Source organism: Triplophysa rosa, linkage group LG16, assembly GCF_024868665.1.
Source record: "Triplophysa rosa linkage group LG16, Trosa_1v2, whole genome shotgun sequence".
NCBI lineage: Eukaryota > Metazoa > Chordata > Actinopteri > Cypriniformes > Nemacheilidae > Triplophysa > Triplophysa rosa.
Window position 1 is genome coordinate 23,655,963 of NC_079905.1, and position 63,878 is coordinate 23,719,840.

Below are 63,878 nucleotides of genomic sequence, written 5' to 3' on the forward strand. Positions count from 1 at the left end.
GGAGGATTTTCAACCGGAACCGAGCTGTGTGCGCTAATGTTGCTCGCATCCAAAGTGTTTTCTATCGTCGTTAAACTCTTACTATCCTCAGATAAAGATTGGATGCGAGACTCTAATTCTAAGATCTTCTCTGTCAGCCTAACTATTTCCCTGCATTTATCGCATATAAAGCCCTCGCAGCTGACAGAGAAGGCTAAGCTAAACATATGACATGAGGTGCAAGTAACAATAATAGGAATAGAAGCCATAACTCACCGGATTGAAGTGCAATTCCAACTTACCAAGGTTGCTCGATGGATCGTAGTATACTCGCTTAAAAAGAAAACAGTTAGCACACAAGACAAACCAGAGGCAAGATGATATTCCCAGTGTGAACAGCAAGCAAGCTAACACGCTATTGCTATGCTAACGGCGTTAAGTTAACTATCACTTTTGGTTTAGACTCTTCCAAGTAAATAACAGGAACAGGGTTATTGAGATATCAGGATAAGTTAGCAACGACAATAATAATTAACGAAAATAAAATACACTAATATTAGAGCGAAGTGTAAGAGCACTGATACAAACAAGCTGCCGGCAGTGATGCAGAACAGGAAAGCCTTCACTCTGCCTGCAAACATACACAATAAATTAGGGCAGAAACTAATGATTATTTTAATAACCGTATAATTGGACGATTTTTTGACATTTAAAACCTTTAACAAAAAAGCTTGTCAAGTTTTAAACAATAAAACTTCTTTAAATTTCCAAAATATAAGTAACAACCGAGTTGTAGCCCATTAGAGATGTGCTGATGAGGAAATAAACTTATTTTGATCTTTAAAGTTATACATTTAGATTATTCCCTTTCCTTCAACAAAAAGTATTATTAACATTATTTATTATTATCAGAATAAGACGAATAAGACGCAGTGGCGGTTCTAGACTACTGTAACTGGGGGGGCCAGGCAGGGGCCACTTATGCTTTTAGGGGGCACACTAACATGTGTCATGATTAATTTTCAGTCATTTTTCACTGTCATGTATTACTGTTTTCTCTAAGTAAACTAATAAGCTAATAAAACAAGTTCAGCTCAAATTAATGTTCCATGGTCATTTATTTCACAACACATTGTATATAGTAAAAATAACAATGACAACAATAATAACATTTAGGCACTTTTCTGCATCTTAAATGTACATACATAAATGAAAAACTACCCACAAACAAGATATCCAAAAATCAAGTTTAAGCAATCTCTTTACCAGTTTTAGCAGCAATTTACCAGTAAGTAGTAAGGTTCTTGTAAACAGTCAAGTGTAGAAGCCATGTGTTTGTTGGATTTATTACCATTTGTATTACCATAATTTAACTACAAACATAAACTATAGCTAGTATAATGAAACTATGGTATTTTTAGTTGCTGTGGTTTTACTAAAGATTATTAATTGGAGTATGGTTCCTATATATAGAAAATGGTAAATTTGTGGATACTGTGGTTTTACTGCAAATACCATCCCTGCTGAAAAAAAACAATAGAATTTTTGAATTAGAATGAGATTTTTAAATTAAATTCCTCTTTGTAGTGTGTTTTGGGTTTTATTCCAATGAGGATTTACCATCCCACCAATAGAATCCATCACATACAAGTAGACAACAAGTATCCATAGTACAATTCCCATTATAACCATTAAATCCATTACATTTTCTGTTGTATTTTGGGCAGGGTTCTATTGTTTTTATTTCAACAGGAATACTTCAACTATAGTTACTTCAGTAAAAACATCATTCATTTTCCAAATCGCTTTAAATGATATAGCAGCAGATCAGAAGTTAACACGCACGCGTAGCTCAAGGTGTATGTGATGCTTATTTACCGTTTAGCCGTTATGCCGATCATTTTCATGACAATGTTTCTACGATCTTTGACTGATCGTAACCCACAGATGATTACACCACACTTAACATGTGCCTTTTTCGTCTTTTATTGTTCTATTTGCTTTTTAGAGCGCTATCAACGGTGTAGCAGGCCTACGTTACATTAGTTTAGCGGGGAAGATCCCAGAGTTGCCAGATTTGCGTAAAAAAATCTGCCAAATGGCCATTCAAAGCTTGCCGGAAAACCGCGAGCTTTAGAAAAACTGAAATACTTGGCAACAGTAAAAGGTCCTGGAATCGCAAGCCAGATAAATTGCGCACACAGGAAACCCCGCTGCATAGAAACCATTTTCTACTTTTGGACTTTAAATGTAGTGGGAAAAAGTATTATTTTCTTTCAAAGAGTACAGTGCGGGATGTTTTGTATGATCTATTAACAGAAATGCAATATAACATACAAAACTGTGTCTTTAGATGTGTATAAAAACCTTACGTAATGAAAAGTTATGTTTTTATTACCTTAGAATAAACCAGTTGTATCTACATAGAGGAGCGGGCCTATCTACATGGAATTTGTTATGTTGCGCAGCCATGTTTTGTACAGTAAGCTCTAACGGACAAACGCTCTACAGAGCGCGTTTCGTATATGTTGGTCTTCGTGTGTGTTTTTAGACGCAGCTTGCGTCATCACTGAGTTGAAGACGCACAAAGTAGTAAGTCGTAGTACGGAGAGGAGGAGGAGTAGTCGTCGTCTAGCTGAAGCAATTGATTGTTCTGTCTTAGAAGTTTTGATAAAATGGAGGACCATGCGTATTGTGCACAAGAGCCGACAGAGCGTGAATCTCCGTCGTCAAAGAAGCGCAAACGTGATGCTGCCAGACGAATTAGAGACAAACGGCGGCAGAAATCCAGGATAAACATCGGTGTATCTATTACCAGATGGAAGGCACTGTTGAAAGACAAATGTTTTCAAGGCGACGCCGAAGTTGCCTGTTTTCTGCTAGACTGGTAAGATAATTCAACATTTTCAATGTTTCCACTTTTTCAATGTTTACCAAACAACTGTTTTGTTGAAACGGTAACGTTAGCATTTTATACAAATGGCCATATAACCTCCGAATAATAATGTTTTTCCGTCCCTGCGGTACGTACTCCGGTTGTTCCTGACTTTACAAAGGGGGAGACAAACTCTACTAACTTACACCTAACTGCCTATGTCGCTGTCAGATCAAACGCTTTGAACAGCGTTGCTATTTACGATTAGCTAACTTTAGTTACTTCACTACTCTCAGCGTGTACTAGATAGCACGCAAGAAATATATCTAATTATAGAATTGTAACAGTAACTTTCGCAATAGAATACATGTTAAATGATTAATTACGTTAATATATTGCCTTACCTGCTTGTATCACTACTATCCGCTGTCTCAGTAGACGACATCTTTTTTTACTGTTGCGGCCACCGTCGTAATTCGAAAGGGAGGTTGGCGAATGAAATAAGATTCGTTGCAAAACTATAATACAAAGCTAGTGGCCGCTGATTTTCAAGAACTGCGCCTTTAAAGTACAAGTACTCAGAAAAAATAATACTCAAGTAAAGTACAGATACTCAAAAAGTGTACATAAGTACAGTACTTCGGTAAATTTACTTCGTTACTGTCCACCTCTGCTCTGCTAATTCCTTGGGAATGACAGACCATTTATTTTAATTATAAGGCAAAAGAGCATTTTATCAAACATTCACCCCAATAAATGCAAGTTGCATTTGATCTCATTTCATTAACAAATAAAATTTCTTTAGTGTGTTACACGTTCTCTGGCAGCAGCTGATTCTTTGTACAGGCACGAGTCACATCTGCTTTATATGTAGATTTAACATGCGCAACACCGGACAATATAGGTCAATATTTTAATATGATGTGTAATGATATGCATTTTCGTTATATTTTTACAAAATATTTCCATTACCTGTATGATGTAGACGTAATCTCGCTGAAGGCGCACAGACTCGACATTGTTTGCGTCTTGCTTGCGTAATCTTCCTTTTGGCACACAAGCATCGTTACTGCCACTGGCAGGACAAACTGTGCATTGCACCCGAAATTGCTCGGTTGTTGTAAAAAATTCCAGAAACGATTCCAGATTTAGGGGGGCCAGTGGGGTGCCCCTCTGCCCCCCCAGAACTGCCCCTGATAAGACGCATCACATGATATACTCGCGTTGTATTGTGGTTCATTAATATTTAATAAAAACACAACAATAAAATTAGCCTATGTTAAACATACCTTTACTGTGCATTTATAATTAAAATATTATTGAAAAAAAGAAATAAGATGGATAACAGATATTATAACGCAAATAAAAAATCTTTGGATTTTCCCCTTGCTTTAAGCATTTTTAGTTTGTGGTTCACATTTTATGAAAATATCATTAAAGTAAAACAAAGACAAACTCACTTACATTGAACGCTCAAATTATTTTTTTATTAACAAACGTTCTTTTGCGCTCTTGTCTCTGTCATCCTGTCAATCATTGCGCTGTTTCAGTGTCCACACGCAATATCTCTGGTGCTCTGTGCTGCGCGCTGCTCGCATTATGTGAAGGACACGGACCTGACGTTCAAACTGCACAGCTCGCGTTGTCATATGGGGAAAACGCGTCCGACGATTAATGAAGAACCCGATAATGCGTGATAGTGGGAGACTTAACAGCTTTAACAACCGTCTCAGACTCTCCCGAAGGTAATTATAAAGCTCCTTCACAAACATAGATTTATTTTATAAGCGCCAAAGATGTAGGCCTAGAGGTGACCTAACATTGTATTATAATATGAATTACCTCTCAGGCAACGTTAAATAACTTGTTTTTTACTTGTCAATTTACTTTTCATTTTCATGTTCTGTTCTGCGCTTTGGGAAGTTTCTTTGCTCAATCCATTTGGTCATTTGACTGTGAAAGAATGATTGGTTGACATAATAACTTGATTAAATAAATTATATATTTATTGAACTCGTTTAAAATGCTAGACAAAAGTGAAACTAAAACGTTTTAGATAATGACTTTTTCGTTATATTTTTTATAACGTTTTATTTAAAAAAACGTTAAATAATATTTTGGCACAATGGCGCCCCCACTTGTGTAGCGCCCCTATGCACCGCATTTACTGCATACCCCATTTTTGCCCCCTGTCTAAATGACAGATCTCCATAGAAGTCAATGGCAAAAATCTGAAATGTGTTACTAGTAACAATGGAATAATTACTAGTCACTGATGTAATAAGTACTAGTATCAAATAAATAAGGACTAGTATCTATTTAATAAGTACTAGTATCTAATGATTAATACTAGTATCTAATGAATAAGTACTAGTATCTAATGATTAATATCTAGTATCTATTGAATAAGTACTAGTATCTAATAAATAAGTACTTGTATCTAATTTTAGGTACTAGTATCTAATGAATAAGTACTAGTATCTAATAAATAAGCACATGTATCTAATTTTAGGTACTAGTATCTAATGAATAAGTACTAGTATCTAATGAATAAGGACTAGTATCTAATAAATAAGCACTAGTATCTAATTTTAGGTACTAGTATCTAATGAATAAGTACTAGTATCTAATGAATAAGTACTAGTATACTAATAAATAAGTACTAGTATCTAATGATTAAGTACTAGTATCGAATGAATAAGTACTAGTATCTAATAAATAAGCACTAGTATCTAATATTTAGGTACTAGTATCTAATGAATAAGTACTAGTATCTAATGATTAAGTACTAGTATCTAATGAATAAGTACTAGTATCTAATAAATAAGCACTAGTATCTAATATTTAGGTACTAGTATCTAATGATTAAGTACTAGTATCTAATGGAATAGTTACTAGTAACTAAACAATAAGCACTAGTATCTAATTTTGGGTACTAGTATCTAATGAATAAGTACTAGTATCTAATGATTAAGTACTAGTATCTAATGAATAAGTACTAGTATTAATAAATAAGCACTAGTATCTAATTTTAGGTTAGTATCTAATGAATAAGTACTAGTATCTAATGAATAAGTACTAGTATCTAATAAATAAGCACTAGTATCTAATATTTAGGTACTAGTATCTAATGGAATAGTTACTAGTATCTATTGAATAAGTACTAGTATCTAATAAATAAGACTTGTATCTAATTTAGGTACTAGTATCTAATGAATAAGTACTAGATCTATGAATAAGTATATAATAATAAGACTAGTATCTATATCTAAATGAATAACTAGTATACTAGACTATTTATTAAGTACTAGTATCGTAATAAGACTAGTATCTAATGATAAGTACTAGTATCTAATAAGTACTATATCTAATGATTAAGTACTAGTATCAATGAATAAGTACTGTATCTAATATTAATACTAGTATCTAATATTAGTACTAGTATCTAATAAATTAAGCACTAGTATCTAATGAATATACTAGTATATATTAAGTACTATATCTATAATTAAGTACTAGTATCTAAAGATATAGGTACTAGGTATCTATATGAATAAGTACTAGTATCTAATAAATAAGCACTAGTATCTAATGATTAAGTACTAGTATCTATTGAATAAGTACTAGTATCTAATTTTAGGTACTAGTATCTAATGAATAAGTACTAGTATCTAATGATTAAGTACTAGTATCAATGATAATACTAGTATCTAATTTTGTACTAGTATCTAATAGACTAGTATCTAATGAATAAGTACTAGTATCTAATGATTAAGTACTAGTATCTATTAATAAGTACTTAGTATCTAATTAAGAGTACTAGTATCTAATGAATAAGTACTAGTATCTAATGATTAAGTACTAGTATCTATGTGAATAGTACTAGTATAAATAATAAGTACTAGTAACTTACACGTATACGTTTTCATAATAAGTACTAGTATCTAATGAATAAGTACTAGTATAATATAATAAATACTAGTATATATTTATAGGTACTAGTATCAATGAATAAGTCTAGTATCTAAAATAGATGTACTGTAGTCTAGTATCTGAAAATAAGTACTAGTACTAATAAATAAGTATCAGTACCTTATGAATAAATGCTAGTACCTAATAAGTAGGTACTGTGACTATAGAAGACCACTAGTCAAACTGAATAGTTGATATCTAAATGACAGATCTCCATAGAATCAATAAAAATCTAAATGTGTTACTAGTAACAAATAAATAGGACTAGTATCTATTTAATAAGTACTAGTATCTAATGATTAATATTAGTATCTAATGAATAAGTACTAGTATCTAATGATTAAGTACTAGTATCTATTGATAATACTAGTATCTAATAAATAAGACTAGTATCTAATTTTAGGTACTAGTATCTAATGAATAAGTACTAGTATCTAATGATTAAGTACTAGTATCTAATGAATAAGTACTAGTATCTAATAAATAAGACTAGTATCTAATTTTAGTACTATTCTAATGAATAAGTACTAGTATCTAATGATTAAGTACTAGTATCTAATGAATAAGTACTAGTATCTAATAAATAAGCACTAGTATCTAATATTTAGGTACTAGTATCTAATGAATAAGTACTAGTATCTAATGTTAGGTACTAGTATCTAATGAATAAGTACTAGTATCTAATAAATAAGCACTAGTATCTAATATTTAGGTACTAGTATCTAATGAATAAGTACTAGTATCTAATGGAATAGTTACTAGTAACTAAACAATAAGCACTAGTAGCCTAAAAATAGATACTAGTAAACGTCGAGGATTAAATGACAAAATGGCTTGCCATACTCCGTCGCTACGACGGATTTCTGTCAATTGCAGAGTTCCAGCCTGTCCTTAATGACTTAAATTCACTTTTCATAATGTTGTTAACCCTTTGACGCGTGCGATCTCACACCGGTGTGATTAGAACATTACGCGCTTTGGCTGGCATTGAGCCAGAGACAGACTCAGACACATATCACAACTACTCAGCGCTTTCAACCACATCATGTTTAATTTAGCCTTCAGACATATACACGTGCCTACAAGCACAAAATACATTTAGAGATTGTCTATATAGCGGCAATAACAATCTACTCAAATGTCATTTGACGGATGTGTTTTATTCACATCAGACACAGCATCTGCAGTGTAAGCAATTGTTAAGATCACTCAATTCTTCTACCAGTTCACCAGGCACTTACGTTTGTGTTTTTAAGAGAAGTGGATGAATTCACGTGATGTAAATCCGACAGATCACAGACAGCGGCAGAAACAAACATGGCGGCGCCCGCTTATAGCTCAACTAACGCGATCATTATAAACGTGTTTAAACAACAAAACACATTCACATGCACATATTTGACAATTGGAATGTCAGATATTTCATGACATAGTTAACAGTTTGTGAATTTTTTTGAGTAAAAGAATGTAAAAGCAATGCATCAGTCATACAGCTGCTGTGGCTCTGCGGTGTGTCACATGATCAGCAGTGCCGCGTCGCCATGGAAATGTTAAAGTGATAGGCTGCCTTCTTAACGGTCACCTTGGAAAAGCTTGTCAAACACTAAAACTGGTGTCAGGTGTAGCGAAGCTTCAGGAATATGGTTTCACAGCCAAAAGGCAGAAAAAGTGAAAAGCACTCAAATACAAACAACATTTTTGGTCTTAAGTGGTGCTTTTATTTTGTTCTTTTTTCTGTTAGTTATTAAGAGTTTCAGAAAACATTGTTTGGTCTTATAAGATAAATTAAAAAATGCACTGAAAAGTTATAGATGGTTGATTATTTGTCTAGGTAAGTATACTTTTTTCATAGATTAAAAATAGATTTTAAAATACGCAAACTGGCAATACTACGTAAAGGGGTTCAAAACATCTCCCTTTAAAAAGCTATTGGTTTCAACTATTTAGATAAAGTGTCTGTTAAAGGAATATGACTTGGCCTGAAAAAAAATCAGTCAGAAGATTTTTTTTCACTTTAATCCATGTGAATATTATGTATACAGTATTTACAAGAGCACAATATTTGTTTCTCCAAGACACCTAAACATGTTGACAATACTGAGTCATTACCATCCTTTATACATCATGATGATTTGTTTTTGATGGAGTTCAGCGATCACGCTTCTCTCAAAGTCTCCGGCGTGAGGGCCGTCGTTAGAGCCGACCACGGAATCATCAAAGTAATGATGCCAAGCATTATCATGTGTAGGTCCAAACCCAAAAACACTCACCTAAGAAACAGAGTTCAATGTGTTAGAGAATGTCTTCAAATCTTCCCTACATAAACATTTACATAGCCATCTGTCAATAGTCAATGAAAACAAAACCACAGTGGCGGTCAATAATAATATAGAGCGTGGGTCCATGACGTCAGCAACACAATGCTGTGCTGGACGCGTGGAGTGCTGGAGGAAGTAGACACAAATGTACAGCTAAAAAACGTTAAAAGAGTGAACGAACGCTTATGTTGTTTACTACCACAACAATCAATCTCAACAGAGCGTCATTTTTATCTTTCTTGTTTGGAAATAACTCGCACTGGAACGACATTCCCCTACACATGTTTGTTTGTTTGTGTTGGAGCCATTATTGTTTCTTTTTTTAAGGACGCTATGGGGCGTTCAAGTAATTCTTGATTGTATACATGACGTGATGATGAGGCACAGGTGCGCCAGTATGGAAGGTCAAACAAACTTTTGAGCATCGTGCAGCCTTCTTATGGTGGTTATGGCTGTAATATTTATTTTTTGAATTGTGAATGTGAAGTTTAAGTTACATTTTTTCTTTCTTTATGTTTTTGCCTTCAATATGCGGACAATAAATCAGTCAACCCTTTTAAATATATGCTTGGACATTCAGAAGCATGCGTCAAACAATGCTTTAATTCCATAATGCGCCACAACAGTTTGTTTACTGTATTCATTTTCACAGTACTCCCGAATCAAGGCGAGGACATGACATTTATTGACAACGTTGTGACCGTATGCTGTGTCTTGCTTGATATGTGTCGTAAACCATAAAATAAAACGTGTTAACTATATATGTATGAAGTTAAAATAATAATGAACGACGAAAGTACTTCAATTCTACATCTCTTTATTTGTGTATCACTATACAGTGAGTCCGTTGGGTGGACACAGAAGTTGATGTCTTCTACAAAATCCTGCATGGAGTTGTTGCGCTATTTAAACATCCATTTCATTTCCAAACAGCCTTTCTCACAACATGTGCACTACATAGGCCTATCAGATCCTGAATGTCATTATGAATCCACACTGCTCCAACATCACTTTGGTTGCCGTCGCTCATTGAGATCACCAGACCACTGTTTGTGTTCATGCAGATCGAGCCTGTTGCATTTCTTTAATGTTTGCTAAGTACCGCAAATCCACAACTGTGCTTTATTGTTATGACTTTCTATATTATACTTTGCATATTCAAATAAAGGTTTTAAAATGTAAGTTAAGCGTCACTAATTAAACAAGTATATGTTCAGCTCATTGTCTGCATCATGTAAACAGTTTGCAGATATGCATATTTTATTGATCAGACTAGAATAATCGCGGCTGCTAGTAAAGACCTTTCTAAAAGCTGTCATGTTGCGGGTGTAACAGTTCTTTTAGGATTGTTGTAATTTGGTTTAAGCAGTCCTCTTGACTACTGTGAACTTCAAGGATTTTGGAGCTGATTTTAGTTCTAAAAGAGTTTGTGGAGCATTGGGGGAACACTGCCCCCCTCAAACTTGAGCCAATTAAAATATTGTCTCAGCTATAATTTAAAAATAAAAACAAACTTTTTTTTCTTACATTGAATTTTTATTTACTATTAACATTTAATGCTATACAAAATGCTAAAAATCAGCAATGAGAAAAAAAAAATATGTCGAATAAAGTGTTTCCGCTACACCAAAAATCCTCCCCACGTGACGGCTACAGCTTGCTAAACAACTCTTTCACTAGATTTAGCGATTTTCCCGAACCCTTTAGCGACTTTTGTTCAGAAGACACGTATAACAACAAACTAAGTTTCCTTTAGATAAACATGATTACAGTTTACAGGTTGTGGCTGTGTATGCGCTGTGTGAAAGACGATGTTGCTGTTATATACAGAAATGACAACAGAAACATAACGTATAAATGAGAATGGCTTTATTTGACAATCAGCTGAATTAAAATAGCCTAGAGAACGTTCAGAGTAGGGCAGCGCTGGGAACAAAATGACGAGGTGGTAACGAACGATTAAGAGAAGAACGATTATAAGTATATTAATGCCTCATACAGGGGCGTAGCTACATGGTGGCCATGGGTGGCCACGGCTACCCCTGAATGATGGATGGCCACCTATCTGGTCACCTCTGTTGTGCGAAGTAGTTTTAAGATGTGTGTCGGAGTTTAAGGAGAGCTGCGCAGATCATTTAGCGTATGCACTGAAAGTAACGCGAGAACATTACTCTCGCGTTAATATGATGTCATACAGTGACGCACTGACGCAAACAGTCTAAATACAATTCTTTTGAAGTCATGGTTCTTCATGTTTCAACACCTAATACTAAAGATAAAACACTTTCTAAATTGATTCTAGCTATTGTATATAGGCCTCCAGGGCACCACACAGATTTTATTAAAGAATTTGGTGGGTTCTTATCAGAACTAGTACTGGCCGCAGATAGACTCCTTGTCGTTGGTGACTTTAACATCCACGTAGATAACGTTACAGATGCCTTAGGAATGGCTTTCAAAGACACTCTTAACTCCATGGGCATTAGTCAACATGTGTCAGGACCCACTCACCTTCGTAATCATACTTTAGATTTAATACTGTCTTACGGTATAAATGTGGACGACGTTAAAATCCTTCAGCAGAGTGAAGACATTTCGGATCATTATCTGGTATTATGTTTGCTTCACTGGCCTACGGCTGCAAATAAAACTCATTGTTACAAATATGGTAGAACAATAACTTCAACTACCAAAGATGCGTTTCTCGATAATCTGCCCGAATTGTCTCAAATCATGAGAAATAACGTTGAAGATCTTGACATTACCACTGAAAATTTTAATTCCACCTTCTCGGTAACGCTAGACACAGTTGCTCCACTACGTTTAAAGAAGATTAAAAATGGCAGCCCCACACCGTGGTATAATGAACACACTCAGGCTCTAAAGAAAGCGGCCCGAAAAATGGAGCGCAACTTTAAGAAAACTAAATTAGAGGTATTTCGTACAGCATGGAAGGATAGTATTCGAAAATACAGGAAAGCCCTAATAACTTCTAGATCCGCCTACTTTTCATCACTAATAGAAGAAAACCAGCACAACCCTAGGTTTTTATTTAACACGGTGGCTAAATTAACAAAAAATAAATCGTCAGTGACTTCTGATCCTGTATATCAGCATAGCAGTGATGAATTTATGAACTACTTCACATATAAAATCCAAGATATTAGAGAAAAAATTATAACAATGCAATCAGAAGTGAAACCCGCTGAACAAACTAACTACAGCGCCCTTAAGGAGAAAATGCAATTATTTTATACCGTAGATCAAGATGAGCTGTCTAAAATTATTAGATCATCTAAATCAACAACATGCATACTAGACCCTATACCTACAAATCTACTGAAAGAGATGCTCCCAGAAATTATAGATCCTCTTCTTGGTATTATTAACTCATCTCTGACATTAGGACATGTGCCTAAAGCATATAAGGTGGCTGTTATAAGGCCCCTTGTCAAAAAACCCCAACTCGACCCTAGAGAACTAAGGAACTACAGGCCTATATCGAATCTACCTTTCATATCTAAAGTTCTGGAAAAAGTAGTTTCAACTCAATTATGCTCCTTCCTCCAAAGGAATGACATCAATGAAGAATTCCAGTCTGGATTTAGAGCATGTCACAGTACAGAGACTGCTTTGATCAGAGTTACAAATGATCTGCTATTGGCGTCTGACCGAGGTTGTATCTCGTTATTGGTGCTGCTAGACCTTAGTGCTGCATTCGATACCATTGACCACAGCACACTCCTACATAGACTCGAAAATTATGTCGGCATTAAGGGAATAGCTTTGAAATGGTTTAAATCTTATTTATCCGACCGTTTTCAATTTGTAGCAATAAACAATGAGGTGTCACGCAAATCGCAAGTCCAGTACGGTGTACCACAGGGCTCAGTCTTAGGGCCTCTGCTCTTCGCATTATACATGCTACCTCTAGGAGATATAATAAAGCGACACGGAGTTAGCTTTCACTGTTATGCTGATGATACTCAACTTTATATTTCCTCGAAGCCTCATGAAACACAGCAGTTCCATCGAATAATGGAATGCATAGTCGATATAAAAAACTGGATGAGTAACAACTTTTTATTACTGAACTCGGACAAAACGGAAGTGTTACTTATTGGACCGAAAACTGCTATAAGTAACAACCAAGAATACTGTTTAACTATTGACGGATGTTCCATAAAACCCTCGTCGTCAGCAAAGAATCTTGGCGTTCTATTCGATAGTAATCTGTCATTTGAGAGCCACGTCGCCAACACCTGTAAAATTGCGTTTTTCCATTTTAAGAATATATCTAAACTACGTCATATGCTGTCAATCTCAGATGCAGAGAAGTTAATTCATGCATTCATGACATCAAGACTAGATTACTGTAATGCACTGTTAGGTGGTTGCCCTGCAGGCTTATTACAAAAACTCCAATTGGTCCAAAACGCGGCAGCTCGAGTTCTTACACGTACAAAAAAGTATGAACATATTAGCCCGGTTCTGTCAACCTTGCACTGGTTACCTATAAAGCATCGCGTTAACTTTAAAATCTTGCTTATTACCTATAAAGCCTTACATGGTTTAGCTCCTCAGTACTTGAATGAACTCCTTTTGTATTACAGTCCTTCACGTGCATTACGCTCTCAGGCGTCCTGTCAGTTGGTAATACCTAGAATTTCAAAATCAAGTGCAGGTGGTAGATCCTTTTCCTATCTAGCGCCTAAACTTTGGAATAGTCTTCCCTGCACTGTCCGGGAGGCAGACACACTCTGTCAGTTTAAATCTAGACTAAAGACGCATCTTTTTAATCTTGCATACACTACTCTTCCATAATATAAATCTTCAGAGGGTTTAGGCTGCATTAGTTAGATCAACCGGAACCAAAAACACAACTGATGTACTTGTTGCATCAAAGAGTACAGAACAGTACTCTACTCTCAGCCAGTCTTGTCTCATTGTTCCAAGGTTACCACAGCGAGCAGGATGCAGTTCATGGCCTGACCTGATGGTAGAGTGGAGAATGGGAAGTGGGGACCTGACAAGAGCTGAGATGATAGAGCTGGATAAAGAAGGACGCGGTCTCTTGACATGTCTTCACCACAAAACTTCAAATGCTATTAGATTATTAATGATAATCTTAAACTACAATTTATTTTATTATTAAGTTTATTTATTTTATTTAGCCTTGTTGTGCAAGTTCTCTGGAGCTTGTGCAGAGGCAGCAGCTTTTGCCAGAGGGGAACTGGAATCCCCTGGTTGGGCCTGGGTTCTCCTGAGGTTTTTTTTCTCGATTAGAGTTTTGGGTTCCTCGCCACCGTTTGCATACTGTTTTTGCACTATCTGCCTGACCGGGGGGGCTGCTTTAGAATCTTAAAGTTTTACTTAATTAATATTGCATATAGGAATTTATTATCTGTTATATTTGACCTGTGCTTCTCTCTCCTTTATCCTAAATGTGTGCTCTCACTGAGCGTGTGTGTGTGTGCGTACTTGTCTGTGTACGTACGTGTGTGTGTGTGTGTGTGTGTGTGTGTGTGTGTGTGTCTCTGTGTCTGTGTGTGTGGGTGCGTGTGCGTGTTGTGTGTGTGGAGTGTTTTGTGTGTGGGTGTGTCTGTCTTCTGTGTTTTCAACCTTTTCTTGTTTTTGCAGGTACAACTTTGATTGTTTTGCTTGTAGTCAATGTGTCTCATGTACAGCTGCTTTGTAACAATGAAAATTGTAAAAGCGCTATATAAATAAAGTTGAGTTGAGTTGAGTTGAGCGCTATAGCTGAACAGCTGCTAAGTCTGTGAACCATTGAAGTTCATCACGAGCAGAAGGATCAGGTCAGTAAAATCAATCTTGTTTAACTGGATTTCATTCTTTAATTACATTTTCGCGAAAGTTTAAGTTGGGGTACTGCGATGTTTATTTTCTATAAAAAATGCTAACTTACTTCAAATGATAGCTAGGAAATTATTTTAAAATAATGTTAGCACATGAAAGCATTGCAAATAAATTGTTTACTTTGTTTTTGACCAGCAAACTATGTGTAATGAAGAATTGGTGTAAATTACAGTAGAAGTTAAAGAATTTCTGTCTGTAAGGATTTTTTGGTCACCCTAATAAAATCACCGGGTCTTACCTGGCCACCTCTAAAAAAAAGTTCTGGCTACGCCCCTGCCCTCATACACATTTAATTTCACTTCATGTCATACGTTAGGTCCACGTTATCGTGAAGATTAAATCCAGTTATTTGTGCTTGTACTGTGTGATAATTGTTTCATAAACACCTTCTGGTAAAATCCAAATTGAATCTAAATATTTAATCAACGCTGTCTCACCGTCACATTGTTCACTACGGAACCATGCGTACGCATTCTTTTACTGGTGTGAGCGAAGCCTTAAGATACAGGTAGAATCATTTTAAACTCTGTTTTCTCTTTAATTCACACATTCGATTAAATATTTCACTCGTATTAATGGAGTTAACTATTAAAAGTGAAATAAAAAGTATAGATATATATTTCTAGTGCATGCGATGCTTTTACACTATTTCCTGTGGCATGTTGCGTGTAACGCGTTTTAATGTTTAAATGACAGCGAGGACTGCGAGGTCCTCTTAAACTAAATTGCAGAACTCGTGTTCTAAAACATATTTAATGTACATAAAAACATTTCTAGCGAGAACAACAATCAACGGTGCGCAGTTTGATATTACTGTGGACACTGCAAGATCCCGTGGTGGAGCGGTCCATTGGCTCTCATCTTCCACATGTCTCGTACCGTCACGTGAATGTAAATATGCACATGTAAATGATATGCAGATGAGGTTATGCATATTAAAACTTGGCATCGTAAGCTCCATATATGGTTATATCGGGGAGGAGATTGGGTGGAGATACACCTACGCACAGTCTTCCCCTCTCAGGGATTTATTAAGGGAATCATGTTCTGGCCTACACATGGTTTATAAATCTGAAAACGTTAGTGCTTACTCAAAATCTTCGATTTGTGTGTGTCTACGCAAAGTTTTATGAATGAAAGAACAGTATGCAGACTTATTGCAAAAGAAATCTGACTATTACAGATCTTTTCCACTGTAACCTGAGCCAAGGAGAAAGAAGTGTCAGGTCATTTTGGTTTGGCTGTTGGTGCATATATAGTGAAACACTAAAGCATTAAAATCATTTGGAACAAAGTGTAGTTTACAGTCCTACAGATTAAAAGTAGGCTGGCAGGTTTTGGTTTTACCTCATCACAGATGTGCAGGGCCAATATAATGGAAATGAAACCAGTGGATGGATATGTGCCCTCGCTCTGCAACCAGCTCTCATAGACATATTTGATGAATGCAGGGTGAAGAATCATGACCTGTAAAGAGTAAACAACAGGAATAAACATCCGGTCAGATTCATCTGTCCAGTGTGTTCAGGTTAGGGTTGTCGCGATAAACCGACGATAAATATCAGGTGATTTATGCCCAGCTTTTGAGTGAAGTACGGAAAAATGCTGCTGCATCCTAAAGCCAGAGGGCGCTCTCGTGCAGAAACTCCAAATACGCACTGCAGAAGAAGACCATAATAACACCTTCTAGAATCTAGGAAATGCCTATTGACATCTTTACTTAGTGGTTCAGGAGGCTTCATTTGCCATCACTGAGACTTAGCGGTCTATTGCTTCATCAAAAGGTGCATTACCCGAAGCTTCATTCAGCATTGCTCACTAGTGACACCTAACTGTTAGGCAAAGAAACAGCAGACAAATCAATTAATTCTGAACCAGTGACCCCAGAAGACAATTGTTCATTGCTTAGATGTCAAATAAAACGTGTTTATCTCTGTGTAACTTCTGCATTCTCTCTCTTTCTTTCTTTATAAAGAATAATATTTGAAGTTTTTTTTAATAAAACGTAATTATATACAACTGTATAATATGTTTAAAATGTTTGTCTAGCATTTTAAACGAGTTCAACAAATATATTGAACTCGCAGAACAGAACAAGACATTGAAAAACAAGTTAATTGACAAGTAAAATGAGGACAACAATGTCCAAGTGGATAAATATTGGTATAATTTCATCTCTGTTGAAGTTATTTAACCTTACCTGAGACGTTGTTCATATCATAATATATGATATATTAACGTTATAGTTCACCTCCACATATCTCTGTCGCTTATAGAATAAATCTATTTTTGTGGATGAGCTTTATAATTACATCCGGGAGAGTCTGAGAAGGTTGTTAAATCTTTTAAGTCTCCCACTATCACGCATATTAGCTAGTTGTCGGGCTCTTCATTAAACGTCAGACGCGTCTTCCCCTCCTTCCATGTGCACGCGTCTTCCCCATTCAACACAAGCAGTGCAGTTTGACCGTCGGGCCCGTGTTCTTCATATGACGCGAGATGCGTCTTCTGCAAACAGCACGAGCTGACGCGCGAGGACAGTGAAACAGCGCGATGATTTACAGGATGAAAGAGACAAGAGCGCAAAATAACGTTTCTTAATAAAAAATAATCATTTATTCTTTCAGTGTAAGTGAGTTTGTGTTTGTTTTACTTGAATGATGTTGTGATTTCCTAAAATATGAACCACAAACTAAAAATGTTTTAAAGTAAGGGGAAAATCCAAAGATCTTCAATTATTTGTTATAATGTAGTCTATGTTATTGTCTACTTTCATTTTTCAAATAAAGAAAAAACGATTAAACATTACTTTGACTAGTGTGTCATTTGTGCATGCACATGATGCAGTGCTCCATGAGCATTGATGAGGTGTTATTGTATGTCAGCTCTTTTTGACACAGCAAGCATTTCACCTAGAAAATTTAAATAATAGACATGACAGTTTATACAGCCATATAGTGAGGATTAAAATTATACTGAGACAGTAAAAATATAAATGACACGCCTTATTATGAGCAACCATTTCTAAATACTCCCAGACAGGAGGTTTTCCTCTTTCTTGTTGGCTCCATGATAATGAAAAAGGAGATCAAGCAAACAAATCCAAAAGGGCAATCCAAATCAACAAGCAGTCCAGTCCAATATTCTCTAACTATTAACATAACAAAATAATATAACTGATGTAATTTATAATGACAATATAATACTATAACTAATCTAACCTAATATAATGTAATCATGATGTATAGGGCTAACACATATATGACACACAAAAAATACGACAAAAAGACAACTCTCTGAGTCTAACTGCTACCTCTAATTTCTAATTTTCGTGCAGCGTTGTTTCAGTTATTCATATATTTACACATTATAAATACACATTTTTTTTTTTCATTACATAAATGTTTGAACGTTACAATTTCCCCAAATTTCCCTAAATGCAGTTCTCCAAGCTGCACTAAATTACACAATCTTCTCTTTCCCAAACAACTCTTAAATTGAAGAACTCTGACTGAAAAGAAGTACAAATAATAAAATATAACTAAACATGTCACTTAATGTCACTTAAAGTTAACATGGTTTTCCACTTCCACTTCACTTCACTTTAATTTACCTTTTTCATTTTTGTACTCATCTCACAAAAGTCTAAGATAACAATAAAATACTTCAACTTTATTCTTGTCTGTTACTGTTTATGAAACTAACATTGCTTTATTTCATTTTTTTCTGAAATGTAAAATAAATTGTCTTTATCTTGAGTCTGTAGGATTAAAAGAAGTGGGTTGATTTTTGCTGCAACTTCAATAAAAAAGTTAAAAATCTTATGAGTGAATTCTACTCTAAAGATGTATATGTATTTGCAGTTTTTTGTGTTAGTTAAGAACTCAATCAGATATACATCACATATATTGGTTGATTTGTTCATTTTTTTATATTTTGGATTTTTAAAAACAAGTAGAAGTGTTGAATGTCATTTTACCTAGGTGAAATGACCACAGTTTTAACGTAAGACAAGGAATCAGGTTGAATGGAATTTACGTTTGTTTTACACAGAGTGAACGACTTCAACATGAGTTTAGCATGTGTCAGAGTTTAGCATGACGCTAATAGCATCACTGTTAGCATATATACCCCATGTAGACGGAAAAGCGAGAGATGAACTACAGTCTGTACAGTACATGATGCGTGTGCAGTCAGCGGACATGAGAGATGCGCGTCAGTCAGCAGAGACTCGAGGTACAGTGGACACACATGCGAGTATAAACGAGCAATGAAAGACAGGCTGTGCGCGTGCACGTTTACATGTTTACTTGCGGCTTTGAGTGTACTGACGGCTGTGACGTTCTTGCCCGCATCACGGGCAACAGAAGATCGACTTAGAATCGACGAGACGTGAGACTGACCGGCCGGTCACCGGTCCGGCCGAACATACGAAAAACCGGCCGATTCCGGTCTCTGGCCGGTCAATCAGTGCACCTCTACAAAAAATATAATTGTCAATTATTAGGGGCCAAGCCCCGAAGGGGCTATGGCCACTATTACTTCTGTTAGTAATATTAGGGGCCTTCTGAGGAAATGTGGGCATGCTGTGGGCATACTGGGGGAAGTGTGGGCTGTATGTGGGCATGCTGTGGGCATACTGGGGAAGTGTGGGCATGCTGTGGGTACACTGGGGGATGTGTGGGCATGCTATGGGTACACAGGTGGAAGTATGCGTAAACTGGAGGAAGTGTGGGCTGGGTGTGGTGGGTACACTGTGTAAAGTGTGGGTACGCTGGGCAAAGTGTGGGCTTGGCCCCGGTCGTGCTGCTTGCAGCTCTTGTTATTAGGGGCCAAGCCCCGAAGGGGCTATGGCCTCTATTGTTCTTGTCACTATTATTATTATTCTTAACCAATGGTAGTCTATGGTAGCCCTATGAACCGTATGTAGGAAAATGGTGAAAATTGGCACACTCGTAGAGGTGGTACTCATTAGTCATGTGACCAAGAATGGGGTATCTAGCTCTCACTCTATAGCGCCACCGGCAGTTCAAAAATGCACTTTTCAGACGGCTGTAACTTTTGAACCCATTGTAGTACAAAAATTCTACTCGGCACACGTCATGCACTCATCACGCTTATCGCATTCCATTCGTTACACTAAGACTCCACCCATTACAGTAGCGGCCATCTCGAAAAGTACAGTATTGCGTTTTTTCGCTTCTAGTCCTAGAAATTGTGACCGATTGTCACGAAAATCGGCTGAGACGATCTTTGGACTGAGCCGAATAGAAGAAATGCTTCGGAATAGAGATTTTCACTGTTGCTCAAAAGTTATGAGGTTGCAAACTTTTCAAAGTTGACCCAAAAATGTATTGGAGGCTGTATCTCGTCCATTCTTTGATCTATTAACACGAGACTTTGTACACTTCATTGACACCTAGGACTGGGGGTCCTTGCCAAAATGGGGAACAGCGCCACCTATGAGTCGCAAGATTTGAAAAATGGCTATTTTTGCTTGTAACTTTTTAAATGTTTGTCAGAAATTTGTGATCTCGGTGTCTATGGATTCCTCGTGCCGTGCCGGATCAGGTGAGTACGATTATGTTGCTATTGGATAATCACCCTTTACGCCATTTTGAAATTTGTCATAAATTGCGATATCTTTTAAAACGTGTGATGTATCGGCACCAAATTTTTTAAACATTATTGAATTAGTGTCCCGAACGTGCCTGCCACGCTAAAAGACAGTGCCACGTAGCGTTCTCATATTGAACTATTCTGAGTAACTGTAATAAAGCTCAATAAAATGGAAGGAAGGAGGAGGGAACCGGCGAACAATCAAAGATATTTAACAAAAAATAAATACACAAAAATACAAAAGGAACAAGCCGGCAGCCCCTCGCGGACGATTGCCAGCAACACGAACATAAACAAAACTTAACTAATGTCCGGGCCCGGTCCTCTCTCGCCGTATTCTCCTGCCGTTCGTCCTTTTATGTTTCCGATCTCCTCCGTTAGAGATACGAGGCCGGTGTGACGCCCAGCTGACACTCATTATCAATCGCGTCCTGGCCTCGCTTCCTCCTCCCACGGCTCTCGTCACGCCTCCCTCGTCACATACCCCCATCGCCCCTCACAGGCCTGGGGGTACCCACGAGACTGTGCTTACTCACCCCTGGAGGGCCAGTCTCAACGGCCCCAGCGCCTGGGGGTATGGACAGATGAGAGAACGGAGACGGAAGCACCAGGAACGACAGGGGCGAGAGAGGGGAGAGAGGAAACAGAAAAAAAATGGTCCGGTTCCCTCAGCCAGCCGAGAGGCTCTTCCTCATGGTGCCATGCGGTGTACTGGACGCTCCCTCGCTCCTTGTCTGCCCCCTGGCGGCCGGCGATGGCTCCTCCGGATGAGGGCAGCCGGCAGGAAGTTCCCCGCTTCCTGCTCCTCCCCTACACTTCGGATGGTAGCAGGCTTCGGCTCATGGCAAGCGGGGCTGACTCCTCCGCTCCCTCCCGGAAGGCAGCCACCCCACCTCAGACCCAGGGGTACGGCAGCGAGGTCCTCATGTCCTGGCGGCCGGCGGTGGCTCCTCCGACCGAGGGAAGCCGGCAGCAGGTCCCCCGCTTCCTGCTCCTCCCCGATCCGGCGGACGGTAGCAGGCTCTGGCCCAAGGCAAGTGGGGCTGACCTCTCCGCTCCCTCGTGGACGGCAGCCACCCCACCTCGACCCAGGACACGGCACGAGGTCTTTGCCCCACCCGGGCACACGCTCCAGCACCACCGCCTCGGGCAGCTGCTCGCGGACATCCCTCGTCCGCACTGCCCGAACTCTTCGGCACCGCGATCCCCCTCAGCGGCGAGGACTCTTTGACAGCATGTCCACTGTAATAAACTCAACAAACGGGAAGGAAGGAGGCTGGAACCGGTGAACATTTAAACACTTTAATCAAAAATAAATAAACAATAAACAGCAGTAAAAACAGGCCGGCAGCCCCTCACGGACGACTGCCGGCCACATGAACGTAAACAAAACTTAACTAATGTCTGGGCCCGGTCCTCTCTCGCCGTATTCTCCTGCCGTTCATCCTTTTATACTTCCGATCTCCTCCTTGAGAGATACGAGGCCTCGCTTCCTCCTCCCACGGCTCTCGTCACGCCTCCCTCGTCACAGTAACGTTTTGTACACCACTATGCAAAATGGGGGTTTTAATCCCTGCTAGTGCGTTTGTTGTACTTGTGGATGAAGTGTGCTTCTACAGCTCCCGACAGCAACTGGGTGTGCGGCTGAGTGGTGCAACCTGACGGGGCCGGTGGCCTCAAGTCTTTGAGGTTGTGGGTTGAATCCAGTGTTGAGTGTTTTTGTGTAGAGTCTTTGTTCTTGCCTGTTCTTCCTGAACTGGCCGTTTTTCACGTGAGTTCAGTTTATGCCGTTTTTTTGCTCTCTTGGCTCTGCGCTACGCTTGTGGTGTGCCTTCGGTGGCTTGCCCCTTGGTGCTGCTTGCAGCTCTTGTTCACCTTGATATTGTAATTGTGCTTATTATTTTCGATTAATAGATTTTACATTGAAATTACTTTGAAATGTTTTTAACTTTCTGTGAAGCAGCTGCATGCTATAATCTTTCTATAAATATAATATAATGTAAATAACAGATAATTAAGGGAGTTATGTTGTTTGTAAAACATCCAAAGCGAAGGACACGTCAACGTATTCATTTAAGGTCTCTGTTTCGCCACTGTACTCGGTGCCCAAACACACAGCCGAAAGGCACAGAAATAAAGGCAAATAGACAGCTGTAATCTATGGAGTTTGTGTGTCAAATTTCATGTAAAATGTGATTATAACTCTACAAGTAATTGTATACAAATTAAGCTGAATAAAACTGCGATTTCACAGTAAAAATAGTTCATGCTTTCTCATTTTAAGTCGCTTTGAATTGATGGAATGTGAATGTAAATGTAAAAGCAGTATTGTGACGTCTACCTTGCTCTCGTCTGCTTTTATTGAGGGTCTCACGTACGTATATGTCCTGAGAACAAAATATAAAATGCAAATGAGTAAAAAACACCAGCAAAATGAAAAGAGAAATGATGTGTGACTCTCACTGATCAATGTGTTTGGTGGTGAAGACACTGATGAGCCACTGCAGGTCCAGAATCTTAAAGGGTAAAAGTACGAGATGCGTCTGATCCTCCATGTCCACAGCGCTCTCAGGGTAGATGATACGGTGAGTGGTTTTAGAGCCCACGTCCTGCTCGTATCCCACTGTCGGACCCTCATTCATCCTGAGGAAAAACACAACACACAGATCACTACAATCATCACTCTCTGCGGACGAATGAAACCAGACAAATAATAGAATATGTGCTCTTAAAAATCTTAAAAATAAAGGTGCTTCACAGTGCCATAGAAGAACTTTTTTGGTCTAAATGGTTCAATAAAGATTATAAACTGGTAAGAAAGAGATGTTTCTTCTCTGGCATCTATATTTATAGACTGTATGTTTGTATTTATTTTTATGGTTATGATGTCCATCCAACATGATCAGGCATTCGTAACTATTTGGTGAGGTGGCTAATTCGTGTGAATTTGTACAATGTGAAATGTACGATTACTATTGGGAAAAATAACCCCCTAAACCTAATGTCACTAGTGCTAAAGCAAATCCTACTAAAGAGTATGAATAACATCATAAGATTCCTCGTAAAATAGTTTTGAATTCCCCTCAGATTGTGTTGGTATTGATTGTGTTTGCATTGATGAACTTTGACGAGACGGATGTTATATTTGTCATCTTTTAGTACAATATTTATAGCATCTACACGCCATCGGTAATAACATTCTTTAACATCACAGTTTCCTTTCTGTCGGTCTCTCGACGTTGTGTCGAGCCGACAGATGGGGTTTGCTCTTGAGAACCTATCAACTTCTGACTAGTTTAGAAAAGGCCAATGAAATTGGCGAATGAAATTTGCATGCCGGACTCCACCCCCGGATATCCGGGTGTAAAAGGGAGATGGCGTGCTGCATTCAGGTCACCTTTTGTTCTTCGGAGCCTTCACACTGATCAACTTCGAGACTTCAAACTCTACGCCGAATTACTGCTGGAATCTTACGACGTGGTGCAGCGGATGGTCCCTTCCTGCAGCGACTTCCCCTGGGTGTCTCGGCAGTGCCAGAAGTGTTCGAGTTTTTTTCTCTAAAAGAGCAAATTTCTCCAGCGTGGCATGTCCCGCTGTTCTCATGGCTGCAACACACTCATCGAGGAGGGGGACGGACACGATGTCTGCTTCCAGTACGCTGGGGCAGATGTTGTGGATACGTCCTGCCCGCACTGCGGGCGGTTGACGATTCAGACGTTGCGTCACGGGTGGCTGTGTTCCCACGGGACTCAGCCACCACCTCGTGCTTGAAATATTCCAGGCAGTTCAACACTGACTGAGCGCTTTCTGTAGTAAGTCACGGTGTAATGGAGACAGAGTTGAGTTCCATACCAAAAAAGAGGATGCTCTGCACAGGGGAGAGCTTGCTCTTTTCAGGTTTTACAGCCCGTTGAACATCTTGGCTAGAGGGACGAGCACAATCGCTTCCTCTCCAGAGGGGTGGCAACCTCGGCCCGAAGCACGGGAGCATCCTAGCCTCTGACTGAGGTTGAGAGGATGCCCCGAAACTTGGACGGGCGTCTGGGGAGTTGGATCGCACTACCGTATCCCGTAGTCACCGTGACGGTTTGGGAAGCTCTTGTCAGGCTCCCAGGGACCGAGACAGGGAGGCTAGGGGTACGTTCTGTTTCATCGACCTCCCGGGGTGGTTCGATGGCTGGCAGTGCGGATCCCTCGCCGTGGGGGGGCCCACGGAGAAGAGATCGGCTCTGCAGTTTTACCTGCCTGGCGATGATGTAGCACAAAGCACCATCGAATGAGAGTGATTATCCTCGACATTGGGTCTTGCCGCAACGTCGAGTTGCCGAACACCGTCGTGTAGAGGGTGAGAGTGGCTGTGATAAACGCCCAGAGAGAGAGAAAACTCTTAGAAGTGGGCTGTTGGGACGGGGCAGGAACCGTCCCGGATCGACCAACCAGCGATGGAATGGCTGGGGTCGGGGCCCGAAGGTATTCTCGATCTCCCTGGGGTCTTCCCACGAGGGCCGCTTTGGCTTCCGCCGCGGCTGCTGACGGGGTGGTGGTCTCCTCTTCGATGTCTCGAAGAGGACCAGGGCTGCTTGGAAGCAGATGGTGCATGGGATCTCGGCGGCTAGAGGGCGGTCGAGTCGCGGTTGGGGAGGATATACTTGATATCCTCTGTCTGCTCCTTTACTGTCGAGAACAGCAGCTCGACCGTATCACCAAACAGCCCCCCCCCCCCTTGTGAGATGGGTGCGTCGAGAAAGCAGACTTTCTCGGCATTACTCATCTGTGCAAGGTTCAGACAGAGGTGTCTCTCCTGGACCACAAGTGTGGACATCGCCCGACCCAGGGCCCGCGCGGTCACCTTGGTCGCCCGTAGAGCGAGGTCGGTGACGGCGAGGAGTTCCTGCATAAGCGCTTGGTCGGTTTTACCCTCGTGGAGCTCTCTCAGCGCATTGGCCTGATGGACCTGCAGGATGGCCATAGCGTGGAGAGAGGGGACAGCTTGGCCCGCAGCAGAGTAAGCTCTCGACACCTCAGATGCCGAAAAGCCTACGTGCTTTGGACGGGAGACTAGGTCGAGCCACTGGGGGACATCGACGTATTCTCTAGCTGCCCCACCATCAAGGGAAGAAAGGGCGATGGAACTAGTTGACGTGTACGCGCCGAAGGGGGCGTTTCAGGTCGTACTAAGTTCCTCATGCACTTCCAGGGGAACACGGCACTGGGGGCGAGTGCGGCTTGGAGCCGCTCTCAAGCCAGAGGTACCGTGTATCCAGCTGCGAGCGTTAGGAGAGGCAGTGCGGTGCACCGCAACCCAATGCCGGCGGCCCGGGAAAGCATGGCTGACATTTCAACCTCCGCTTCTTCCTGAGCTCGACCCCCTGAGGGAGGGAGCTTCAAGGAATCGGCGGAGTCTGATGCCAGTAAGTCACCCTCCGATGCTGCAACAACCATCTCATCATCATGACCGTCTCATGGGGAATGGTCAGACGAGCGAGACGAGGTGCGAACGGTCCGCGAGCCAGTGGCTGACGGATTAGCGCTCACAGTAATCCTCATATCACTCTCGCTGCTCGCTGTAGCGGGCGGTAGGGCCGTTAGTCCTGCCGTCACGGAACGGGAAGCAGATGAGGTGGTGGCTGAGTCCCGTGGGAACACAGCAACCCGTGACGCAACGTCTGAATCGTCAACCACTGGGCTCCCAGCAGCCCCGTATCCACAACATCTGCCCCAGTGTACTGGAAGCAGACATCATGTCCGTCCCCCTCCTCGATGAGTGTGTTGCACCCACGAGAACAGCGGGACATGCCACGCTGGAGAAATTTGCTCTTTTAGAGAAAAAACTCGAACACTTCTGGAACCGCCGAGACGCCCAGGGGAAGTCGCTGCAGGAAGGGACAGTCCGCTGCACCACGTTGTAGATCCGGCAGTCTTGTAGTTGCTATTTGTCTGTTGATCATGAGCGAAGGCTCTGAAGAACAAAAGGTGAATGAATGAGTCACGCCGTCTCCCTTTTATACCCGGATATCATTCGTCAATTTCATTGGCCTTTTCTAAGAAGTCGGAAGCGATTGGTTCTCAGGGACGAACCCCATCTGTCGGCTCGACACAACGTCGAGAGACCGACAGAAAGGGAACTCTTCAGCTCTCTTAAATAATTTAGGAGCTAAGACCTAGTCTTAACACTTATGAACCTTTATGAATAACTCTTATTCTTAAGTGTAAGAATAAGTGTAAAATCACGTCATTCTTAGAATTTTGACACACTTAAGAATAAAATTTTACTCTGAGTGGCTTTATACATACGGGCCCAGATGTTTAGCCAACGGTCCGTGGGCTACCGGTCAGATAACTTGTGGAAAAATCTAGTTGGATTAAAGAGCCAAAAATCAATATTCTGTCCTCAATTATTCCTCCTTATGTGGTTGTAAAGCTGTATCTGACTCTTCATATAATGGGAGTCAATTGAGTTCAGTGTTGTTCGAGAGTACATGCTTTATTTGCAGGAATGTCATCGTATTCAGACAGTACAAGTTTGGTAAATGTGATATGAGAAGTCATCATTGTGTAATGGAATGAGCTCATTTTTTCAATGAAGCTATTGTTCAAGTTTATAAAATTTTGCTCAATAGGTTTTTACAGACAACCATAGAAAGGCGGATGTTTATATAGTCTTGTTTAGTAATGACTTATGAAACTTTGGACATTGTAATGATATGTGTTTTCCATAAAGCTGTTTTGAATACTGAACCCATAAGGAATAAATTCAAACATTCCTGTTCTACGTACAATAATGATGTTGACGTTTAATACTGTAGTGTTTTATCTCGATCAACAGCATGTGTGACGTAACGTTTCTTTACACAGAAAGACGGTTTGAAGAATTTTTCAGTTGGTTTGTGGGTTATAGGGCTCTTATGGTGGAAGTAGAGAGCCAGTGTATGAAGCTACAAAGTTATTGAAAGAGCTCTTTGAGCAGTGAGACAACACGTCTGCATGGATTACTTCTGGTTATTTATTACTGATGTAATTGAGAGGACTTTGCTCCATGTAAACACATGATTAACAGTATACACATCCTGTACCGGAATCCTTGTGCGTCATATGTGAAAGCTTTTCACTTGACTTTGTCGTGACAGTACATCTACTCAAGACAGGTTTCATAAGGGGTTCACAGGAGGAGACTTTGCTGTTTTATGTGTCACATATGGGTAAATAGTAACACAATAACACATGGCGTCAAATAGAGCAAACACTAAAACAGTAGCACACATTTAAAAAAAGCAGAGCAGAATGTGACAGTTCCATCACTGCATGACTCTGAAAATAACCCTTAAGAAAATTAAGGTTTTGGGGGTAAAGGGTAGTAACCATGGATTTTTGGTGTATATTGGCAAAACTATTATTTTATTACAGTAAAAATGGTTTAAAGCAAGGCCACATACAGTAAGTTCCCGATCTGTCGGTCTCTCAACGTTGTGTCGAACCGACAGATGGAGTTTGACTTGAGAACCTATCATCTGACTAATTTTGAAAAGGCCAATGAAATTGGCGAATGAAATTTGCATGCCGGACTGCGCCCCGGATATCCGGGTATAAAGGGGAGACGGCATGCTGCATTCATTCACCTTTGGGCTGAGGAGCCTGAGAGCATTTCTCAACTGCTGCAGCCGGCGGCAAGCATTGTGGCATGAAGGACACAACGTCTCGTTCCCTCCATCAGGGAAGTTCCCTTTCTGTCGGTCTCTCGACGTTGTGTCGAACCGACAGATGGGGTTCCTATCGAAAACGCCACGGCACTGTGCTGCGTCACAATCTCTAGCGTGGCCTAGGTCTAGGCGTGTCAGACGTGTCAGACGTTACCAAGGTGGGAACCAGATCATGAGGATTCATCAGACAGAACCACCCTGCTGGGGGGGTTACTTTGTGTGGAGCACTAGGTCCGATTAGAGCTATGCGCTAGATAACTCAGCTGATACCCAGCCTAAGGAGGTGCTTAGTGATGGATGGAATGCCTATTCTTCACCCAGTGGGGGAAGAAGGGAGGCTGACCCACCTAGGAGGGGGAAGGTGCTTTCGCAGGCGTACGCCCTACCGGTTGCCGATCTTACCTATTGGTACCCAAAACTCGGGCTGACACCGGTTCCATGCGGAGGCTGTAGAACCTCGCGAAGGTGTTGGGTGCAGCCCAACCTGCAGCTCTGCAGATGTCTACCAGAGAGGCGCCCTGAGCCAGTGCCCACGAGGAGGCTACACTCCGGGTGGAGTGTGCCCTCACTGCCAGTTGGCACGGGCGATCTTGGGACCGGTACGCCGTAGTGACGGCGTCCATGATCCAGTGCGCCAATCTCTGTTTGAGACAGCCCTCCCTTTCTGCTGATCTCCAAAACAGACAAAGAGCTGCTCAGAGCTCCTGAAGCTCTGTGTGCGGTCCAATTAGAGGCACAGTGAGCGTACTGGACACAACACGGATGGTGTTGGGTCTTCCTCCCCGCCTGCAAGTTCACCACCTGGTCCCGAAAGGGAGTGGTGGGAAACTTGGGCACGTAGCCGGGCCGGGGTCTCAGGATAACGTGTGAGTCTCCATTTTCATCAGTCTTGATCTCATCTGAGTTTTCATCACTTTCATTCATGAAAAGGTTTGCTCACAGATATACGTGCTACCAAAAAGTATAGACATTTTCATTGCATGTTTTTTGATGTTTGGGTATGTCTCCTTAGGGAGGGAAGCATAGAATTCAATGAGACTGTTGGGCATAAATGTGTCTTAAAGAACATCACAGTTCTGTAACTCAGCCAACTCCAACTGATAAGAAGGCGGGGCTTTGTCAATGTTGGCAGCAAAGGGTTTCTGGAAAAGGCGGATTTCTTTAGCGTGGACATGGAATCGCATATTAAACTCTGCCTTCAGCATTTTCAGAGCTTCCACGCACTTTTCAGCTTTATACTGAAGGTCTGGAACTTATCGCCGCTTTCTTTGGCCAAGGCCCGCCCAAGAGATTATAAATTTATGCCGGGATCTTCCCATACTTTTAAGAATTAAGTGTTTAGTCGATCGTGATGAATTCAAATAGCAACCGTTGTAAACAAGATAGCTTACTTCTTAGATCAGATGGCTTTGTGTTGTTTCCAGGCAGACCATTAAAGAACGCGACACGCACGTCTCCCGAAAATCCGATGATCATCAGATGATGACTTTAAACGTGCTGATGTGTTTCCAGAAAAGTGTGCCTTATGCATCAGACATTTAGCCAACGGTGCATGGGCGTGATGTCAGAGGCTGAGACTAGGCTTTTGGTAATGGGAAGATGAGTAAAGTCTTGCTTTTGCACTTGTCCGACAAGCAGCGATAGTTTCACCTCAAATGCTTTTACTGTATGTGGGAATACATGTCACATATTAGTTTCCACTTGACTTGGAGCTGCAAATTGAGGCTGTTTAACATTTCTGTCACATCCGTTAAAAAGGTGAGGTCCCACTTCCATTCTGCGTTGATTAGTTCCTGTACATTTTTGCCCTTTGTCAAAAGAAATGTGTTGATTTCAGGTAGCAGCTCATAAAAACGCTTCAAAACTCTTTCCCCCGGGCTTAACCATGGGATTTCTGTGTAGTAAAGCACATGTCCATCAGCAGACTCCAGCTCAGAAAGAAAGGCTTGGAACTGCCTGTGTTTAAGTCCGTTTGCTCTGATGAAGTTTACATATGACACCACCACCTTCATGACCGATTCGCACTTCAGAACTTTGCTCAGAGTGCTTGCTGGTGAATCAGGCAGTGAACTGGTAACTGGGGAGAGAAACCTCTTGCCTCCATTTCTCTATTCATGCGTCCAATAAGCCCCCTCGATGAGCCAATCATGCTAGGAGCCCCGTCAGTCGTGATGCTGACCATCTTAGACCAGTCTAGACACAAATCTTCCATTGTATGGCACACTTTACCGAAAATATCCTCCCTGATGTAGCCTTTGAGACTTTGCAGGGCTGCCTGCAAAAGCAAACTTTCGAACACTTCAAAGTTTGAGCTAACTCCGCGAAAAAAATGAGCAGCTGTGTTGTGTCAGAATCAGAAGGAGCTTTATTGCCAAGTGTGTTTACACACACAAGGAATTTGACTTGGCGACAGGAGCTTAGTGCAGAAGAAAGTGTACATATGGTGCAAACATAGTGCAAATATACATTAAGATAGAAAAAATGAGAAATTAAATAAAAAGCATAATGCACTATATACAAAAAGTGAAAAAATATAGACAAAAAACAACATTTTTTAAAAGAGTGTACAGATGTGTTATTTACACGTTTAACCTATTGTTTCTTAAAATGTACAGTTTCCAGATGCTGTGTGCAATGTGCAAGTGTGCAATGTGATGGTCAGTGTGTAGTAAGAGCTTTTAATTGTTCAGGCTGAGTATAGCCTGCGGGAAACAAACTGTTGTTGTGCCTTGCTGTTCTGGTGGTCAGTGTTCTTGATGGCAACAGTTGGAAGAGGGAGTGAGCTGGGTGAGTGGGGACCAAAATGATTTTCTTAGCCATTTTTCTCTTTCTGGAGGTGTAAAGATCTTGGAGGTTGGGCAGGGGGGCACCAATAATCCTTTCAGCAGTCCTGACTGTTCGTTGTAGTCTCTTATGTCTGATTTAATAGCTGAACCAAACCAGACAGTTATGGATGAGCACAGGACAGACTCAATGATGGCCGAGTAGAACTGTGTGAGCAGCTCCTGTGGCATGTTGAATTTCTTCAGCTGGAACAACCTCTGCTGGGCTTTTTTAGCGATGGAGTCTATGTGAGTGTCACACTTCAGGTCCTGAGAGATGGTAGTGCCCAGGAACCTGAATGACTCTACTGCAGCCACAGTGTTGTTCATGATGGTGAGTGGGGGGAGTGCAGTGGGGTTTCTCCTGAAGTCCACGATCATCTCCACTGTTTTGTGCGTGTTGAGCTCCAGGTTGTTGTGATTGCACCAGACAGCCAGCTCTGCAACTTCCTGTCTGTAGGCAGACTCGTCTCCATTGTGGATGAGGCCGATGATGGTAGTGTCATCTGCAAATTTCAGGCGCTTGACAGAGGAGTCTTTTGCAGTGCAATCATTTGTATACAGTGAGAAGAGCAGTGGGGAGGGCACGCATCCCTGAGGGGCACCAGTACTGATTGTGAGAGTCCTGGATGTGAGTTTACCCAGCTTCACTAGTTGCTCACTGTCTGTTAGGAAGTTAGTGATCCATTGACAGATTGGGGTTCATTGAGAGAGCTGGGTCAGTTTGTCTGAGAGAAGGTCAGGCATGATGGTATTAAAGGCTGAACTGAAGTCCACAAATAAGATCCTTGCGCAATTCCCAGGTCTGTCAAGATGTTGCAGAACATAATGCAGCCCCATGTTGACTGCATCATCAACAGACCTGTTTGCTCTGTAGGCAAATTGAAGAGGATCCAGCAAGGGTCCAGTGATGTCCTTCAGGTAGGCCAGGACCAGTCTCTCAAACGACTTCATAACCACAGATGTGAGAGCGACAGATCTGTAGTCATTAAGTCCAGTGATTTTGGATTTTTGGGAACCGGAATGATAGTGGAGCGTTTGAAGCAGTGGGGAACTTCGCACAGCTCCAGAGATCTGTTGAAGATCTGTGTGAAGATGGGGGCCAGTTGGTCAGCACAGACCTTTAAACAGGCAGGTGAAACACCGTCTGGGCCTGGAGCTTTCTTGGTCTTCTGCTTCTTGAAGACCCGGTTCACATCCTCTACACATACCTTAAGTGCAGCTAGAATGGTGGGGGAGGCAGGAGGGGGGGGATTGCACGGGGGTGGGTGAATGTGTGAAGTGCAGATCAGAGCAGGTGTGGAGTGTAAGTCTGGTCTTTTAAAATGGGCAGTAAAGAGAGATTTGCTTTGTTAAAATGGCTGAGGATGATTAAAACAGAGTCTGGATACTTTTGCTTAATTTCTGTTATTTGTTCGGCCAGTTGTTGAAGCGTTGCGCTCACGCACGCATCTGGAGGAATGTACACAATCGCGAGGATAAAGGGGAAAACTCCTGCGGTGAGTAGAAAGGTTTACAGTTTATGAATAGTGCCTCTAAGTTAGGACAGCATACCGTTTTCAGCATTGATACATCTGAACACCAACTTTCGTTGATGTAGAAACACAATCCACCGCCTTCGCCATGCGATCCGCCCTGAACAGCTCGAAGCCCGGCAGGTGAAGCGCATTGTCTGGAATGGCTTCACTTAGCCAGGTTTCAGTGAAGCACAATGCCGCAGAGTTTGAAAAGTCCTTGTTGATGCGGGTGAGGAGAAGTAGTTCATCCGATTTGTTAGGAAGGGAAAGGATATTCGCAAGATGAATGCTTGGGAGTGCTGTTCGAAAGCCGTGCTCACTTAACTTAACCAGAGCACCAGCATGCTTCCCTGTTCTGCATTTGTTCGTGTTTGAACAGCAGCGCTGTACCTCCGACTAGAATGTCCAACAAATATCCGAATACTCAAAAACTGGAAAAATGTTGTCTGGGATGTGTTGTTTAATGTTAAGTAGTTCGTCTCTGGTAAACATTATTAAAGAAGAATGACAAAACACAGAACAAACAAACAAAAACAGTTTGCAGAGCTTATCGCCGTGGCTGCCATTCACAGCGCCATCCTGCACGTGATTGCTCCCATCCAGTGCTAATGCAAAATGTGCAATTTCTTTCACTTTCTCCCGCTGCTGGGCATATACATTATCCCCCATTTCTTTAATTCATCTGGTGATTGTACTTGCAGAGAGACTCACCACATTTAAGACGTTTTTCTTATCGGGGCACATCTCCTCCGCAACAACATTCATACATTTCTTGACGAACTCACCATCACTGAATGGCCTACCGCTGACTGTAATCAGTTTAGCTACCTGACAGCTAGCTTGAACGGACGACTGGTTTAACTGGGTTAGGCGTAGAAACGTATTCTGCTGAGATGATAGAGCACATTTTAGTTTCGACACTTTGTCTGCTCTCATTTGGCCTTGCAAGCTTGCATACTCTCTGTGGCGGGCGTCACAGTGTCGGCGCAGATTCTATTCTTTGAACACAGACACTGCTTCTTGACCGATGAGACCAACAGCCACTTCTTTGCACTGAACAAAAAATAATCACTTGTTCACTTTTGGTTAAATACCCTGCATTCTGAATCAACTTTTCTCTTTCCCAACCATTTTGCCATTTTGTCGTCTCTTTGAATTATCTCCCTGGCTTACGTGCAGTTGCATCTGTTCGATTACGACAGGACGTCGTTGAATGTAGGGGCCTACCATTCTGTTGGTGGGTGAATCTAACAAATAATTAGGCTATGTTAATGTTAATAACCAAGGAAAATTTGAAACCTTTATTATCAAATACAAAAATAAAAAATATATATTGTATATGATTTAAAAATCTTAAATGAAATCAATTAATTTTAAAAAATGTCTTCGTCCAAATGAAAATTTTGTAATCATTTACTCACCTTCGAGTTCTGTATACTCCAAACCAGACAGATTTTGCCCCCCACTGACTCCTATAGTAGGACAAAATACTTAACAATTTTTTTGTTCAGTTGAACAAAAAAGAAGATTGTGATAAGGGAGGCAGGACGAGAGCCGTGAGAGAACGAAGTGAGGAGGAGGAGCTCCGGAAGCATAAGAGGAGGAGTGACAGGAAGGCACAAGGAGAGAGGACCAGGCCTGGACATTGGTTAAGTTTGAGTTATGTTTGTGTAGCCGGCAGTCGACCGTGAGGTGGCTGCGGGCCATTTTACTTTCATTTTGTTGTGTGTTTATTTGATTAAAATTTTGTTTAAAGTTCACCGGTTCCCGCCTCCTTCCTCCCCTACTTTGAACATTGTTACACTGGTCCTGAAACCCAGGAAGGAAGGAGAACGCCGCCGACATGCAAACTCCGCCAACCACGCCATTTGCGGACTTCATCCAGGTGCTCGCAGGACTCCACCAGGAACACCATCAGGCCCTGCTGGACCTACAAAAGGAGCAGGAAAAGAGGTTCCAGTTGCTCCTCCAGGCCCAGACGGATGACCGCGAGCTGTTCTGGGGCTGGATTACTCAACAAGGGCATACCGAGGGTACACCAGTGGCCGCTGGCCCGTCTGCTCCCCTGCTGCTATACAATATGGGGCTTCAGGACGACCCAGAGGCCTTCCTAGAGCTCTTTGAGAGGTCAATGGAGGTATCTGGCTGGCCCCGCGATGGCTGCTGACCCAGCTCATCCTGCTGTTGTTGGGGGAGGCCCAGCTCGCAGCTCAACAGCTGCTGGTCCAGAACCTCCTGACATACGCGTACCTCCAGACGGCGATCCTCCAGCAGGTCGGACTGACCCCGGAGCAGCAGCACCAGCGCTTCAGGTCGCTAGAGCCAGGGGACGGCAGCCAACCCTTCATGTTTGTCCAACAGATCCGGGACTGGATGACGACAGTGACGTCAACACTATTGTGGAGCGGGTGGTACTGGGACAGTTCATGGGACGGCTACCCATGGAGACTGCCCAGTGCCACCAGCCGGCGTTGCTGTCCCAGGCCACCCAGTTGGTGGAGGACCACATGGCAGCATGCCGCGGGGTCGGCGAAAACCGAAACTCTCCTCTTCCCTCTTCCTCTTTTGGTTCCCCTTTCCCTAGATCCCATCCGGTACCGCAGGCAGCGGCACATGCCCGGGGTGGCCCGGGTTTCCGGTTCCTGCTGAACGTAAAGGCTGCCCTACGGCATGGGGAGGCTTCCGGGGGGACGTGCGCTGCCTCTCCCCTTCTACCTGCCTCTTCTCGCCAATCCCTTGGCCTGCTTCCTGCCACTGGGGCGGCGGGTAGGCCTGGACCGGCCTGTTGGTGGTGCGGGGATCCGGGCCACCTCATCAAGATGTGTCCGGTCATGGAGGTTGGTGCAGTGATCCGGATCCCCGACACCCCGCGGGCTGCCCTCGATCAAGCTGGCCTGTACCAAATACCTGTGAGTATAAAGGGGGGTACCTATCAGGCCTTGGTGGATACAGGCTGTAACCAAACCTCGGTCCACCCAGGCGTGATTCAGTCTACTGAATTGGATACGAGCCGCAAGGTTAAGGTAAGGTGTGTGACTTAGTGTCTCTGTCGACACAATTTAGGGGAAAAAGCATACAGTTGAGGTAGCCGTTAATTCGCACCTCCGACATCCGTTAATTCTGGGGACAAATTGGCCGGATTTTAGTATATTGTTGGGGCATTTATGTGCGGGTGTCTCTTGGAGCAAACGTGAGTGGAAGGGGGCGGTGGCGCAGCTTGGAGAGGCCGAGCAGGGACCATCGACGGCGGGTTCAAGGGAACAGAGAGCGATTGAGAGAAAGAATCTCTCATCGTGCAATAATTTTCCCATGGATCAATCTCAAGTTGAGTCGCTCAAAAATGCATTTGTGCAGGTCCGCACGATAGACGGGCAGCCTCTCCAACCGGCACGGCCACTCACCTATCCATATTTTACCATTATAAAAGACAGATTGTATCGAGTGACCCAAGACACTCAATCAACAACACAATTGGTCATCCCATCATTCAAATCCAATGGCAGGGCACTTAGGACAAACCGCAACACTAAATCGCCTAATGACCCGATTTTTTTGGCCGGGCATCCACGAGAATGTGCACAGATGGTGCGCCACTTGTCGTGAATGCCAGTTGGTAAACCCAACGGCCACCCCAATAGCACCATTGTGCCCTCTCCCTCTGGTACACGTCCCCTTCAAACGAATTGGTATGGACCTTTTCGGGCCGTTAGATCGATCGGCATGAGGGCATCGCTTTGCATTGGTCATTGTGAACTATGCAACACGATACCCCGAGGCAGTGGTGCTCCTCAATATTTCCTCCAAGAGCGTAGCGGATGCTCTGTTCTCGTTAATCTCCCACGTGGGAATCCCCAAAGAGGTTCTCACGGACACTCCACGAACTAGAATAGAATAGAATAGAATGAGCTTTATTGGCCAAGTATGTTTCCACATACGAGGAATTTGTTATAGTGACAGAAGCTCCACAGTGCACCAGAAAGACAGCAACAAGACAGAAAAAAATAAATATACAATAATATAGAAATAGGCAACGTACAAAACAGTCTATGTTGCGAATAACTCCGGAGATACCCGGCCTAAGGGGCAGGGCTGCTCTGCCCAGCCCGCCCGCAGGAGGTGCTTGCTAGTGATGGATGGAGTGCCTGTTCTTCACCCAGTGGGGGAAGAAGGGAGGCTAGTTAGTACGCTGACCCCCTTAGGAAAAAAGGGGGAAGGTACTGTCATAGGCGTACACCCTACCGGCCGCCAGTCTTGCCTGACGGCAAGACTCGAGCCGATACCGGTTTTACGTGGAGGCTGTAGGACCTCGCGAAGGTGATGGGTGTAGCCCAACCCGCAGCTCTGCAGATGTCTGCCAGAGAGGCGCCTCGCCAATCTCTGTTTGAGACGGCGCTCCCTGCTGATCTCCAAAACAGACAAAGAGCTGCTCAGAGCTCCTGTGGCTCTGCGTGCGGTCTAAGTAAAGGCGCAGCGCGCGTACTGGACACAACACGGACGGGGTTGGGTCTTCCTCCCCAGTGGGGAGCGCCTGTAAGTTCACCACCTGGTCCCAAAAGGGAGCTGTGGGAACCTTGGGCATGTAGCCGGGCCGAGGTCTCAGGATAATGTGAGAATCCCTGGGTCCGAACTCTAGGCAGTCAGGGGACACGGAGAATGCCTGTAGGTCCCCTACCCTCTTGATGGAGGCGAGCGCCATAAGGAGAACCATCTTCATCGTGAGATGAGGAAGAGATGCATCCCCTAGGGGCTCGAAGGGGGCCCTGGTGAGACCTGTCAGGGCTACATCCAGGTCCCAAGAGGGTATGGAGCGCGGGTTTGCGCCTCCTAGCGCCCTTTAGGAACCTAATGACCAGGTCGTGCTGCCCTAGAGACTTCCCAGCAACTGAGTTGTGATGAGCGGCAATGGCGGCTACATACACTTTCAGTGTGTAGGGGGAGAGGTTAGTCTCGAGTCTCTCTTGTAGGAAGGACAGCACGGACCCGATCGCACAACTCCGTGGGTCTTCTCCTCGAGAAGCACACCAGGTCGAGAAGAGGTGCCACTTGTAGGCGTACAGTTGCCTAGTGGCAGGTGCACTAGCCTGAGAAATGGTAGCTACCACCGCAGGGGGCAGATCACTCAGGATCTCCTCGTCCCGTCCAGAGGCCAGACATGGAGGTTCCAGAGGTCTTGCCTGGGATGCAATAACATGCCCTTCCCATGAGAAAGCAGGTCCTTTGTCAGGGGAATCGGCCAGGGGGGAGCTGTCGTCAAGAGCATTAGCTCCGAGAACCAAGTCTGGTTGGGCCAGTGTGGCGCAACGAGTAACACTTGCTGCTCCTCTTCCTTGACCTTGCACAGGGTCTGTGCAATGAGGCTCACTGGGGGGAAGGCGTACTTCCGCTTGTCCCGCGGCCAGCTGTGCGCTAGGGCATCCGTGCCGAGGGGACCCTCGGTCAGAGAGTACCAAAGCGGGCAATGGGTGGTTTCGAGGGAGGCGAACAGGTCTACCTAGGCCTGCCCGAACTGCACCCAAATGAGCTGGACTGCGCGGGGGTGGAGTCACCACTCTCCGCGAGGCATAGACTGACGAGAGAGCGCATCAGCTGTCTGGTTCAGGTCGCCTGGGATATACGTGGCATGCAGGGAGCGGGTCACCTGCTGACTCCACCGGAGGAGGCGTCTGGTGAGTCGTGTTAACTGCAGTGAGCGAACGCCACCCTGACGATTGATATACGCTACTGCCATAGTGCTGTCCAACCGGACCAGCACGTGCTTGCCCTGCACGAGAGGTTGCAGCCTCTTCAGTACGAGTAGCACGGTCCACAACTCTAGGCAATTGATATGCCAGCGTCCAAAGCCCTGACACTGCGTGCCCATTGCACACTGCACCCCAACCCTGCAGGGAGGCGTCCGTCGTCACCACGACATGCCTCGTAACCTGCTCTAGGGGTACCCCTGCCCGAAGGAAGGTCATGAAAGACCAAGGGGTTAGGGTGCGTCGGCAGCGAGGCGTAATCACCATCCGCCTGCTACCGGTGTGCCACGCTCTCCAGGGAACTCGACTCTGAAGCCAGTGTTGGAGCGGTCTCATGTGCATCAACCCGAGGGGTATCACCACCGCCGAGGATGCCATGTGTCCCAGGAGCCTCTGAAATAGTTTCAGGGGAACCGCTGACTACTTGAAATGATCCAGGCAGTTCAACACCGACTGGGCGCATGCTGTGGACAGTCGTGCTGTCATGGTGACAGAGTTGAGTTCCATACCAAGATAGAGGATGCTCTGCACAGGGGAGAGCTTGCTCTTCTCTCGGTTGACCTGTAGCCCCCATCGATCTAGGTGCCGGAGCACCAGGTCCCTGTGTGAACACAACAGATCTCGCGAGTGTGGCAAGATAAGCCAGTCGTCGAGATAATTGAGTACCCGCACACCCTTCTCCCTGAGGGGAGAGATGGCGGCTTCCACGATCTTTGTAAAGACTCGAGGAGACAGAGACAGACCGAAGGGGAGGACTCTGTACTGATATGCCTGACCCTCGAAAGCGAAACTTAGGAACGGGCGATGACGAGGGAGAATCGAGACATGAAAGTAAGCGTCCTTTAGGTCGATGTCAGGATGCGCTTTTGCGTGAGCATCCTGAACGGCAGCTTGTGCAGGTGTCTGTTCAGGGTACGTAGATCTAGGATGGGGCGCACCCCCCGCCTCTTTTGGGGACGATGAAGTAGGGGCTGTAAAACCCCTTGGACATCTCGGCTAGGGGGACGGACTCGATCGCACCCTTCGCCAGAAGGGTGGCGACCTCGACCCCGTAGCATCCCGGCCTCTGACCGAGGTGGCGAGGATGCCCCGGAACTTGGGCGGGTTTCTGGCAAACTGGATCGCATAGCCGAGACGGATCATTCTCCTCAGCCACCGTGACTGTGTGGGAAGCTCGAGCCAAGCTCCCAGGGACCGCGACAGGGGGACTAAGGGTACGATCTGCTTCATCGACCCCCCGGGGGGTGGTTCGATGGCTGGCAGTGCGCGGGTCTCTCGCCGGGGGCGGGCCCCCGGGAAGAAGACTGGCTCTGCTGGTTCACCTGCCTGGCGATGCAGCTCCATGCACCGTCGATTTGAGAGTGCTGAGGGCTGCAATGTACATTCGATGTTGCGCCTCGCCATGACGTAACGTCGAGTTGCCGAACACCATCGTGTAGAGGGTGAGAGCGGCTGTGATAAACACCCAGAGAGAGAGAGAAAAACCTTAGAAGTGGGTAGTTGGGACGGGGCAGGAACCGTCCCGGATCGACCAACCAGCAATGGAATGGCTGGGGTCGGGCCCAAAAGGTGTTCTCGATTTCCCTCGGGTCTTCCCATGAGGGCCGCTACGGCTTCCGCTGCGGCTGCTGATGGGGTGGTGGGAGTGGGGGCACCGGAACCGGAGTGTCGAAGAGGACCAGGGCTGCTGGGAAGCAGAGGGTGCACGGGATCTCGATGGCCAGGGGGCGGCCGAGTCGTGGCGGCGGAGGATATGCTTGATATCCTCTGTCTGCTCCTTTTACTGTCGAGAACTGTGGCTCGGCAGTATCACCAAACAGCCCCCCCTTGCGAGATGGGTGCGTCGAGAAAGCAGACTTTCTCGCAACCCATCTGTGCAGGGTTTGGCCAGAGGTGTCTCTCCTGGACCACATGTGTGGACATCGCCCGACCCAGGGCCCGCGCGGTCACGTTGGTCGCCCGTAGAGCAAGGTCGGTGACGGCGCGGAGTTCCGGCATAAGCGCTGGGTCGGTCTTACCCTCGTGGAGCTCTCTGAACGCCTTGGCCTGCAGGATGGTCATAGCGTGGAGAGAGGGGACAGCTTGGCCCGCAGCAGAGTAAGCTCTCAACATCCTGGATGCCGAAAAGCCTACGTGCTTTGGACGGGAGTCTAGGTCGGAGTGGGAGTCAATGGGGGGCGAGATCTGTCTGATTATAAGCATATTCCAAATATCTTTCTCTGTTAATCTGAACAAAGACATGTATACAGATTTGGAACAACTCGAAGGTGAGTAAATGATGACAGAATATTCATTTTTGCGAGAAGTATCACTTTAAGTGTGGTTTTTGAAAACCACATGTTGTTATTTTGTGGTACAGTACCTCTGTTTCCCTTTATGTTGGTCTCTCGACGTTGTGTCGAACCGACAGATGGGTTTCGTCCTAGATTACCAATCGCTTCCGACTACTTAGAAATGGCCAATGAAAATTGGCAAATGAAATTTGCATGCCGGACTCCGCCCCGGATATCAGGGTATAAAAGGGAGACGGCGTGCTTCATTCATTCACCTTTTGTTCTTCGGAGCCTTCGCTTATGAAGTACAAAGACTCGCTACTACTTGGTGACGTGGTGCAGTGGACTATCCCTTCCTGCGATGACTTCCCCTGGGCATCTCGGCGGTTCCAGAGGTGTTCGAGCATTCTAAAAGAGCAAATTTCTCCAGCGTGGCATGTCCCGTTGTTCTCGTAGGTGCGATACCCTCATCGAGGAGGGGGACGGGCACGATGTCTGCCTCAAGTGTTTGGGTCTCCAGCACGCTGAGGCAGCCTTCTTGATCTGCACTGCGGGCAGATGGTCATTGAGACGTTGCGGTCACGGGTGGCTGTCCTCTCTCGAGAACCAGCTCCCTGTCACCCCGTCTCGCTCACCTCACCATTCCCTAGCAGACGGTACCACACCGTCTGCATCCTCATTCACACATTCAGACACAATGCGTGAAGAAGATGAGATGTCTATCGCAGCATTGGAGAGCGATTTACTGGCATCTGATCCCGACGATTCCTTGCAGATCCCTCCGAAGGGGGGTCGAGCTCAGGAAGAGGCGGATTTCGAGATGTCGGCCATGCTTTCCCGGGCCGCCGTGAGCACTGGATTGGAGTGCACTCCGGTGCCTCTCCCTCAGAGCTCGCGGCTGGATACATGGTTCTTGGGCTCTGAGCGCGACTCCAAGCTGCGCCCAACCCCGGTTCCGTTCTTCCCGGAGGTGCATGAGGAACTGACGAAGACGTGGAACGCCCCTTTTTCGGCTCGTACACGTCAAACCAGTTCCGTCGCTCTTTCTTCCCTCGATGGTGGGGCAGCTAGGGGTTACGTCGACGTGCCCCAGGTGGAATGTGCAGTTGCGGTGCACCTGTGCCCGCAGGCGGCGTCCACCTGGAGAGGTCGACCGAAACTCCAATCCAAAGCGTGTAGGACTTTGGCATCACTGGTGTCGAAGGCCTACGCTGCTGCGGGCGAAGCTGCCTCCTCTCTCCATGCCATGGCCATCCTGCAGGTCCACCAGGCCAAGGCATTGAAAGAGATCCACGAGGGTAAGACCGACCCAGGGTTAACGCAGGAACTCCGCACCGCCACCGACCTCGCCCTATGGGCGACCAAGGTGACCGCGCGGGCCCTGGGTCAGGCGATGTCCTCTCATGTGGTCCAGAAGAGGCATCTCTGGCTTAACCTTGCACATATGAGCGACGCCGAGAAAGTCCACTTTCTCGACGCGCCTATTGCGCAGTGTGGGCTGTTTGGTGACACTGTCGAGGACTTCGCTCAGAACTTCTCGGCAGTGAAGAAGGCAATCAGCCACATCCTTCCCCGCGGTAACTCGGCCGCCCACAAGCCTTCGAGATCCCGTGCGGCATCTGCTCCCCAGCAGCCCCGGCCCTCTTCGACACCAGCTTCGGCCCCGGCGCTCCCTACCCAGGCAGCACCCCGGAAGAGGACGTCGAAGAGGAGACCGCCACCCCGTCAGCAACCTTCTAGGAAGAAGTGACCCTGACGGGAAGACCCCAGGGAGGTTGACACCATCGGCCCCGACCCCAGCCATGCCATCGCTGGTCGGTCGATCGGGGAAGGTTCCTGCCCCGTCCCTTCGGGGGCCTAGCGCCCACTTTTTCACAAAAAGAGTTTCCAATCTCCCTGGGTGTTTCTCGCAGCCGCTCTCACCATCTGTCAGACGGTGTTCGGCAACTCGACGTTGCGTCTTGGCGAGGCGCAACATCGAATATACATTGCAGCCCTCAGCACTCTCAAATCGACAGTGCGGGGAGCTGCATCGCCAGGCAGGCAAACCAGCAGAGCCAGTCTCCTCCCCAGGGGTCAGCCCCCGGCGAGAGACCCGCACTGCCAGCCATCGAACCACCCCCCGGAGGGGCGATGAAGCAGATTGTACCCTTAGTCCCCCTGTCACGGTCCCTGGGAGCCTGGCTCGAGCTTCCAATACCATCACAGTGGCTGAGGGAAACGATCCGTCTCGGCCATGAGATCCAATTTGCCAGAAACCCGCCCAAGTTTAGGGGCATCCTCTCTACCTCACTCAGAGTTCAGGATGCTCCCGTACTACGGGCCGAGGTCACCACCCTTCTGGCGAAGGGAGCGATCGAGCCCGTCCCTCTAGCCGAGATGTCCAACGGGTTTTACAGCCCGTACTTCATTATCCCCAAAAAGGGCTGTCCAGCTCATTTGGGTGCAGTTCGGGCGGGCTCAGGTGGACCTGTTCGCCTCCCTCGAAACCACCCATTGCTCGCTTTGGTACTCCCTGACTGAGGGACCCCTCGGCACGGATGCCCTAGCGCACAGCTGGCCGCGGGACAAGCGGAAGTACGCATTCCCCCCAGTGAGCCTCATTGCACAGACCCTGTGCAAGGTCAGGGAAGAGGAGCATCGAGTGTTACTCGTTGCACTACACTGGCCCAACCAGACTTGGTTCTCGGAGCTAATGCTCTTGACGACAGCTCCCCCCTGGCCGATTCCCCTGAAGAAGGACCTGCTTTCCCAGGGGAAGGGCACGTTATGGCATCCCAGGCCAGACCTCTGGAATCTCCATGTCTGTCCCCTGGACGGGAAGAGGAGATCCTGAGCGGTCTACCCCCAGCGGTGGTAGAGACCATATCTCAGGCAAGGGCACCTGCCACTAGGCGACTGTACGCCTACAAGTGGCGCCTCTTCTCGGCCTGGTGCGCTTCTCGAGGAGAAGACCCACGGAGTTGTGTGATCGGGTCCGTGCTGTCCTTCCTACAAGAGAGACTCGAGACTAACTTCTCCCCATCCACACTGAAAGTGTATGTAGCCGCTCATCACAACTCAGCTGCTGGGACTAGCTCTCAAGGACGAACCCCATCTGTCGGTTCTACACAACGTCTCGTTCCCTCCATCAGGGAACTGAGGTTACATACATAACCAAAACGTTTTTATTGTAAATTTTCATGAGGGAATGTACAGTAGGCAAATTTATTCAAGTGAGTAAATGTCATATGTTTACCTTATAATGAAGTCATTTGAATCGATGAGTGCACCGTAACGTGATCCGATCATGTTCCCAGAGTTCCCCACGACAGCACAGCTCCTACAGCTACTGGGACTGTGGTCCCAGTAATGACGTTTATCTGGGAAATGAGCAAACAAAACCTCCACCACTTCTGTGTAGTTGGCTAAATTTGACTCGTTTTGCAGGCTCTGCAAAAAGATTAAAAACAAACTGACCTTTTTAAGAGCTACATGTGAAATTTTACAGTAATGTCTTATTTATTACAATAACAAACTTTCCTCAGACAATATTCTGAACATTATGAAAGTGATCTATTTGTCAGATATGGTGTCCCATACTCAAAATGTGACCTCTGAATTTAACCCATCCAGTGAATAGTGAACACACGCACAGCAAGTGGTGAACACATGTACACCCGGAGCAGTGGGCAGCTATCACTGCAGCGCCTGGGAAGCAAGTAGGGGTAAGGTGCCTTGCTCAAGGGCACCTCAGTCATTACCTGCCGGCTCTGAGGATCGAATCGGCAGAGGCAACGCTCTAACCATTAGGCCACGACTGCCCAAACGAACTATTTGTATTTTTTGCATTGTCTATTCAATAATAATAACACATATTTAAATTAATCACATTTACACTGAAAAAAATGACTTCTAGAATTTATTTAATAAAATCCTTGTAACAATTTGCACGAATATTTTTTAATTAAAATGTGCTGCTATAATTCAAGTACAACTTCCTAACCAGAATAAAGTAAAAACATTTAGTATTTGTTAAAATATTAAGTAAATATTACTTAAAGTAAACAAAAAAAGATTATGTTGAACAAATACATGTCTAACTCAAACTTCACGGTTCACTTACTTTCATATTGAAATATACTATATTTTACAACATAGAGGGTCAAGTGAGAAGAGACTGGTGATCTCTGCACTGGAATTAGCACAGTTACTGCTCAATAAGTGAAATAACACCGCTCTTCTGAACAACGATAACCACATATAAAACCCAAACTTAAAAATAATACCAAAACTCTCCTAAATCTCAAAGATAAATCAACAAAAAACACGAACAAGTCTTTCTTTTTATGAAAAACACTTAAAATGACAGTTAATCTGGAACATTAATCGTCAGCTGCAAAGCATGCTGGGAACTACAGATCAACTGCCAAGGTAATTATATCTACAAAAATGATTCAAGTAGTCTCAACACAAAATAAAACCATAAAATTAATTTGATCAATTTAGATGGGTTTAACATAATAAAATTGAGTTGGATTTACTTAATAATTTGTTCAATTAATATTACTCAAACAAAATTAGTAAAATCTTAACAACCAAAATTAGTAGATTTTCCACCAATATTTTTAAGTTATTTTAACTAAAATGTTTTTTTTAAAAACAGGAACATAATTCTATTAAGTATATTTTTATTAATTTCTTTTCATAAAATCTACTAAGGCACATAATCATTTTTTTACTGTAAGTGGTCCCCGGCTAGAATTTTTTATTTTTTTATTCACCATTGGCATAAAATGCATCAAGGATTTCTGAAATGAACAGATTTACTAATATATACTGATCTCTGTGAAAAATAAAATGATGATGCTGGCATATTTCTCATCTCATTTTTAATGTGCTTTTCCAAGCAATAATGTCATTTTTAATTACTTAAGGTTAACTGTTAATTGATTTCTTTCAATAATAACATGAAATAATCCAAACAAAAGTCTTTACCTGTACCTGAAGTCAGTTGTGCTTCATTTCTGCCAAGCTTACAGTACAAAAAGAGCCTTTCCTGATTTTTATAATAATCAATCAGAGCAACAGGATTTGATCGAGACATTTGCAGATTTGTACTCACCCGCCACCACCAAAAAGTGTTGAAATCCACAGCGTGGTTTTTTCTATTGAGAAGTACACGAGCTGAGCTGTTGTATCGCTGAGAAAACCACTTATTCCCCTCAGAATCCATCCCACAATTACAGATGCAAAAATCTAGAAAATGTCTGCTTGATGTTTGGTACAGCAGAAAAACACACACAATGAAGGAGGCAGACACGATGACATGCTGAATTATTCTGTTTATGATCTTCATTATGCTGATGTCTTTTTCTGAAAGCAAAGAAAAAAACATTGAACACATTTCCTAAATATTCAATGAACTATGTTATATACAATCAAAGAAATCATTTCTTTAATATATTGTTATGACATTATAAAAGCACAATATTATGACTATTGTATATTCAGATCGTATTCTTAAATAATAGAGAGCAATTACCTGTTATGAAAGAGTCTAGTGCTCTGTGAGTGGGTTAGCTGTGAGTAATATGAAAATAAAAATGACTACCTGTCAACCGCACAAATGTGTAACCGGTTTGACCTGATTCTGCACACGCCCTCATCCTAACCTGAGGAAACACATGCACACACATGCACACACACACACACACACACACACACACACGCACGCACACACACACACTACAGTTACACACACACACCCATTACAATTACACACACACACACACACACACACACACACACACATGTATGGTTTATTATCTCCGTGGGGACAGTCCACAGTCCAATGTTTTTTATACTGTACAAACTGTATATTTTATCCCCTATCCCAACCCCTAAACCTAAAGATCATAGAAAACTTTTTGCATTTTTAGGTTTAAAAAATATATTGTTCTGTACAATTTATAAGCTTTTGTGCCTATGAGGACTTCAATTTTGGTCCCCACAGTGACACGAGTCCCCATTGAGTTGGTGTGTATTCAGGCTTAGGTCCCCAGTAACATATAAAAACCAAGTCCACACACGCATTAGGTTTCTACATTGTGGGGACTTTCCATACGCGTAATGATTTTTATACTGGACACACTGTATATTCTATTGCCTTCCCCTAACAACCCCAAAACCTAAACATCACAGAAAACGTTCTGCATTTTTACATTTTCAAATAAACGTCATTTAGTATGTTTAATAATCCATTTGAATTGCGGGGACTAGCCATCATTCTATTTTGACATCTTCAAATAACAGTATTCAATAATTCAAATTATTTTATTATGACTTACTTTATAAACCATTTCATTGGACGTGCGCACTGGGACTGCAGTGAACTTATGGTCTGTGTTTGGCTAGTGTCTAATAATATAACTATTTATATTTGATTTAATGTATTTTTTAAATAAACAAGTTGTTGAATGGGTCTAGTATTGTCGCATTAATCTTATAATTTTTTGGTATTCTTGAAAAATGACCAATGATTTGGCTAGACAACACCCTTGTTCATAGGCTGGTGTCGTTTAGAGCCTTATTTTAGTTGTTTTAATTTTTCTGTTTCTGTTTCTGTACAGCACTTTGGTTCCAGTCATGGTGTTGAAAGTGCTTTATGAATAAAGTTGAGTTGAGTAGAGTTGAGTATAATGCATAAGCGGTGTGGTGTCATTTGCCTGTCAAATAAGCGCTTTACAGTGTTAACAAATTTGAACAGCTTTAAACAGTCTTGCAAGTTCAGAATTATTGTATTGTTTATTTATTGTCCTTGCGGAAAATCTTCTTGTATCTGTGGCACCCTCCAGTCATCAACAACAACAACATTGTCAATTACAAGCAAAGCACATGACATTATATTAACAACACATAACAAATACACCCAACATTAAACACCAGACCTCCCATTTCCAATAGCGAAATCACACAAGGAATACAGAGACACCTGTGGTATCACAGGGTTTTATTTAACAAAGCTATGCTGGAGAATATAAAAGATCTTTGTGCACGGGCAGTCCGTACCAACGGTACCCTATATCTTCGCCCAGATGGTAACAGCTCATATTCACCATAAAGAGGATGTAATTCATCGCAGAGAATTATATGGCTTTTCCTCACAACCCGAGATTCACATAATGTTGTCATAGCATGTTGCTGTTGGCCTGCAATCTTACTCGCGATATTTACAATCTTATTCAATTAATTTTTATTTACTACAGACAATGAAGCCAAAAGTCAACATACTCTCCACATATGAGCGATAGAAAAGAACCATTATATGTTTATCAACACCAAACTGCCGAAGCTTACGCATGAAATATAGTTGTTGCATCCCCTTCTTATAAATTTCCCCATGTCAATTTTGAGTCAATGACTGTCCCCAAATATTTGTATTCGTCTACTACTTCAATACGCTCACCATTGACAGTTAAGTGTTGGTGTGTATCACAGCCTGTTCTGAAATCAAATATCATCTCTTTTGTTTTACTGATGTTTAACTGAAGGACACTGGATTGACTCCAATCAACAAACTCATGCACACACCTATGATATTCTGCTTCATCTTCAGTGATCAAACCAACAATTGCCGTATTGTAACCTGCATAAGGTTACTTGGTTGTATTGTATTTTTCTAAGTGGTTCCCTTTCTGTCGGTCTCTCGACGTTGTGTCGAGCCGACAGATGGGGGTTCGCTCTTGAGAACCTATCAGCTTCTGACTAGTTTAGAAAAGGCCAATGAAATTGGCGAATGAAATTTGCATGCCGGACTCCGCCCCCAGATATCCGGGTATAAAAGGTAGACGGCGTGCTGCATTGATTCACCTTTTGTTCTTCGGAGCCTTCACTGATCGACTTCGAGACTTCAAACTCTACGCCGAATTACTGCTGGAATCTTACGACGTGGTGCAGAGGACGGTCCCTTCCTGCAGCGACTTCCCCTGGGCGTCTCGGCAGTGCTAGGATTGTTTGAGTGTTTTTTTTCTAAAAGAGCAAATTTCTCCAGCATGGCATGTCCCACTGTTCTCATGGGTGCAACATATGTCTGCTTCCAGTACGCTGGGGCAGACGTTGTGGATACGTCCTGCCCGTACTGCGGGCGGTTGACGATTCAGACGTTGCGTCACAGGTTAGTGTTCCCACGGGCTGAGTCCCGTGGGAACACAGCCACCACCTTGTTTGCTGCCCGTTCCGTGACGGCAGGACTACGGCCCTGCCACCCACTACGGCAAGCAACGAGGGTGATATGAGGATTACTGTGAGCGTTAATCCGCCAGCCACTGGCTCACGGACCGTTCGCACCTCGTCTAGCTCGTCTGACCATTCCCCAGGAGATGGTCCCACCGTCTTATTCCTCAACCACGTATTCGGACACGATGCGTGGTGATGAGATGTCTCTTGCAGCATCGGGGGGTGACGTACTGCCATCCGACTCCAACGATTCCTCGGGCTCCCTCCCTCGGGGGGTCGAGCCCAGGAAGAGGCGAAAGTCAAAATGTCAGCCATGCTCTCCCGGACCGCCGTGAGCATTGGGTTGCAGTGCCCGCACTGGCTCTCCCAGCGCTCGCAGCTGGTTACATGGTGCCTCGGGTTTGAGCGCGGCTCCAGGCCACACCCGCCCCCAGTGCCGTGTTTACCGGAAGTGCATGAAGAACTTCGTAAGACCTAGAACGCCCCTTTCTGGCATGTTCACGTCAAACAAGTTCTGTCACCCTCTCTTCCCTCGAGGGTGAGGCAGCTAGAGGATACGTCGATGCCCCCCAGGTGGAGCATGCCGCCGTGGTGCACTCGTGGGAGGGAACGTGCTGTCCCTTCCTCAAGAGAGACTGGAGAGTAACCTCTCCCCCCTCAACACTGGGAGTGTATGTAGCCGCTACGGCCGCTCATCACGACCCAGTTGCTTGGAAGCCTCTGGGACAGCACAACCTGGTCATTAGGTTCCTAAGACGTCAATCCTAAAATACACCGAGCCTTGACTGAAGCTTGTAATATCGTCATACTCTAGTGAACCTTCATTGTGTGGAGACGAGTCATTGAGACAAGCCTCGATAGGCCGCGACATTATGACGAGCCTCGACAGGCCACAAATTGAGACAAGCCTCGATAGATCTTGACATAGTGACGAAGCCTCAATGTGCCACTACATGGTATAGGCCTCGATAGGCCACAAAGTTATGATGAAGGCCTCGATAGGCCATGACATAGTGACGAAGGCCTTGGTAAACCGTAACATTACCTAAGCCTTGATAGGCCACGATGTGGTGATGAAGGCCTCGATAGGCCATAACATAGTGACGGAAGCCTCTATAGGCCACAACATTGAGACAAGCCTCGATAGGCCACAACATTTAGAATAGAATAGAATAGAATAGAATGAGCTTTATTGGCCAAGTATGTTTCCACATACGAGGAATTTGTTATAGTGACAGAAGCTCCACAGTGCAACAGAAAGACAGCAACAGGACAGAACACAGATGATTAAAAAATAATAATAATAATAATATACAATAATATAGAAATAGGCAATGTACAAAACAGCAAAAACAATATACAATATAGACAATTATGTATGTACAGGTCTGATATGTGCAGATTTGGTGAATAAATAATGTAATATAGAGTTGTGTGTTCCGCGTTTAATGTCAAGTGTTCATAAGATGGATTGCCTGAGGGAAGAAACTGTTCCTGTGTCTGGTCGTTCTGGTGCTCAGTGCTCTGTAGCGTCGACCAGACGGTAACAGTTCAAAAAGGGAGTGTGCTGGGTGTGAGGGGTCCAGAGGGATTTTACCAGCCCTTTTGCTCATTCTGGATGAGTACAGTTCTTGGAGAGTGGGGATGGTTGTACCAATGATACGCTCAGCAGTCCGGACTACCCTCCGTAGTCTTCTGAGATCAGATTTGGTAGCTGAGCTGAACCAGACAGTTATAGAAGTGCAGAGGATGGATTCGATGATGGCAGAGTAGAACTGTTTCAGCAACTCATGTGGCAGGTTGAACTTCCTCAGCTGGCGAAGGAAGTACAGCCTCTGCTGGGCCTTTTTAACAATAGAGTCAATGTGAGTGTCCCACTTCAGATCCTGAGAAATTGTGGTGCCCAGGAATCTGAATGACTGCAGTCACAGTGCTGTTCATGATGGTGAGTTTGGGGAGAACAGGGGGCTTTCTCATGAAGTCCACGATCATCTCCACAATTTTAAGCGTGTTAAGCTCCAGGTTGTTAAGACTGCACCAGACAGCCAGCTCATTGACCACCTGTCTGTAAGCAGACTCGTCACCATCCTGAATGAGGCCGATCAGTGTGGTGTCGTCTGCAAACTTCAGGAGCTTGACAGAGGGGTCTTTAGCTGTGCAATCATTCGTGTAAAGGGAGAAGAGCAGTGGGGAGAGAACACAGCCCAGAGGAGCTCCAGTGCTGATGGTGCAGGTGTTGGATTTGAATTTACCAAGCTTTACTAACTGCTGCCTGTCTGTCAAGAAGCTGTTGATCCACTGACAGACAGAGGTGGGGACGGAGAGCTGTGCCAGATTATTCTGAAAGGTGACCATGATGATGGTGTTAAAAGCGGAGCTGAAGTCCACAAACAGGATCCTCGCATAGGTCCCTGGTCTGTCCAGATGCTGAAGGATGAAGTGCAGTCCCATGTTGACAGCATCATCCACAGACCTGTTTGCTCTGTAGGCAAACTGCAGGGGGTCCAGTAAGGGACCAGTGATGTCCTTCAGATAGGCCAAAACCAGTCTTTCAAATGATTTCATGGCCACAGACGTTAGAGCCACAGGTCTGTAGTCATTAAGTCCGGTAATTTTGGGTTTCTTTGGGACTGGGATGATGGTGGAGCGTTTGAAGCATGAGGGGACTTCGCACAGCTCCAGTGATCTGTTGAAGATCTGTGTGAAGATGGGGGCCAGCTGGTCAGCACATATTTTTAGGCAGGCTGGTGACACACCGTCTGGGCCTGGAGATTTCCTTCTTTTGTTCTTTCTGAAGACCTGGCACACATCTTCTTCAGTGATCTGAATTGTAGGTGTGGGAGAGAGGGGGGTTGCTGAAGGTGTGAATGGTTGTGTGGAGAGGTGTTCAGGGTGGGTGTGGGGTGTTTTTTCAAACCGGCAATAAAACTTGTTCAAGTCGTCAGCTAGTTGTTGGTTCTCCAAAGTGCTGGGGGATGGTGTCTTGTAACTGGTGATATCTTTCAGACCTTTCCACACTGAAGCAGGATCACTGGAAGAGAATTTGTTCCTTAAGTTGTCAGAATAATTCCTCTTTTCCCCTCTGATCTCCTTTTCCAGTGTGAATTTGGCCTGTTTATACAAGACTTTGTCCCCTTTCCTGTAAGCATCTTCTTTGGCCTGACGGAGCTGTCTGAGTTTTGCCGTGAACCACGGTTTGTCGTTGTTGTAAGTTAAATAAGACTTGGTAGGGATGCACATATCCTCACAGAAACTGATATATGAAGTTACAGTTTCGGAGGAATGTAAACACTCACGAGAATGAACGAACAGAACTCCTGCGGCGAGTAGAACGGCTTGCAGTTAATGAAGAGTGTTTCTAGATCTGAACAGCACATCTTCTTTAACACGGTTACATCTGTACACCACCTCTCATTAATGTAAAAGCACATCCAGCCGCCGCGCGATTTCCCAATTGATTCCGCATCGCGATCTGCTCTGATCAGCTGGAAGTTAGGAAGTTGTAACGCGCTGTCTGCAATGGCGCCGTTCAGCCAGGTTTCCATGAAACACAGAGCAGCAGAGTTAGAAAAGTCCTTGTTAAACCGGGAAAGCAGAAGGAGTTCGTCCATTTTGTTGGGTAGAGAGCGGAGATTCGCCAGATGGATGCTAGGCAACGGCCTTCAAAATCCACGCTGTCTGAGCTTCACAAGCGCGCCGGCTCGCTTCCCCCGTCTGTGCGTCCTCCTGAAGCGTTTGACCAGAGCTACGGCTCCGCCAACAACAATGTCCAGCAAAACGTCAGAAAACTCAAAAACCGGTAAAAGATTTTGTGGTGTGTTCTGCCGAATGTTCAGCAGGTCATCCCTGATAAAACTGATTGTATTTGAGAAACAAAAAACAGGAAAAACAAACAAAAACAGTACAAACACTGAAGAGCAAAGCACAGTAGCTGCCATCTGCGGCGCCATCTTGATCATAATTTAGACGGGGGACTTGATAGGCCACAACATGGAGACGGGGACCTCGATAGGCCACAACATGGAGACGGGGGCCTCGATAGGCCACAACGTTGAGATGAAGGCCTCGATAGGCCACAACATTTAGACGGGGGCCTCTATAGGCCGCAACATTGAGACAGAGGCCTCGATAGGCCACAACATTTACACGGGGGCCTCTATAGGCCACGACATTGAGACAGAGGCCTTGATAGGATGCAACATTTAGACAGGGGCCTCGATAGGCAGCAACATTTAGACAGGGGCCTCGAAAGGCCGCAACATTTAGACGGGGGCCTCAATAGGCCACAACATTGAGACGAAGGCCTCGATAGGCCACAACATTTACACGGGGGCCTCGATAGGCCACAACATTGAGACGGGGGCCTCTATAGGCCACAACATTGAGACGGGGGCCTCTATAGGCCACAACATTGAGACCGGGGCCTCTATAGGCGGCGACATTGAGACGGGGGCCTCTATAGGCTGCGACATTGAGACGGAGGCCTCGATAGGCTGCGACATTGAGACAGAGGCCTCGATAGGCCGCGACATTGAGACAGAGGCCTCGATAGGCCGCGACATTGAGACGGAGGCCTCGATAGGCCGCGACATTGAGACGCAGGCCTCGATATGCCACAACATTTACACGGGAGGCCTCGATAGGCCGCGACATTGAGACAGAGGCCTCAATAGGCCGCAACATGAAGACAGAGGCCGCGATAGGCCCTATTTGAGAACATGATCGAATGGTAATGAATGAGAGGCAAGACGCCACCATCAGTATAATATATGTATATATATATATATATATATATATATATATATATATATGTGTGTGCATGAAAAATGAAAATACCTTGATTGAGACTTGATAGAGCTTGCTGAGCATCGAGGATGATTTTTGGAGTCAGGTCTTATGTAGGATTCAAATTCTGAGTAAGACCATCTGCCCATCAACGTGATAGCTGCCGTTGAAACCCTGCATATGGATACGGTTGCCAATAGAGGACTGCTCGAAATGTCCCGTGGAGATTATAACCACAATAGGCCACTATGTAGGACAACGGCCTCGATAGGCCGTAGCAGCAGTGATGAAGGCCTCGATAGGCCGTAGAGTGACGAAAGCCTTGATAGGCGGCAATGTGGTGATGAAGGCCTTGATAGGCCACAACATAGAGACGAAGGCCTCGATAGGCCGCAACAATAGACTAAGGCTTTGATAGGCCATGACATGAAGATGGCGCCTCGATACCTGCATGTGAAAGACTGCAAGGACTAGTAATAGAACGTGATTGAAAAGTAATGAATGAGAAAACGAGACCACCACCACCAGTATATGCATGAAGAATACCTTGATCGTGACTTGAGAGTTTGCTGAGCCTTCAGAGTTTAACTTAACGCTTTCATTCTACCAAAACTCGAAGGGCATTTGAACATATGTATGAAATAATTCCATCGAGGAATTACGGCGAGAAATAGTCTCATTAAAATCCACAGCTTGAGTCCCGTCATGAAGTACTTAGGCTTTTGGTTCCGAGTGTATAAATGCGCTAAAATATACTTAAAACATCATAATACTAATATGAAATTGTAACCAGCAGCCTTTAATGTATAGAAATGCCCTTTCAATTTCTTTTTAATGGTTCGTAATCCGCTCTTGAAAGTCTTATTCGCTACAAGATCACAGCCTGGTTTGGAACTTGTCTGTTCAACGGAAGATGATTGACTCATGTCCACAAAACAGCAATGAACATCGTTAGAATAAGACAATATGAGACCATGTAGACTTTATATGAACGGCAGTGATGAGAAAAGCAAATATCAGTACAGATTCCGAACATCCCATTTTAGCGAGTACCAGCTGCTGCCACCAGGAAAGAGACTGAGAATGATGTGTAAAGCAAATAGACTTAAGTTTTCGTTCCTGCCTTGATAAAATGTTGAATTTTTCATAAGGACAAAGGGGTGTGCGATCTGACGATCTTGAATCGCGATCAATCTTGAAGGCGTCCTCAATCCACTTTTAACAGAATCGCGAGGATCATGATCTTATCTGTAGTCTAAACAAGAGGTGGGTTCGCATCATTCGGCGACGCACAGACCCATGCATATGACATAGAAGCACCGCGAGGGCAGAGAGCTCTGTATGCTTTCGAATCACTCTCGCCATGCTTCGAGGTCTCACAGGTGCGATACAGATTGCAAGAGCACTAGACAGAGCGACTTGTTTGTGTGAAGTGTGCTTGTTTATGCGTGATGCCAATCGATGGCGCACCGCCCATTCTCTTAGTTTTAGTCTATTTTGCGATTGAAACTTGTTCCCGGCTGCATTGAGTTCACATAGCCTAAGAACCACATGACTTCCGTGATTTGGACGTAGAATCCTGCCATTTAAAGGGGGATATGGCACGAATACATATTTGTCTGTGTCTTTGGTGTGTTATAAGTTGCCCATGCATGTATAGGATACGTAAAATTGAGGGAAATGCTAACCCAGACCTGCCTGAAATGCCTCGTGTAACCACACCCCCACAAGCTACGTCAGTTCGTGGTATGATTTGGCTAAGACCGCCCAAATGTAAACGCAAGTATGGTGGGCGTACCTGTCAGTACGATTGCTTTGGAATCTGATGTTCCAAATATGGTAAGAGGCGTTACATTTCCGTCACACGCTTGCAGTATTCCACCAATCACTACGCACTGGTTAACTGGCCAATCATAGCACATCTCACTTTTCAGAGCCATGAGCTTTGTACAAATCTATGTGTTTCAGAGAGGCGGGGCAAAGAGGAGATACAAACATGCACGGTATGTGGAAAATACAGCGTTTTTGAACTTTAAATTGTGCAAACACATTACATTACATCTAAAACAAATGATAATATTCGTTTTAACCGAGTCAGATCACCCCTTTAAATCTGTCATCTGCCGGTTCCACGTGTATGAGTGAATGTGTTGCACGGTTTAACATGCTACACACGTGTGACGCTCATGGATTGTATGTGTCTCACTGTATTAGGACATATACACGTGAACATAATTTCAGAGTTGCCCTGAGAGTTATTTCAGGTGCATTTAACTTATCACTGCCTTCATAACAAAACTGAAATAAAGCAAACTAAACTGAACACCCAAAATACACAAACGAGATGAACGGAATTGAATGCTTTGAGGATCGAGAGTGATAGTCAGGTTAAATATCCGCCTAAAATGGACAATTAAAGAGTAATTTGTGATTTTTTTAAGTCCTTGAAACGGATAATGAAACCGATCTTTCAGGTGGAGCAGCGAGGGCAATAAGCGCAGCCGATGTGAAACATTCTTAGATAAAAATATATATAAATGCATGCTCCGCGACCATGAATTCAAAGGAAAATCACATAATTTATAGCACTGACCATCCCAACGTTGTAACATAAAAACGAGGCCTGACGGAGAATAAATTGAAGTAAACAGTGTTTCCCTGTATCTTGCTACAAATCTGCCGTCATAATAAAACACCTCAGTTAAATGGCAGGGAAGCATGACCGATTTTTCCTCCGATCGAACAACATGACATGATGAATGCCAAAAATAAGACATTTTGGAAAAGTGGTTGCAAACTGGGATCAGTTGTCACGATCGCCACGCTGACCATTAGCTGAACGGCCGCCAGGAAAGGAAAACAATAAAGCGAGTAAGTACCTTACCTGTTTCCGGTATTCTTAGTTGGTAAAAACACGCAAGGGACAGTTATGAAACGTTTTACATTTCCCTGCGCTGCTCAGCTGTTCCGATGTAAACATGCGCTATACGCAAGAGCATTTGTGAGCGCGTCTTATGCACACTTTAAATCAAATCGAAATTGGTGGTAACTTTAAGGAACAAACGCTGCATATGAAGTTGTTCATGTTAGAGCACTTCTAAACCTTTAACATAAAACGCATCTCTGAGTATATATGCAAGATGCAGCGTTTGAGAACTTTTCAGCACAGCTGCTGAACGAAACGCCTGCCATGCACTATATGAGAGTTGAGTGACGAAATGTATTAAACGACCCAGAATTCCCGAAAAAAAAATCTGGGAAAAGCAAGTGCTATATGAGCTGAAAAGATCGCAGCCCAGTAAGCCTAGCATGACAAGCAAATAGCAGTGTAGTGACGAATATCATCTGTAACATCCTTGATCACGACTGATCAGAGTGTGAATATCTTACATACTCAAAGTGTTAGATGATGATTGGTTAGGTGATGATTAATTAGGTCTATACGTAGTAAGTGACGTAAGATTGAGTCTTCCTGGCAGAACTTGCGCTGAAGCTTACATTTCCCAAATGACATACTATACACTGTGCACTTAAACTATGCACTATGCACTCAACCATCTAGTATATGAATTTCAGAAGAGTAGTATCGTCCCAAATGGAATACTAAACGGTTTTATACTAACCGGAAGTATATCGGTTTCCCAGACGAGCGCCAATGACGTCAATCGCACGCCACAATGCATGTGAATAAAAATATACTTGTGCATTGTTCATTTAATGTAGTTTTCATCTGTTTTGCCCAGCATGACTTTAGTCATCATCAGATAAAAGTGTTAACACCTATGGTTATCACTCTGCAGGAGAGTTTTGCTTGAGCAGCGTCTGATAGCCCCGCCTCCCTTCCGCTACATAAGCGAAACTGCGACTGTTGAGTGCGTTAAGTGTCCACAGTTCCACACTTCATATTTTCAGTCGAAAAAGTGCATCATCCAGGTACTTACAGTGCACTTCTTTTTTAAGGATTTTCAATGTGAATGCACTACTCACACTATTTATACTACAAAATGGCGTAGAATAGTTCAACATTCAAAAATTATTAGTTACATAGGGATGCCGGAGGCAATCACAGCCGCTGATACAGAGCACTATCACACGACTACCAAAGGCAATATTGCATTTATACAACAGTTTAACGGCACAAGTTTGTAGATAAATCAGAAACCACATCGGACTGTCTTTAAAACTTTCTTCATTCTTTTTCCCCCACAAATTCAAGCCCAGCATAACAGTTAAACAAACCTCTATTACTAATTCCAAACCGTCACTTCTTTTACACTTGCGCTGTGCTTCTTCAGTGAAGTTATTAGTGAGAAATAATGAGAAGGGGCGTGCATGTGAATGAAAGAGAGAGACTGTATTTCCATTGCACTGCTGCATCTTCCATTACAGTAGCAAGTTCTCTATCTCTCTCTCTCTGTTTATATGGCGGGTTGTAGGGGTGGAGCCGAACCCGAATACGGTATTCGGAAAGGCACAAATAGCGTGTTTTTTACGAATACTTATTTCGAACAAATACTTAAAAAAATATTTGTATTCGGGAACAAGAAAAACTTTATATCAAAAAGCTGCGTTTTCTCATGAGACCGCAGTGCATGCCCGCATGAGTGAGTGAGTGAGTGACATTCAGGAGTCGGGGTGGTGGGGGGTAAAAGAGGTGAATGATCTTGCTTGGTCTATAAACACCATGCACTGTGCTGTGTTTTACCTTTCTGTGTTTTTCTTATTTGCTCCTGTAGAGCTGCTTTGGAACAATGCACATTGTGAAAAGCGCTATATAAATAAAATTGAATTGAATTGAATTGACTGACACAGGCTGCTCCACACAGCAACAGAGAAGGCTCGGCTGAGCGAAAAAAGACTTCACTGCTGCATCACTATTTTTGTTGAATAGATTTTTGTACCTTAACTGGGTTCCGGAGGCAGTTTATAACTTTCGGGAAGCGGAGTTTGATCGGGAGATTATTCCATTACGCTGCATTATTGACGTCTGCAGTCGGGTGCTCTCATGTTCGCTCTGTTTACGTACACTATAACGTAAATTAGAAGTGTAACGCAAAAAAACTGGATTTTTACGCCTATTTTGAATTTTACTCGTAATTACAAATACAAATACAAATTTTCCCCCCTCAACAAATACAAATACAGATACAAATCTCATTTCAGGACTTTTATGCATTTTGTGCCTCACACCAGTGTTGGGGTGTAACTATTTACGTAAGTATTCTGTAATTTAATTACGTTTTCTTGAAAGCTAAAGTAAGGGATATACCTTGATTTTTTTGTAATTTAACTTACCATTCCTTCTTTGTGTAAAGCAGTGTGCGTAAGTGGTTGCATAACATTCGAGCTAACTTTAGTGTAATGTAACCCTTTGTAATACTTTGGTGAGTTTAATCTCTTGTAGTTATATTGTGATTGAAAGACTTCATGCCTATCCTTGATCCTACTAATCGGTGAGGTGAGAAAGTAAAGCAGAGGTGGACGAAGTACACAACTTCCTTACTTGAGTGAAAGTACAGATACTACTGGTCAAATATTACTCCACTACAAGTAAAAGTTGTAAAGACAGATTCTTACTTGAGTAAAAGTACAGAAGTACGTGCTTTTAAAAGTACTCAAGTATTAAAAGTAAATTTCCTTTATGTCAGTTGTGCATTGTTTTATTGTGTATACCTTGTGCCTCTGAAGCAACCTACTGAATACACGAGTAGCTCACAGAATCAGTGGTATTAAAGGAGTAGTTCACTTCAAAATTTGCCCCCATTGACTTTCCATAGTAGTTTTTATTCCTACTATGGAAAGTCAATGGGGGCAAATTTTGCAGTGAGCAACTCCTTTAAGAGCTTTATATGTTTAGCACACATATGTTTAGTTTAGATATAATCCTGTATGATCATTTAGCCTAATTATCCTCATTAGCCCCCTAGGCCTATATGTATTTATGAGCAGTGTTCTTTTATTTTGTATATTCCCTTTACCAGTTTTAGCAGCAATTTACCAGTAAGTAGTAAGGTTCTTGTAAATAGTAAAGTGTAGAAGCCATGTGTTTGTTGGACTTATTACCATAATTTAACTACAAACATAAACTATAGCTAGTATAATAATGAATATAATGAAACTATGGTATGTTTAGTTGCTGTGGTTTTACTAAAGATTATTAATTGGAGTATGGTTCCTATATTTAGAAAATGGTAAATTTGTGGATACTGTGGTTTTAATGCAAATACCATCCCTGCTGAAAAAAAACAATGAATTTTTTAATTAGAATGAGATTTTTAAATTAAATTCCTCTTTGTAGTGTGTTTTGGGTTTTATTCCAATAGGATTTACCATCCCAGCAATAGAATCCATCACATACAAGTAGACAACAAGTATCCATAGTACAATTCCCATTTATAACCATTAAATCCATTACATTTTATGTTGTATTTTGGGCAGGGTTCTATTGTTTTTATTTCAACAGGAATACTTCAACTATAGTTACTTCGTAAAAACATCATTCATTTTCCAAATCGCTTTAAATGATATAGCAGCAGATCAGAAGTTAACACGCACGTGTAGCTCAAGGTGTATGTGATGCTTATTTACCGTTTAGCCGTTATGCCGATCATTTTCATGACAATGTTTCAACGATCTTTGACTGATCGTAACCCACAGATGATTACACCACACTTTAACATGTGCCTTTTTCCTCTTTTAATGTTCTATTTGCCTTTTCAGAGCGCTATCAACGATGTAGCAGCGCTACGTTTACATTAGTTTAGCGGGGAAGATCCCAGAGTTGCCAGATTTGCGTTAAAAAATCTGCCAAATGGCCATTCAAAGCTTGCCGGAAAACCGCGAGCTTAGAAAAACTGAAATACTTGGCAACAGTAAAAGGTCCTGGCAGATCGCAAGCCAGATAAATTGCGCACACAGGAAACCCCGCTGCATAGAAACCATTTTCTACTTTTGGACCTTTTTATAAATGTAGTGGAGTAAAAAGTATGATATTTGTCTTTCAAATGTAGTGAAGTTAAAGTACAAGTACTCAGAAAAAATAATACTCAAGTAAAGTACAGATACTCAAAAAGTGTACTTAAGTACAGTACTCAGGCAAATTTACTTCGTTACTGTCCACCTCTGACGGAAACAGACAAACTGGTCTGTTCACCACATTGGTCGGAGGCTCGGAGGATGTTCTGCTTCCCCCGGTTCGTGATTGCATTCTGGAGATGGCCCTGGTTACAATTACTTTTTTGCAGTTGTATATGTTGCGGTTCTATCGTGCAATCAGTAATGCGGTACGTTAGCAAAATTTTGTCACATTTTATAAACGTTTCAAGTATTCAAGACAGGAAACTGAACACAACATTAAATTTAACATAAACAAGATGATTATTTGTTGTTTAAATCCTTATTAAAGCCAAAATAAAGGCTTACATTTTACTCACATGAGCAGCCATGCTGGAACATTTTATACCCCTTCGTTTGAAGTGAGGTCCCGAAAAATCTTTGTTTGAAGGGCTATATGGCCCTTCCCCCTACCCCTCCAACCAAAAGAGAATCAAGAAAGTGTAGGGTAGAAAAGGGATTGGGCCTAAATTTAGTGGCAGAGGGATACAAACGGTGAAGCGGATTGCATGGTGCTCTGGTGGAATATCGCATGGCTCTCAGCCAGCAAGATTCAAGAACCAGAAAGAACTGTCGTATGAAGATATTTAACAAATACAACATATACACACTACATTTAGAAACAGTTTTTAAAAATCATTGAAAAATGTGCAGAAACGTATGTCTTTGCCTCATTATTGATTTTTTGTGTTTTTTTAATCATGTAGACATGAGGTTAGGCCAAGCGGTAAATCTCTAAAATCATAATGTTCATATTCAATGAACTATTAACTGACTGCTCTATTAGATAAAGTGCTGGATAAAGTAATTGACTTTATCCAAACATCATTAAATGGTTTGATGTTTTAATGATTTTAATCACCTTAGTTATCAATCTGCCCATAAAGCGAATGTGTCAGTAGATGATGCTGCTTCCCTGTGTTTTCATTCTGTTCTACTGTGTTTACAAACACCTGACACTTATGCAACATTTCTCCTATAGCTCAATGTCCAATACAACCCTTTTTTGATGACTCTGTAAAAAATGGTTTACAACTGTTGACGATAATGTTTCTGTTAAAACCAGTGTTGTAATGTAACGAAGTAAAAATACTTAATTACAGTATTTTTTGGGAGTATCTGTACTTTACTTGAGTTTTAAAATTTCCGCAGTTTTACTTTTACTCCACTCCTTTTCCTGAACAAAATGTATACTTTAACTGCGATACATTTCCCCTAAATCTTAATACGCAAGTGCAGACAGGCACGCTCGAATTTCAACACAAGCACGGACATGTCGGATGCAAGTAGCAAGCGATCATTTGGCACAGTTTCAATCGAAAATGATGACACATTTTATTAGAGAAGCGGAGAACACAGCAGCACCTCCTACTCCCGAGGTAAACAACGGTTGTAACGAGGACGAACACCCATGGAATACCCAAAATCATATTATGGTAATAGTTTTTAACCGTATACATCCTGTATAGTTTTACCACACTATCTAGTCAGCTTGCTGACTATTCTGGAATATTGGTGAAATACATGCTATTTTCGCTGTGTATAAAACATACAGTATGCTTCGAATGATTATTCACACATGTAAATATACCAGTTTAACAACAATACAATTAAGTTGTTGCGGGAAAACGAATAAATCATATTTGTCAGAAATCCTTCTCCCATCCACGTTTAAAGTTTTGAGAGAGTTGTAAATTATGTAAAATGAATTATTGGTCTTCATGTTTAAAAAAATATATACTGTATATATGTTTGTTAACAAAACATGTCTACTTTACTTTGAATACATTTAATATCAAAAAAGTACTTTTCATACTTAAGTACAATATTTAGCTGATACTCTAAGTCTTATTCTAAAAGGTGCCTTTAACTTCTACCAAAGTAGTTTTCTGGCAAGATATTTGTACTTTTACTCAAGTATTGATTTGAGGTACTTTATACATCACTGGTTAAAACTTTATTCAATGCCAAAGCCTTTTTTAGCATGTGTTGTGGTGAGTCAGTCTTATTGCAAAAAGAATCTCTTAGACAAAGGTTCCAGCTGCCAAAATGTCAAAACTTTATTGCTCGAGTCAACAAAGTGAGATGCCAACAAAGTCTTCTGACAAATGCACATCTGACTCCAACATTTATACAAAACTTGCAACGGGTTTACATCTTTCACCTAAAAGGTTTTAGTCATGATATCACCTTATTTTATTAACCAAATAAAGTAAAAAATAAAAAATCCTTCTCTCATCCAACACAATTATCATCATGACCTGTTTCAGATCATGTTTTCCCCTTCTTCACCTCCTCTCGTCTTTAACTGTGGCCTTGCTCACTGTGCTGTATCATCATCTAAGATTGTAATCATAGTAACGGTGCTGGAAACTGCCAAGATTTCTGACTGCATTTCTGAAAAGCAGATATCTGCCTGATGGGAGGTAATACCGGAGCTCATTGGCACTGGCCAATTTCACAGAATGAACAAAACAACAATCTATAGTCAGATAAGAGTTAATGAAATTTGTTGAGGCAATGTGACACGACTGACGATGCACATAGAGGACTTTATTCTTTATATCTTATCGGATAAAAAAGTTTTATGCACATTTTTATAATGTATGCAAATCTTAGCATTTCCATCCAGCATTTATTGTATGTGATATCCCAAAAATGCGCACAGAAATAGTGGTATAGTATATAACGAGCAGGTCAATCCCCTCTGAGGTAACAGGACAGATCATGCAGAAAATACTTCATTAAAACGCACATCAAGTGTAATGTGTTCTGTAAAGGTTCTGTATGGAACAGTGTTTTCATGTCTTTTTATGTGGTTTTGTAGTTGAAGTCCACAGTCTGAAGTCTTCTTTGTAGCCCTTATACTGTTGTTCGCGAGTTTTCAGGCCAGATCTTTGTTTGTTGAGCTGATGCGGGATTTGCGTGTGTAATTTATGATTGAGAGAGTAGAGCTGGATCCAAGTGCCGATAAAGGCTTTAATAATCCAAGCACAGATGAACACGGAACACAAGGAACTACAGAACACAAGGAACACATCATAACAGCCAACACAATATTAGACAAAGAGACAGG

The 63,878-nt window shown here is 43.2% G+C and overlaps 1 protein-coding gene across 1 annotated transcript; it reads right to left on the reverse strand.

The window, feature by feature from the left end:
* Positions 1–7,608: 7,608 nt before the first annotated feature.
* Positions 7,609–46,323, reverse strand: LOC130567113 (CMP-N-acetylneuraminate-beta-galactosamide-alpha-2,3-sialyltransferase 1-like). The gene is made up of 7 exons (XM_057355026.1): positions 46,212–46,323; positions 45,792–46,042; positions 43,926–44,119; positions 23,104–23,283; positions 22,982–23,027; positions 16,369–16,488; positions 7,609–9,096 (listed from the first exon to the last, which is right to left on the reverse strand). The coding sequence occupies exons 2-7, from the start codon at positions 46,023–46,025 to the stop codon at positions 8,932–8,934; spliced, it is 939 nt and encodes a 312-aa protein (XP_057211009.1). The 5' UTR covers positions 46,026–46,042; positions 46,212–46,323; the 3' UTR covers positions 7,609–8,931.
* Positions 46,324–63,878: the final 17,555 nt, after the last annotated feature.

Excerpts from the sequence above, each read along its gene's own strand:
- LOC130567113 (XM_057355026.1), bottom strand. The coding sequence starts at position 46,025 with ATGAAGATCATAAACAGAATAATTCAGCATGTCATCGTGTCTGCCTCC. Across the intron at positions 44,120-45,791 it reads ACACTTTTTGGTGGTGGCGG|AGCCTGCAAAACGAGTCAAA; the intron begins GTGAGTACAAAT and ends ATCTTTTTGCAG. Across the intron at positions 23,284-43,925 it reads TCAAATGACTTCATTATAAG|GATGAATGAGGGTCCGACAG; the intron begins GTAAACATATGA and ends GTTTTTCCTCAG.